The sequence below is a fragment of the Talpa occidentalis genome, unplaced genomic scaffold (genome assembly GCF_014898055.3).
Source record: "Talpa occidentalis isolate TD23 unplaced genomic scaffold, MPIMG_talOcc4v2.1 talOcc4.2, whole genome shotgun sequence".
NCBI lineage: Eukaryota > Metazoa > Chordata > Mammalia > Eulipotyphla > Talpidae > Talpa > Talpa occidentalis.
The window spans coordinates 345439-412243 of NW_023602073.1; the positions used below are offsets into that span (position 1 = coordinate 345439).

General features: G+C 67.5%; 2 protein-coding genes across 8 annotated transcripts; one reads left to right on the forward strand and one right to left on the reverse strand.

The window, feature by feature from the left end:
* Positions 1–3869: 3869 nt before the first annotated feature.
* On the reverse strand, positions 3870–16145 carry LYRM4 (LYR motif containing 4). 2 transcript variants are annotated; one of them, XM_037518813.2, is made up of 3 exons: positions 16030–16145; positions 9313–9433; positions 3870–3962 (listed from the first exon to the last, which is right to left on the reverse strand). In XM_037518813.2, exons 1-3 carry the CDS (start codon positions 16113–16115, stop codon positions 3894–3896), a joined length of 276 nt encoding a protein of 91 aa, XP_037374710.1. In that variant the 5' UTR covers positions 16116–16145; the 3' UTR covers positions 3870–3893. The 2 variants fall into 2 exon arrangements, with proteins under 2 accessions (XP_037374710.1, XP_037374711.1); XM_037518814.2 differs by lacking the exon at positions 3870–3962 and adding an exon at positions 6233–6920.
* Positions 16146–16649: 504 nt separating this feature from the next.
* Positions 16650–60127, forward strand: FARS2 (phenylalanyl-tRNA synthetase 2, mitochondrial). 6 transcript variants are annotated; one of them, XM_037518817.1, is made up of 8 exons: positions 16650–16693; positions 20357–20479; positions 24938–25565; positions 27996–28155; positions 32932–33063; positions 51624–51784; positions 52558–52709; positions 59907–60127. In XM_037518817.1, exons 3-8 carry the CDS (start codon positions 24957–24959, stop codon positions 60043–60045), a joined length of 1353 nt encoding a protein of 450 aa, XP_037374714.1. In that variant the 5' UTR covers positions 16650–16693; positions 20357–20479; positions 24938–24956; the 3' UTR covers positions 60046–60127. The 6 variants fall into 6 exon arrangements, with proteins under 6 accessions (XP_037374714.1, XP_037374715.1, XP_054554199.1 ...); XM_054698224.1 differs by having other exon boundaries at positions 16651–16693; positions 17318–20479; XM_054698225.1 differs by lacking the exon at positions 16650–16693 and adding an exon at positions 17139–17632.
* Positions 60128–66805: the final 6678 nt, after the last annotated feature.

Sequence of the window (66805 nt, forward strand, 5' to 3'; positions counted from 1 at the left end):
GGCCGCCTGTCATCCCGCCGCCTCAGCTTCTAAGATTTTTTTGATGTTTTACATCATTGTTCATTTTTATTTCATATTTAAAAAGATTTGTTAATGCGCTCAGGAGCTGGGGGTGCAGACGGGGACCCACCGACCCCCACCGCCGCGGGGCGGGGCCGGGGGCGGGGCCGGGGGGCCAGGGCCGCGGGGCGGGGCCGGGGCCGGGGGGCCGGGGCCCGGGGCCGGGGGCCGGGGGCCGGGGGCCCGGGGCCGGGGGCCGGGGGCCCGGGGCTGGGGGGCGGGGCCGGGGGCCGGGGGCCGGGGGCCCGGGGCCGGGGGGCGGGGGCCCGGGGCCGGGGGCCGCGGGGCCCGGGGCCGGGGGGCGGGGGCCCGGGGCCGGGGGCCCAGGGACGGGGGCCGCGGGGCGGGGCCGGGGGCGGGGAGCGGCTGCCCCCCTACGCGGCTCCCCGGCGGGGCGGAGCTCGCCGCAGCCTCGCGTGCTGTGCCAGCCCCCGCGCCCCGGAGGCCCCGCTTCTGACGGTTTGGGGAGTCCTCGGGGTTCCCCACGCACGGGACGTCCCCTGCGGCAGCGGCGGCCCCTGTGCCGCCCGGCGTGGGCGCCCGAGTCCCGCGCGTCTGCGCGCACCGGCCGGCCGCGGGTCGGGGCCAGGGCCCGGGCAGGACACGCGGGAGGCCGGACGGGGCGGGGGCGGGGCGGGCCAGCAGACCCCCCACCTGCGGGGCGCCGGACGGGGCGGGGCGGGCCAGCAGACCCCCCACCTGCGGGGCGCCGGACGGGGCGGGGGCGGGCCAGCAGACCCCCCACCTGCGGGGCGCCGGACGGGGCGGGGCGGGCCAGCAGACCCCCCACCTGCGGGGCGCCGGCGGGCCAGCAGACCCCCACCTGCGGGGCGCCGGGCTGGGCGGGGGCGGGGGCGGGGGCGGGCCAGCAGACCCCCCACCTGCGGGGCGCCGGGCGGGGCGGGGCGGGGCGGGCCAGCAGACCCCCACCTGCGGGGCGCCGGGCGGGGCGGGGGCGGGCCAGCAGACCCCCCACCTGCGGGGCGCCGGGCGGGGCGGGGGGGGGCGGGGGCGGGCCAGCAGACCCCCCACCTGCGGGGCGCCGGGCGGGGCGGGGGCGGGCCAGCAGACCCCCACCTGCGGGGCGCCGGACGGGGCGGGGGCGGGCCAGCAGACCCCCCACCTGCGGGGCGCCGGACGGGGCGGGGCGGGCCAGCAGACCCCCCACCTGCGGGGCGCCGGGCGGGGCGGGGCGGGGCCGGGCCAGCAGACCCCCACCTGCGGGGCGCGGGCGGGGCGGGGCGGGGGGGCGGGGCGGCAGCAGACCCCCCACCTGCGGGGCGCCGGACGGGGCGGGGCGGGCGGGCAGCAGACCCCCCACCTGCGGGGCGCCGGGCGGGGCGGGGGCGGGCCAGCAGACCCCTCACCTGGGGCCGGACGGGGCGGGGCGGGGGGGGCCAGCAGACCCCCACCTGCGGGGCGGCCGGACGGGGCGGGGCGGGGCGGGCCAGCAGACCCCTCACCTGCGGGGCGGCCGGACGGGACGGGACGGGACGGGCGGGCGGGGGCGGGCCAGCAGACCCCTCACCTGCGGGGCGGCCGGACGGGGCGGGGGCGGGCCAGCAGACCCCTCACCTGGGGCGGGCGGGGCGGGGGCGGGCCAGCAGACCCCTCACCTGGGGGCCGGACGGGCGGGGCGGGGGGGGGCCAGCAGACCCCCACCTGCGGGGCGGCCGGCGGGGCGGGGCGGGGGCGGGCCAGCAGACCCCTCACCTGGCCGGGCGGTCGGGCGGGGCGGGGCGGGGCGGGGGAGCAGACCCCTCACCTGGGGGCGGGGCGGGGCGGGGCGGGGCGGGCCAGCAGGCCCCCCACCTGCGGGGCGGCGGGCGGGGCGGGGCGGGCCAGCAGACCCCCACCTGCGGGGCGGCGGGGCGGGGCGGGGCGGGGGCGGGCCAGCAGACCCCTCACCTGGGGGCCGGACGGGGCGGGGCGGGGGCGGGCCAGCAGACCCCTCACCTGGGGGCGGGGCGGGGCGGGGGCGGGGCCAGCAGACCCCTCACCTGGGGGCGGGGCGGGGGCGGGGGCGGGCCAGCAGACCCCTCACCTGGGGGCCGGACGGGGCGGGGCGGGGGCGGGCCAGCAGACCCCCACCTGCGGGGCGGCCGGACGGGACGGGGCGGGGCGGGGCGGGGCGGGGGCGGGCCAGCAGACCCCTCACCTGGGGGCCGGACGGGGCGGGGCGGGGGCGGGCCAGCAGACCCCCCACCTGCGGGGCGGCCGGACGGGACGGGACGGGGGGCGGGGCGGGGGCGGGCCAGCAGACCCCTCACCTGGGGGCCGGACGGGGCGGGGCGGGGGCGGGCCAGCAGACCCCCCACCTGCGGGGCGGCCGGACGGGCCAGACGGGGCGGGCCGTGCCTGGCCAGCAGGGCCCCCGCGGCCGCCCGGTCCCCCCTGGCCGCATCCCCGCGAGGGCTGGTCCTAGCGCTGCAGGCGCCCCCTCTGAAGCGGCGCTGACCGGGGCCCCCCGCGGCACGGCAGCCAGGGAGGAGAGCGGGGCAGGTTCTCCGGCGCGTCCTCCCGGCACAGCCCGCGCGGCGGCTCCAGGGCCGGCCCGAGGGCAGCGGCGGGCGGGGCGGGCGGGGCCCGGCAGACGCCTCCATCGCAGGACCCGCGCCCCGGCCGCCGCCCGCCCCGAGGCCCGGGTGCCGGGTGCGGGGCGGGGCGAGGGCGCGGCCGCCCGACCCTGCAGCTGCCGTCCCGGCCGGCCACCCCGCGCGGGCCCCGAAGGCCGGGACGAGGCTCCCGCCGCGCGCCGCGGAGGTGGACGGTGTCCCGGCGCGGCGGGTCCGCGTGCGGAGGCCGAGCTGCCCGGGCACCCGCGAGGGCGCAGCCCCGCCGGGCGGGCGCCTCCCCGCGCAGTCCGCGGGGCCCCGGCAGCGGGCGCCCGAGCGCGGGCCGGGCGGCGTCGGGGCGCCCAGTGCTGGTGCCGCCTGACCCGCGGGCGCGGCCGCGTCCACGCCTGACCGCAGAGGGTGGGGTCTCGGGGACCCCCCCCCGTGCTCTAGGGGCAGGGGCAGGCAGCCGGGGCTCCAGCAGGGACCCGCCCCCCAGGCGGTGCAGGCTGGGCTCCCGCCGCTGGACGCCGACACCCCGGGGGCCCGCGCCCGGCAGAGGGCGGCCTGCCCACCCCGTCTCGGGGGCCGGGGCCAGCCGGCCTCTCCGAGCCGCCGCATCCGGGGCAGTGCGCGGGGGCCGGGTCAGCGGGGCGCCGGCTGGCGCCAGGGAAGGCACGGGGGCTCCGGCGGCCCCTGGGGTTCCCGCCAGCCGACGCCGGAGCCGGCTTGCTGGGGCCGGGAAGGCCCGCGGGCGACGGCCTCGCGGCGTGGGGGCCAGCTGCTGCGGGTGCCCAGCGCCCGCGGGCCCCAGAGCCGGGCCCCCCGCCACCTGCCCTGCCGGACTTCGGGGCCACCTCTGGGCGCGCGCGCAGGGGCGGTCCGCTGCCGGGGAGGGTCCGCCGCCCACCGAGTCCTCGAGCGCCCGGCCCGGCAGGGGGACGCCCGCCCCCACAGCGGCTGCTCTGCCCGGGCGCCCCCGCGGGCCCCTGCAGGACGCGCCCTGCCTGCAGGCGGGCGGCGGGGCTGGCACGCACCCCGCGAGTCTGTGCAGCGTCTGTCCCGGGGCCGCCTCAGGCCCCGGCGCCCGCGCAGGGCTCGCCCCTGCACCCCCGCTGGCGAGCTGGGCGCGCGGCGAGTGGACACGAGGCCCGTGTGGGGAGGGCTCGGGCGCAGCCGTTTATTTCGGGGGCCAGGACGTCCGCGGGGCGGGGCGCTGCGGGGTCGCCCGGCGGCTCGGGGCGCGGGGCCGTCCGTCCGTCCGTCCGTCCGTCCGGGCTAGGCTCGGGGCTCCCGCGGCTGCTCGATGACCAGCTTCCCGGCCGCGTACAGCCGGCCGACGTGCACCTGCGGGGAGACGCGGTCAGGCGGGCAGCCGGGACCCCCCATCCCCGCCCCGGGCGGGCGGCGCGTCCCCAGGCGGCTGTGCGGGCGCGGGGCGCACAAGGGCCGGCCTTCGGGGCCTCGCCCAGGGCCGGGGGAGCGTCCGGGGCCCTCTTCAGGCCCCGCCCAACCCCGGCCGCCTCCGCCTGGAGACCGCGGGGCAGTGGCCGCGCCGCGAGCCGTCCCGGGGCGCCCGCCTTTCCGGGCGGAGACGCTGGGGCCAGCCCCGGGCCCCGGATTCACCGGCGGCGAATCCCCGCCCCCCCCCCCCCGCACCGGTGGGGCCCGGGGGCCCGTCGGGGGGGTCAGCAGCGGCCGGGGCCCCGCCCGCCCCATAAGCGCGTCTCCGAACCACCTGCCGGGAGCCCCGCACTGGCGGGCGCCGGCAGGTCCCGGCCCGCGAGCCAGAGGGGTCCCGGCAGGGCTCCCCGCTCTGCTGCCGCCCCCAGCCCGGCCAGGGCGAGGACCGGCCTCCCGGCCAGGCCAGGCCGGGGTCCCTGCCCCGGAGACGCGGCCTCCTTGCGCGCGGACCCCGGGACCGGCCGCCCCGCCGGCTCTGCCCGGGTTTCCAGCGTCGGGCGCGGGGCGGGGCGGGGCGCGGAGCCCCCAGGCTGCCCGGTCAGGCCCGCCGCGTCCTGGCCCCGACGGGGCGGGGCAGCCAGGGCGCCTCGGGGGCGCCTCGGGGGGCTCAGCGCAGCCCGCGGGCGGGCGCAGGGGGCGCGGGGCGGGCGGGGGCGCGCGCCAGCTCCCGCCGAGGCCCCCCGCCCTGCCTCGCCCTGCTCGCCCGCTGCGTGGGGCCCCCCCAGCCCTGGCCGCACCCCAGCCCTGGCGCGCGCGAGCGGATCTTTAGTAGAGAAGAGACGGCGCGGGGCGAGCCGCGGCGGCGGGAGAGACCCCGGGAGCCCGGGGCGCGGCAGGGGTCCAGGAGACCCCGGGGCCCCCACCTGCCGCGTGACCCCACCCCGAGGGGCTCGGCAGGACCCGGGCTCCGGGAGCCCTGCCCTCCCCGGACCCCGTCCTTGAGCCAGGGCAGGAGGGCGGGGGCCGGGCGCACCCCGCAGGGGGCGAGGCTCGGAGGGACCCCAGGGGTGCCTGGCCCCGGCTCCGCCGCCCCGACCCGCCGGGCAGCCGCTCCCGGCCGCTGCTCCCCCGCAGCACGGGAGGGCGCCCCGAGAGGCCTGCTCGGCCGCGGCCACCCCGTCCGCCGCCCCGTCGGAGGCCGCGGCTGCGGGCGGTCAGTCGCGGGAGCCCAGCCGGGCAAGGCGCGGGCAAGTCAACCAGGCGCAGAAGCTGCCCCCGGGGAGGGCGGGCAGCCCTGGAGGGACCGGCACGCCCGGCGAGGCCCATGTGTGATGAGGGACCTTGCAGCAGGAGTTCGAGCCCCGCCAGGGAGCGACCCGCATGGCCAGACCTCTCCTGCTCCTGCCGCCCCGCTCCCCCCAGCAGTGAACCCCGGTCCTTCTGCCCCCCCCCCCCGTGAATCCTCTCACCCTCCCGCGCTTCTGGCTGTGCCCAGTGCTTGTGTAAATACATAAATAAATAAATAAATCTGAAAAAATAAGTTAAAAAAGATACAAATGAAGTGGAAATGAACTGGGATAAGGAGCGTTGAACAGGCCCACGGGGTCTCCCCCAGGCCTGCTCCGTTAACCTCCTAAAGCTCGTCTAGTTAGTCGTGAGCTTCCTCCAGCCGCCAGCAGGATCCCAGCCAACCCCACAGCCTCACCCAGCCCAGCCACCCCGCCCACCAGCCGACTCCAGCCAACCCCCTCCTAAGCCGACCCCCCAAGGCCTCCACCCAAACCCACCCAACTCCGCCGGCCTAAGCCCACCCAAGCCAACCCACGCGGCCTGACTCAGTCCAGGCCAATCCTCAGTCAACCCAACATAAAACTCGGCCCAGCCCAGCCCCTCTCCAAGCCAGCTCCACCCAACTGAACACAACCCAGCCCTCTCCGCCCAGCCCAGCCCGCCCAGCACACCCGCCCGGCAGCCCAGGCCGGAGGTCTGTCACTTTGCTGGCATTAGGTCCTGCGGTGATTTCTCAGGGCTCTGTCGTGGGCTGCTCGTCTCTAGTGTTCATTTTACCCCCTTTTGCCTTTTTAAGTGCTGCTCCCTGTAGATCGGAAATGGCATTTAGCACCTGCTCAGCAAACGGTACGCATCATAAGAACAGCTGTCCTGTGCATGCGGATGTCCTGTGCATGCGGATGTCCTGTGCATGCGGATGTCCTGTGCATGCGGATGTCCTGTGCATGCGGATGTCCTGTGCATGCGGATGTCCTGTGCATGCGGTCATGCTCTGGATGGTGAGCACAACTCACCTTCTGCCCGCTGTCGGGAAGTCGCTGGGTGCACACGCGCGCGCACACACGCACACACGCACACACACAGCTGACTCAGACAGTGCTCAACGCCGCGTCACTGGAGGAAGCGCTGGCTTGCCTGGGTATGAGTCCCTGGGCTCTGGTCCAGAGCACCAAGGTTCTGGAGGAAGCCCCGCACTGGGTTTCTAGCAACGGATGAGGCATACACTTTGGGTTTGCTTGTTTACGACAGTTGGCTCTTCTTAAACCACAGCTATGAAGAGAAAACAGGTAAGCGCATCCCGCACCGTGTCTTCGGGAAGAAACGAGAAAAACGCAGACGTCTGTGTCAGCAAGCACGACGAGCGCAGATGAACGAACGGGCGGGGGCGTGTCCAAGGGAGCCCGAGCGGGCAGGAAAGGCTGCAATTAAGCACAACGTTCCCACGGAGGCTTAACTGCCAGTGATCTCAGGCCTTGAGGATCACTGCTCGGGCTCATGTGGTTATGTCAGAGGAGTAGAGGGTGTCCTGGCATCTAGGGCGTCGCCTGTCTTGGTGTGAGGACAGGACCCAGGGCAATGGGCGTGGACTCTGAGGCTGAAACCTCACGGAGACTGAAAAGAAAAGGCAGAGGGCTGAGGGGGAGGGACGGCGGCCGAGGCGTTCAGGGGTAGCTGACGGTGTGCCGGCCTCGTGGCTCCTGCGGGGTGTGCCGCGCGTGCAGGTGAACCGACGGGTACCTGGAGCAGCCCGTATGGGACTGTGCTTCCTGCCTAAGGAGACCCCCGCGCCAGGGACAGGTGTCTGGGAGGCGGCGTGGCGCTGCGCTCATGTAAGAGTCTGTGCTGGATCTTTGCAAACGTGCTGAAAAATTCAGGGGCCAATGGCTCGGGAACAGCAGGGCAGCGGGAGGAGCACGAAGGCGGATGGGCAGGAGGGCGCGCGGGAGGGTGGGCCCGGTGCTCCCCGCGGCACGCCCGCGGTGTCAGTCCACGGGGCCTGTCCAGGCGCGACACGCACCTCGCTCGGAGTTAGGCACACGGTGGCCGAGGTGACACGGGCTGGGCCGCGAGGCGGCCTCTGGACTGCCGACGAGTCTGTCTCCTGACTGCACAGAGCGTGCCTGTCCTGGGGCCTGGGGCACGCCACGGCAGGAGCACCAGGCGCTCGGCTGCTCTCGCGCACTTTCCTGAAACCCGTGTCCCGCGTGACCGACCCATGGGGGCATCTGCTGACCCCGTCTGATGAGCTGTGCAGACGGGTAACAGCCCATTTCATGGCTGCTCGCCCTCCTGGCCTCCTTTCATTCAACACAAACTTGCCAGAGGCGAGGGGACGGCCCTCTGCCCCGAGCCGCCCCGCTGCCCGGCCAGCACACGCGGCAGACCCGGGCCCGGCTCATCCGCGGGCTCTGCGCGCCTGGGCCTGGCCGCGTCTCGGCACTCAGGACCAGCCTGAGAGGCGCGGGCAGCAGCAGGAGCTCCGTGACAGATGCCACCCTTTGAAGGAGTCAATGTGTTCAGAGTCGCTGTCCTCCCCTGTTAAGTTCACCACAGCCCAGACGAACACATGGAGGCGCCACTGGCCCATGCGGCCACGCAGAAAAGGAGGACGGGAAGGACCTGCAATCACGTCGTGTCATGTCTGAAGCCTCTTCGCCACACATTTAGCGTTGACTGAGGGCCTACCATGTGCCAGACACCGCCAGTGTTTCTGAGCACAGGGCTGGGGTTGGAATACACAGGCAGAACAGAAAGTCAGTCACGAGGCAACAGCAGGCCTCACGGGAGCCAGCTCTCAAGTGACGGGCAGCTGCTCCAAGAGCTGCTCCAAAGGCGCTGCACGGATTCAGCTGTGCACCCATCGAGATCCCACTGGCGTTCCTCACAGAAAAAGAATAAACACCCCAAGATCTGCTGGAATCACAGAAGACCACGAATGGCCAAGCCACGCTCGAGAAAGAACAACGAAACTGGAGGCACCACGCGCCCCCCACGCCAAACTGTGCTGCTCGGCTATACCCTCAACGTCAGCTACACCCGCAAAGCCGCCTCCCCCGAGCTGCCGGGCGCACATGGCGGCGGCGGCAGCAGCTGTGGAGACTGGACGGGCTGAGCTGAAGACGGCCAGGGTTTCTGGGGGCCGGGCCGGAGGGACCAGGGCGCCCCCGTCACCAGCAGCCGGAGGGCAAGGTCTTGCCACGACGCCCGTGACCCGCCGCACCCAGCGGCGTCAGCTCCGCCCTGCGGGCCTCCCCGTGCGCCTGTCCTCAGAGGCCCAGCGCGGCCCGGCCGTGGCTCCAAGACTGGCAGGAGCGCCAGGACCCGAAGGGCGCGCCAGGACCTGGCAACGGACGCGGCTTCATTCTGACAAAACAGAAGCTGCAGCTCGACGCGGCTTCCCTCTGGACCGGCCGAGGTGAAGCACGGCGCAGGGCCGGGGCTGGTGTCTGCAGCCCTCCTTCTCCCGCCCCTTCCCCCGTCCGCCCACCGTCTCCCGGGAAGGCCTGGGAGCCGCGAGGATCTGTGTCACGCTGGCGTCTCCTGACGAGACACCGGATGGAGACGGTGCCCACCGGCCGTGGCCACACGCTCGGGAAGCAGCAGGCCAGGAAGACGGGCTCAGAGGCGAGGTGGGGGGGCGGCCTGGGGAGGGCAGGCTCAGTCCAGGGCACTGGGTGCACCAAGGGTGTGGATACCACCAGCGTGGGGTCCCGGGTGGGGCTGGTGCCCCGGGGCCTCACACCCCGGCGTGGCCGCACTGCCTGGATGTCCCCGAAGTGGCCGCGTGCCCAAGGAAGGCGCCGCGCTCTCAGCCGGGCCTGTGGGGCACGAGGAGGCACAGAGGCCACGCGCCCTCCCGCGTCCACAACGCCCCCCACGGGCGGCTTCCCCGCTGCAGCCCTGGTGGACACGCGGCCAGCGGAGGGCTCGGTCCCAGCCAGCGGGCGTGAGTGAGGGTGCCGGGAAGCAGGGCGCGCCGGGGAGGCTGCGCACCGGCGCTTACCTGCCGGCGGATCATCCCCAGGTCCCGCCGGGCCTTGGCCACTAGGGCCTGGATTTCTGCGGGGTCCTTCACGTCCTTGTTCCCTCTGAAGGCGTCTCTGATCCTCCGGATGGCGTAGGTTCTGGACAGGGTCAGGGACGAGAGGAGGCGTCAGCGTGGCCAGAGCCAGGGGCGTACAGGACGGAGAAGCTTCCGCTTTGGGGCCGACTGCTCCCACCCCTCGGGCAACCCCCCGGGGCACCCCACACAGGCCCGGCCTGCTCGTCCACGCCCCGCCAACCGCGCGCCAGGCTGGCCCCAAGGATCCCGCGTTGGACAGCGAGAGCAGCTCGGGGCACCAGCGCGGCGCAGCACACCCAGGGAGGACGCCGCCTTCCTGGAGTCGCCCGCGGTCACTGGGCCTGACGCGATCGACCTCGTGCCGAGAAACCATTTGCCAGACGGTGAGGAAGACGCGCCCGGCCGAGGGACGCAGCGCAGGGGCAGCGAGGGGGGGGGGCGGCCGCTGGAGAGCAGGTTGGGGCGGGGGTGCGGCCCTGATGCTGTGGGGGGCGGAAGAGCACCCTGAGACGATGGGAGCAGAGTTTACAGAATGTGTCAAACAAGTTAAATATGAGAACACAAAACCAAGTCCCAGGGGCATCAGCCAAGACAGCGAGTGCGCTGTCCTCGGTGCTTCTGCGCCGCCCTCCGAGGACAAGGTCACGAGGGGCGGGGGAGTGGGGAGAGGGTTGGGGTACACGTTCCAGAAGCTGGGGACCGGCGGCGAGGCGGGTGCAGCCAGCCGGGCCCCGCGTGGCAGCAACTCCAAGACGAGGCTGAGGCCCAGACGGGGCAGGGCGGGAGGTCTGAGCAGATGCGGCTGCCGCAGGGAGGCAGGACAGCGCGAGGGGGGCCAAGCAAAGCTCCGGGTTGGCTCCGTGCCTCCCGCCCCATGTCCGGGCCTGCTGACGTCGTTCTCACGCCTCCTGCTACCCCCAGGCAGCCCCTTCGGTGGGGTTCACACTGTGACCCCAGCGTCTGCTAACAGTCAAGGACGCTTGCAGAAACCAGGAGCTGCTAACACAACATAGAGAAATGGCGTGCAAGCGAGAAGAGCGAGCAGGCTCCCCGGCCCTAGAGCAGCAACTCCACGGAACGGCTGACGCCGGCCAAGGAAGGAGCCAGTTTTTGAGAGAGGCCCGGCCCTTAGCAGCCGGCCAGCCTCCCGGGAGAAGCGCCGGCGCTGGGGCGGATGCGGGCCTGGAGCAGCCTCCTGATGCAGCGCTCTGGAGCCGCTGCGGCCAGCCTCCCTGAAGAGGCTGTGCAGGGTGCCCTGCGCCCTGGGGCGCCCAAGCCCTGTTCGCCCAAGTCAAGCCTGCAGCTATCACCTCGCTCCACCCGCACAGCCCCGGCGTTTCGTCGCACACGAGATCTTTCAAGACGCAAACCAATCTACGGAGGCGGAGGCGGAGGCGGCCGGTCGGCGCCAGCTCCCGCCGCGGGCACACAGGCGAGGCAGCCCGCACGCGGCCAGGGGCCAGCAGCACTGGCGGGGACCAGAGCAGGGAGGGCTACGCCCTTGACCGCTAGCCGCAACCCGCGCCACGGGGGAGCTGAATGCCCTCCTGCCCGCGGCAGGCCCCGGCCCACCGCCCTGCCGGGCTCTGGGGAGGCCACGCTGACCACAGTGACCTGCAGGGGGGCCAAGGTGACCCGCTGAGAGATGCACGGGCCTGGGGACCTCAGGAGCGGTCCAGGCCCCCAGCACAGCTGGGCTGCGGGGGGCCATGGCCCGCCCCATCCACCTGTGGCCACACGCACGTGCCCTCTGCCAGGACGCTGACACTCGCCAAGGGAGGCCCGCACGCTCTGGGTGCCACAGACGGGCGCTGCAGCCGTGCTCCCTCAGGCTCTCCCTGAGGGGCAGAGCCCGGCAATGATGGGGCAGAGCGCGCCAGCCCTGAATACGCCACTTGGGATTTGGGTATCTCAAGGCGAGGGCAACTGAGAACAAGCAGGGGCAGAAACCCTCCCCCCAAAGGGAGCAGCAGGAGGCACAGGTCCTGAGCCCCCTCCAGCCGTCCAGGGGAGCAGCGAGGACCCAGCAGGAGCAGGTGCACAGCCCTGCGGCGCAGACTCCGCCACAAAACCGGGCCAGTGAATGAATCAGCAGCGACGCTGACATGGAACCACTTTCAAACGCCTTCCCTGATGGCCGGAGCGGGAAAGGACGCCTTATTCTCCCCACCCGAATTCAGGCTGCGGACGGTCTTGAAGGCCGGCTCCTCCCCGTGAGCCGGACCATCTGCGCCGGTGCCTCAGCGGCTCTCCCCGAAACACGCCAGGAGCGGCGGGAAAGCTGCCCCGGGGACGCTCCCGGCCTGTTAGCGGCAGGGCCGCCGGCCTTCCGCAGCCTGGGAACCGGCTTTGCCTGGGCACAGAGGAGGCGCCTGCAGTGGCGGGGGAGGGTGGGGAGGCTGGCAGCAGCAGGTCCAGCTGCGCCGCGTGACCCCACGGGACCCCACGCAGCCTCGGGGCTGGGCTGGCAGGAAGTGGGGGGCGCAGCGGCCCAATGCTGCCCACTCGGGGCCCAGCCTGCGTGGAAGCGGGCCCGCGGGGGGCGCTCTGTCCAGGCTCCTGCGGGGACACGCACGGGGCAAGACTTGCGGAGTGAGCCCCCGGGACTCGCTGGGGTTTGAGGGGGCCTGCCCGCCCCCCGGCCTGCGTGCCTGGCGCCTGGCCGCCTCACTGAAATGGGTGGAGAAAGATCATGAAAAGCCTGAAAAAGCCACCGAAGACTCCAGGACTCCCCTTTACCCGTCCGCCTGGACCATAGAAACTGCCCCGTGACCTGCAGGCGCTACCATCACCCAACGCGCCAGCAACCCCCCCAACACCTGTAATACCAACCAGTCACCCCGACTCTCTGTCCACTTCCACCTCCCACCCCGGTCAGCGTCGCGGGTGAGCGGAGGCGGCCGGAGCCCAGGGCCCACAGCGGCCCCACCTGGGCGCCTCACAGCCTCGGCCCGGCCCCAGGCGCACACCTGGCAGGCGGGAACCCGGGGGACTCGCCCGCGGTGGGGAGAGGCGGCCAGCTGGGACCGTCTGCTCGCGTCAGCTCACAGGGAGGCAGAGTTACCCCAGGACCTGCTTTTCACGAGCAGCCGTGACTACACAAGGGGCACAGGGAGGGAGCCCCGGCTCTTTAGGTCCACGGCTTCAAGAGACCAGGTGGAACATGACCCGGCTCCCTGGGACGACACGTCACACGTGGGTAACAAGCTTGGCGCAAAAGCTCACCCTCACACTTGAACACCGCGTTCTGGGTGTGCATACTAGCAGAGGCCCATGTGCACACGCACTGCCCGTGCCCGCCTGCCCAAGGCCGCAGTGATTTCTGCCTCCCCCGTCCCTGCACAGCGCCTGCTCCCTGAACCCCTCCACGTATAGATTTCCTCGCTTGGCTCAGGAGTCATTTCCCCAATGCAGTTTTAGAAAAGGGAGGGTCCATCGAGGTGGGCGCATCCAACAGGCTACTTCTACAAGCAAGAAATTGAAATAGGGGCCTCCCTGGTGGTGCAGGGGTCAAGTCTCAGGCTGTCACTGCTGCAGCCTGAGCTTGATCCCGGCCAGGGAGCTACCCACAGGGCACAGCAGACCCCTCCTGTCTCCCCGCTGCTCCCCTCAGCAGTGGATTTCAGTGGATCCACCTGTTCTGCTCCCCACTCTGTCTCTGGTGAGTCCTCTCACCCCCTGCACCTCTGGCCTGCACCCCAGGTCTTTTACAAATAATTTTTTTTTTTTTTTAAAGAGTGGCCTCCCTGGTGGCACAAGGGGTTAAGCGTCAGCACTATGAAGCAATCTGCAGCCACTGCAGCACGAGTTCGATCCCCGGCCAGGGAGCTACCCACAGGGCGCAGCAGACCTCTCCTGACTCCCCGCTGCTCCCCTCAGCAGTGTGTTTCAATAGATCCACCTGTTCTGCTCCCCGCTCTCTCTGGTGAGTCCTCTCACCCCCACACCTCTGGCCTGTACCCAGTTCTTGTGAGCATAAATAAATCTTTAAAAAAAAAATTGAAGTGCTGAGAAGGCGTGACCCAGCCCAGGCTGGGTGTCCTGGGAGCTCGCACATCCACGCTCTCCCCGCCCTCTCTTCAGTGTGGGACCTGCACCCTGACTCCCAGTTGGTGTTTCTTCTCCGTTTATTTCACTGGCCAAAAATTTCTCCCAGACTGCAATGAAAGTGATTGTTTCCCCTTGTTCCCTTGCACACTTCATGGGTCCCTTTGTCAGAGTCAGCTCAGTCCGCGGGGCTCAGTTTATGGTTAATATCATTCATTCATTCATTTATTTGTACAAGCACTGGGGTACAGGCCAGAGTGGGGGAGGGTGAGAGGATTCACCAGAGACAGAGCAGGGAGCAGAACAGGCAGAAGGACTGAAAGCACTGCTGAGGGGAGCAGTGGGTGAGACAGGAGGGGTCTGCTGCATCATGTGGGTAGCTCCCTGGCCAGCTGGGAATCGAACCGGCATTGCAGAGGCAGCAGGCAGCTTCACAGCACTGCACTCAATCCGCTGCGCCACGGGGGAGGCCCTGTGGCACAGCAGGTTGTATCTTTTGTTGTTAAAACCCCACCAGTATTCCTGTGCTGGGCTCTGCGCCCGGGACCCCAGCCCTGACACCGGCCAGTCACCCCAAGTGAACTGGCGTAGAGAGCTGAGCTGTTGCGACTTTCCTTGGGGAACATGGCTGAGACTCAGAGAGATCAGGTAGTTAATAGGAGACGCCAAATCAAAAAGGCAGAGAGTTGTGGTGTTACAGGGCAACCCTGATATAAAACGGTGTTTTAAAACGTGCACGTAAAAGGGCCTCACGCTGCAGGCACACACAAAAGGTTAACAGGATTATTTGCAAGGTAAGCGGGATGAGGAAATGTACAACTCAGGGAGAAAAGAGGGAGATAAAGTCTCAACTGCGTCCTACGGGGTCCCCCGACCTGGAATCCCAAATGACCCGCAGAGACCAAGCCCGCCTGGCCAAGAGCAGAGCCAAGTGCGAGACCCACTAACAGGGCTGGTTTTATTTGCAGACTGAGAAGATGGCCGCCTAACTCCGCCCTCAGGTCCGCACCCTCCCCTGGGGGACCCTGGGATTTGTAGTCCCCAGGGTCTGGCTGGAGTGGGGTGGCTGCCCGAAGCCCGCCGGTTTGCTCAGGACATCCTCTCCCCCAACAATGGCCCTGCAGGGCCGAGGGCTCAGGAGTGGGCGGAGGTGACGCTCTGGGGGATTGAGGCGCAGGAGGTGACGGACAGGGGCCTGGGCCTTTCCCTCTCCCTCCTCACAGACCCGCTCTCCTGTGGCAGGGCAGCAATTCGCACCACCGCTGGGCGAGCTGGGGCGCGAGGGAGTGGGGGTGGCAGGGGGCAGGGGGAGGGGGGTGCAGAGTGGGCCTCCAGCCTGTGGACAAACGCTGCTGGCTGGTCACCATGGGCCATGCAGCTCCACCCGGGGAAGGAGTGGACAGGCGGGGGGAAGGAGAGGTCACCCGGGGAAGGAGTGGATAAGTGGTGGGGAAGCAGTGGACAGGTGGTGGGGAAAGAGTGGACAGGCGGTGGGAAAGCAGTGGACAGGCGGTGGGGAAGGAGTGGACACCTGGGGAAGGAGTGGATAGGTGGGGAAGGAGTGCACAGGTGGTGGGGAAGCTGTGGAAAGGCGGTGGGGGAGGAGTGGACACCCGGGCAAGGAGTGGACAGGTGGTGGGGAAGCAGTGGACAGGCGGTGGGGAAAGAGTGGACAGGCGGTGGGAAAGCAGTGGACAGGCGGTGGGGAAGGAGTGGACACCCGGGGAAGGAGTGGACAGGCAGCAGGGAAGGAGTGGACACCCAGAGAAGGAGTGCACACCCGGGGAAGGAGTGCACACCCGGGGAAGGAGTGCACACTGGGGAAGGAGTGGACACCCAGGGAAGGAGTGGACAGGCGGTGGGGAAGGAGTGGACAGGCAGCGGGGAAGGAGTGGACACCCGGGGGAGGCGTGGACACCCGGGGAAGGAGTGGACACCCGGGGAAGGCGTGGACACCCGGGGAAGGAGTGCACACCGGGGAAGGAGTGGACACCCAGGGAGGGAGTGGACAGGCGGTGGGGAAGGAGTGGACAGGCAGCGGGGAAGGAGTGGACACCCGGGGAAGGAGTGGACACCCGGGGAAGGAGTGCACACCGGGGAAGGAATGGACACCCGGGGAAGGCGTGGACACCCGGGGAAGGAGTGCACACCGGGGAAGGCGTGGACACCCGGGGAAGGAGTGGACACCTGGGGAAGGCGTGGACACCCGGGGAAGGCGTGGACACCCGGGGAAGGCGTGGACACCCGGGGAAGGAGTGGACACCGGGGAAGGAATGGACACCGGGGAAGGAATGGACACCCGGGAAGGAGTGCACACCGGGGAAGGCGTGCACACCCGGGGAAGGCGTGGACACCCGGCGAAGGAGTGGACACCCGGGGAAGGCGTGCACCCGGGGAAGGAGTGCACACCGGGGAAGGAGTGGACACCCAGAGAGGGAGTGGACAGGCGGTGGGGAAGGCGTGGACAGGCAGCGGGGAAGGAGTGCACACCCGGGGAAGGCGTGGACAGGCGGTGAGCGGGGCCAGCCCGGTCCCGGCGGGCACCCCGAGTGGGCGCGGGGACGCGTGCCCCCGCTTCCGCGCAGGGTGGCGCCCGGCCCCGCCGCTCACCGGTAGCTGTAGGCGCTGAAGCGCTGGCTCTCCCGCAGCATGGCCCGGTACAGGCCGAGCACCTGCGCGCGGCTGGAGGCTGCCATCTTGGGAGGGAGGCGGGCGGGCCGCGGAGGGCGCGGGCGGGGCGCGGGCGGGCGGCTCGGGCGGGCGGGCCGGGCCGGGCCGGGGCGGGCGGGCGGGCCGGCTCCGACCCCAAGCGCCTGGGGCTGAGCGCGCGGCGCGCGCGGTGTCCGGGCCCGACTCTGGCGCGCGCGCCGTCGCAGCGCCGCGAGGCCCCGGGCGGCCGCGTTGCCCGGGTGACCGCCGCCCCGCCCCGCCCCGCGGCTGCCCTCGGCGCTGCCTGAGCGGGCGCGCGCTTTCCGGCGGGCTTCCCCTCGGCTTCCGCGCGGGCCCCGCTCGGCCCCGGGCCCCGAGTGCGAGGAGCCGGCCGCGCGCACGGGCGGGCTGCGGGGGGCCCGAGCGGTCGGCCCGGGGTTCCCCGGCGCTCCGGCTCCGCGCAGGGCGGCCGGCCGCGGGGCCTCCCGCCAAGGACCCCCCCCGCAAGATGGCCGCGCCCAGCGCGCGCGGAGGCTCGCCCTGAGGCGGCCGGCCGGAGTCCCGCCCGGCGCGATCGCGGCGCCGCGGGCTGCGAGACGCCCGAGCGGACCCCTCGGCGGCGGCGGTGAGCGCGGGGCGCGGCGCGTGGGCGGAGGCGCGGGCCCCCGGGCTCCGGGTGCGCGCGGGGGACGCGCCGGGCTCGGCGGGGCGGGGCGACGCGAACTCCGGGGTCCCCGGGACGCGGGCGCGCCCCGAGCCGGCGGGCGCAGCGGGGCCGGCCCCCCTGACCTCTGCGGGTCCCCCGCCCCGTGGCGGGGCAGGTGCGCGCCCGGGGGGCGGCCCGGCCGGGGGGCGGGTCCCCGAGCTCTAGCCGGAGGCTTCCCGCACGTGCCCCGAGCCCGAGGACCGGCCTCTGTGCGCCCCCAGGATCCCGGGGTAGTCCTGGGGGTGACCCCCGCAGGACCCCGAGTCAGCGAACGGGCATCGCCGTGGCCTTCTCTCCCACCTGCGCCTTGGGCTGCCTCCGTGTGGGCTGCCCGGTGCTGGATGACTCTTGCTGCCCCGCACCGCGGCCTCGGATCTCAGGACCCCGGCGGGGGAACAGCCAGGCCGGGGGTCGGGAAGCAGGGGTGCCTGCAGCTGGCAGCCCCGGCAGTCGCCCTGCACCAGCATGAATGAAATAAAAGGCTGGAAGGCAAGATACTGGTGATAAAGTTCTCTCAGGCTTCCGGTGTGATTTTGTTTTAAGGTCTCATTCAGGCATGACTGCCAAGTGAGGTGTTCCTGCGGGTGGAAGGCTCTCGCTCCCGCAGTTGACAGGTTGTGCAGCTTACGTTGGAGTCAATGGGACCTGAACCTGCGGGTCACTTCGCTTCTCGAGCAGAAGGCCAGAGTGGACCACGGCGACTTTCTGCAATGGAGGTTTTCTTCTGGAGTGGCCACCGCGGGGAGCAGCACAGAACCGGGCACTCCTAAAGCCAGGTCCCCTGCCGCCCACGGAGAGGGCACAAAGGGGTCCTGGCGCAGACTCGGAGGCTTCAGCTGATCTAGGCAGCTGGCCGCTGTGGGTATTGTTGCTTTGGACGACTGCTTTGTGTTCTGAGTGATCACTACCCCCAAATGTTGTCTCTGGGGGACAGGTTTAGCCTATTACCAACTCAGGACAGTTGGGGGCATCAGTGAGCAGCTCCACATCCAATGGTCAGACCAACAAAGTCAGCATGGGCCCCGGCCTCGGGGATTTGTTTCACTGCCCAGGGGACTGGATGGATTCCGGCTCGAGAAGTGTTGGTCTATGGGACTTTGGGGGCTCGATGGAGAACACCTTCGATGGCTCAGTAGGGCCCAGCTGAAGATCAAAGCTGTCTTCTAGAGCGAAAATACCCACAGCTGTCAGTTACCCTGACTCCTGGGAGCCCCCAACACCTTCCCCCTCACAACCCCCCTCAGGCGGGGCCTGCTGTCCTGGCCCGAGTGGTTGTGCTCCTCAGGCTGAGACTTCCTCTGCAGAAACTCCTCGTGGTTCACTCTTGCCTTTCTGAGTGTCAAGCAAAATGAGTGACTGGGTCCGGGTCCAGAACGAGGATTTAGGGTTCGCTGGGCCTGCAAAGGAACAGCAGGCCTGCGGGTGTCCTAGGAGATCTGCTGCAGGTTAGGCAGCCAGGGAGGGCAAGGAGAGGCCCGCATGAGGTCTCTGGAGTAGTGTCCAGCTCCTGGGGCCACCGGGAGACTCGGGCAGGGTGAGTGGGAGGGTCTCAGAGCAACGCCACTGCCCGCCATTCCAGCAGCGGCTGCGGGTGGGGGCGGCAAGCGCAGTCCGGCATCGGCTACCTCGGACCTGTGGGTGGGCTTGTCCTGCAGCCATTCCGGGCTGGCTGGGTCACTGCCGATCCAGGCAGCTTAAAGGAGAACCTTGGAGCCCTTGGCATCGTCCCCACGGGTTTTCTAATGACCATGGAGGAAGCAGGCCAGGGGAGACAGCAGTTCTGGGTCCTGCAAGTCCCCAGACTGCTCCTCTTCCAGCAGCTCTCCACTGCTCCATCCACTGCCCGCTGCCCTTATGTGCTCCGGCCCAGGCCCAGGTTTGCCCATTCACGCAGGCGCACACCAGGCTCCAGGGGCTGCCTTCAGGCACGCATGCCGGGAGCCAGGCCCCCCAGCGCCTCCGGAATTCGAGGCCGCAGGTGATGGGCGCAGAGGCCACGGGTGCAAAAGCCTGAGCGCCTTCATTGCCCCACAGGGCGACACCCTCTTCAGGAAAGGGAAGCCCAGCGCTGCGGTTGTTAACTGAGCCACTCATGGGAGGTGCGGGCCTGCGCCGGCGCCGGGTCTCCAGGGCCAGCCGCGGGCCTTGTCTGGATAAGGCGGGTCAGCCGCAGTTGCTGTCAGATTTCCATTGTGTTGGATTTGCTTCTTTGTAAAGCTAACTGGGTTGTCTAGGAAATAGTGCAGATGTTCGTAGGCCCTGACATGTTGACTTTTACACTTTCATAGCTCTTTAGTCTCTTGAGATAAATTTACAATCCTTGTCTATTAACACCTCCTGAACAGACTTACCGCCTTTTTCAGGTCTGTGTGTTCACACGTGCGACAGTCAACACGTCCTGGGGCTCTCCGAGGTGCCCGTGTGTGGCCCCCACCTCACAGCAGCCCCTCCCTGAGGAAGCTAGAGCAGCTGCAGGGTCTGGCCTCGGGACCTGCAGGCCGAGGTCCCTGACCTGTGGGCAGCAGCCGCAACGTCCACCGTTGTTTTTCTTGCTGAGCTGCGTCAAATAGCCCTTTCTTTTAGAGGATCTTTTAAAGAACAAAATTAATGCTTTGCTTTCTAAAGGACAGCAAACACCTCTTCTTACTAGACGCCCCACCAACGTGGGACTCTGCTGAAGTGACAGTGCCGTCACTGGTCTCATCGTTTTGGGTACAGGCACAGCGGGCAGTGTCTCCGTGCGTCTGCGTCCAGCATGTTCATGGCCGCCGTGCCCACTGCACGAGCAGCTGCTCTTTCTCCCCCAGGAACTGTAGGGTCCCGACACACACCTCCCTGCGGCTTCTCTCGGCCAGGCTCAAGGTCAGGCTGACGGCTCCGGATGGGGGTGCTTGCCACTGCGTCCCTGTTCCCAACAGTTGGCTGTTTAGGGGACACGCTCGGGGTTGTGGGCTGGCTGTCAGAAAGCTGCCCCCTTGCTGACTGATGGCAAGACTGCCCTTCGGGCTTCTCTCGTCCTGTCCCTGAAGGCCAGGGGTGTCTCCAGTGCCCACCCTAAAGCCCTAGCGGGTGGCTGCGGCCCACACGCTTTGGGCTGCTGAGGCTTTAACCAATGTTGTGATGTAGAGAGTGTATTTCCCTTTTTGCTCCATTTTCTTCCTAATTGCATGCACTCAGAGTAGTGGAATGGTAATGTTTCATTCACTTAGCATCCATGGCGGACGTTGGCTTAAGTGTAAGAAAATTAGAATATATTTTTTTAAAGATCTTTTTATTTATGCATACAAGAGCTGGGGTGCAGGCCAGAGGAGCGGGGGTGAGAGGACTCCCCAGAGACAGAGCGGGGAGCAGAACAGATGGACCCACTGAAATCCACTGCTGAGGGGAGCAGCAGGGAGACAGGAGAGGTCTGCCGCGCCCTATGGGTAGCTCCATGGCCGGGGATGGAACTCCTGCTGCAGCGGCTGCCGATAGCTTCATAGTGCTGAGACTGACGCCTGCACCCCCTGGGAGGCCCCGTCTTTTAGGCCTCTTGTTATAAGAGATTCTTCCTTGATGTTTATTTCCTGTTGGTTGTTGCAGGATTTCAGGGAGCTATTGATGTCTGAAATTGTCCCATCCGTCCCCTTCCTCGAGCCGTCACTGAGCAGAGAGCACCCCGTTCTAGCCGCACGCCCTGGACGGACAACACATTGGGGCCAGCAGGTGCGTCCCGAGGCGCAGCCAGTCCCAGCCCGGGTCTCAGCCTTCTGGCTTCAGTCCGCGGAGGGAACCAGCAGAGGGCAGGGAAGCCTCGACTGCGAGGCGTCTGCCCCTGTCGGGGGAGGCCTGAGCTGCCCTGGAGACTCCGCTCCTCTGCCGTGGGGGCCTCCGGACCCCGTGACCCGGCGCCCCTCACTCGCGCCGCCCCCAGCGGCTTCCCCGTCGCATCACCCGCAGCCGCGCTCCGGGGCCGGTTCGAGGGAAACCGTCACATTTCCTGGTTGTGGTTCACTGACATCTGCTCGTATTTTCGGTGGCACATTTACAGTTTTAGCGAAACTTGTTAAAATAGTAGCTGTGACAACTTGGTTGAAGCAGACTTTCACACAGATTATTGTGCATTTTGTCCTTTTTCTATTTCGAGGTGGAAACTTAGAGTGGGGAAGAGAAATTCGGAGTCAGACATGTTTTTCTGCACCACTTCAGCACTTCTCACGCTCGTCCTGGGTGCCCCGCCGCAGAGACAGGCAGGGGGCTCTCTTGCCATCGGGGGACTTTTTAGGGTGTCAGATCACTTAATTTTGCCCAGCACTTCCTCCTCAGCAGCTCCTGCAAGATGATCATGCTTGCTAGCACCACTGCTGAGTGGTGCTAAGAGCCCGTCGGGCAGCAGGGCCTGATGCGGGTTGAGTGGGCTGCGGGCCGTGACGGAGGCCTCGGTGCTGCCTGGGAGGCAGCATCAGGGCCCCGGGGTGCCCGCTCCCAGGCTGGCGTGGCCCCACGGCCGTTGGCTGGACGGCCAGGCCTGCGGACGCCACTGTTGTCCTTCGCCTTCCGGGGTGCTGGATTGCCTGTAGGAGCAAGGTGGGGTTCAGGACCCTCTGCCCTAAAATGTGCGTGACTCTGGCAAGCCCACCCGCCTTTCTTAGTGGTGTCCCGAGGGGTGCTCGCAGGAACCCCACACAGACGGATCGAGAGGAGGCCTCAGGAGCGGAGCTGATCCCCCCCCCCACCCCGCCTCCGCTCTCACAGGCTCACCTGTAATTGGGGACCTGGCCACACCCCCGAGCCCCCGACTCTTCCTCCCAACCCCCGGGGGGGGGTGGGGGAGGCGCCACTGTTCGCGCGGCGGCTGTTTGGGAACCTCAGACACAGTCAGTTTCCTTGGAATATTGAGCAGCGAAGGATTTTTAGCCTGGAGGCGATTTATTTCATGTAAGTGATATTTCTAATTGCCTAAAATGGTTTTTAATATGCAGTTTAGTGAGTTGGCTTAAAACAAATTTTAATTTTACTTGCCGCCGATGTTCCGCTTGCTAAATTATGTCTGGGTGAAAACTTTATTCTTTTTCATTAGCCGAAGGGTCTTTTATTTGAAGACCGTTCTGCACGCACATTGGTCGGCTTCCCACGCGCTTACTTTGGGCCAGATTTGGGGGATAGTTACTTAGGCGCCTCCTTCCAGCGCGGGGCGGGGGGCGCAGCACCAGCAGCTGGGTCCCGCCCCGTTCCCGCCGCGCCCACCCACCTGTCCTGGGGCTGAGATGTGGCCGAGGGTTCCCCTTTGTCCCCAGAGTGCGGGCCGTGCCTCCCCGTGCACCTGCGTGCGGGCGACGCCCTCCTGCCCCTGCCCGCCGCGACTCTGGTGTGGACGCGGGGGAAGTGGTGGGAAGGGACCCTTGGCGTCACCCTTGCCCCACAGTCCCCAGCGGCTCTGCAGCAGCCTGGCCCGCGGTGCCCCCCAACATCCCCCTCCCCCTGTTGCATTACAGATCGTGACCTTGGCCTTGCAGCAGCAAAACTGATTTCTCTCGAACCATGGCCAGTGATTTGTTTTTGTGAAACCCTTTACAGCCTTGCGTTTGTGTCTGTCTCAGAAGACTCCCCTGGAGCGAGCCCCTGAGCCCTGAGCAATCAAGAGGCTTCCAGGGGAGGGAAGCCGCGCTGCTGAGCGAGGGAAGGCGCCGGGCAGCGCGGGCAGACATGGCCGGAGGCCTCTCCTCCAGTGCTGGGCTCTGCCCGCCGCCGATGGGGTGGAGCTGGGACGATGTCTTTGTGGTTTGTTGAGAATAATCAACAAACCGGCTAATGAGACTCTGCGGCTTCCCCACTCCTTTCACCCCGACTTAATGTTTACAAAGGCGTTCCCTGCACGAAAGGTAACTAGGCCAGGAGACCCGGCGCGAGGGTGTCTGGGCTGCCCCGTCCCTCATCGGGCTGCCCTCTGCCTGCCCTCCCCGGGCCTGGAAGGGGACAGGGGCCAGTTAGAATGAGCTTCTTGCTCTTTGGGAATTAACTCGCTTATTAAAAATATGCTAATATTGCTATCTTTTTTTCCTTTTGCATAGCAGTACTGGGGTGCAGGCCAGAGGTGTGGGGCGGGGGGTGGTGAGAGGACTCCCCAGAGACAGAGTGGGGAGCAGAACAGGCGGATCCACTGAAACCCACTGCTGAGGGGGGCAGCGGGGAGACAGGAGGGGTCTGCTGTGCCCTGTGGGTCAGCGCCCTGCCCGGGGATCGAGCTCAGGCTGCAGCGGTGTCAACCTGAGACTTAACCCCTGGGCCATCGGGGAGGCCCAGGGCCTAGGTTTGAACTACATTTTATCATTTTCCTTAGAAATAAGAAATACTTCCTGTGGCTGGAACCCAGCAGCTGAGCTGTAATCTGCATGAAAGGCTGTGTTAAGGAGGTGTAACTGGGAAGCAACTATTTGGTAAAGGATCACGTCATCAGTTTCCTAGAAAATCTGGCTGCCCTGGGAAGATGGCACCGCGTGATTGACACTGTGCTGACGACAGCGGATTCCCGGCCAGGCAGAGCGGCGTTTGGCGTGCCTGTCACTCCTCCCGCGTTGTCAGAGGAATCCTCGCTGCCCTCGTCACTGCTCGCGGCTAATGAGACGCTGCGGCAGTGTCATATTTACTCTGGCACTTACTCTTGATGTGATTATAAGTGGATTTTGTACCGGCTGCTAAATGGCTAGAGCTCATCCTGACATGTTTTTTAAGTTATGTTTTCCTTATAGTAATAACTCTGTTATTTTAAAATAAAAAACTAGGACTTATAATGACTGTTTTCGAAACTTAGAAATATGAACGTTTAAAATAGAAAGTGAGGGGGCCTCCCCGGTGGCGCAGCGGTTGAGCGCTGGGTTGCGAAGCTGCCCGCAGCCTCTGCAGCGCCGGTTCGATCCCCGGCTGCTCCGCGGCCACCGGAGGAGGGTCCCGCATGGCGCGCAGACCTCTCCTGCCGCCCGCTGCTCCCCTCAGCAGTGTACCTCGGTCCTTCTGCCTGCTCTGCTCCCCGCTCTGGCTCTGGTGGATTCTCTCACCCTCCCGCGCTTCTGACTGTACCCAGTGCTTGTATAAATAAATAAATCAATCTTTAAAAAAAAAAAATTAAAAAAAAAATAAAATAGAAAGTGAGGGCCAAGGCTGGAGCCCCGCACACCTTCCCCGGGCTGTGGGGACGGTGAGTGTGTGTGTGTGTGTGGGGGGCAGGTGTGCATCCACACACCCCTCCCTGTCCTGTTTAGCGCTTTACAAACGTAGTAGCCCCTGTGCTCTATGGCGGTGTGGTATTGTACTGTGTGAATCTGCTTTAATTCGCTTAATCATTCCCCTGCTGGAGGCGTTTATGTCGCTTGTGATTTATGCCCTTCCCGCTGGAAATAACAGCTGCACTGGGCTCGCTCCTTGGGGTGAGTGCCTGGAAGGGCAGCGTCGGGCACCCGAGTCTCCCGGAAGGCCCCTGTCCATAGGCCGCAGGAGCCCTGCAGCCTCTCCCTGGGGGATGTCCAGGGCTGTCCTGCTGGCGCCTATCGGAGCCCGGGATCCATCCTCATGCTCCCCAACACCCTCCCCCACCGCCAGCGGTGCGTGTATGTGACTTGTCAGAAAGGGAACGTGGCGTCCTGTCCTGTCCTGATCGCTGGGGCGGCCCAGAAGCCACGTTCTGTCCCTGGAAAGCAGGAGCCGCGGCGACCAGGACGTGGGGGCCCGGGGTGGGGGTCCCTCCAGTCGTCTGGCTCTGCACTGTCCCGAAAGCAAAAGGGAAGGTGTCACTTTGGTGTTTTCACTTGTTTGTAGTCAAAGGGCAGGTTTACTGTGAAGAGGGGAGGGGAGTCAAACACCTTGCCCAGATGCCAGTGGGCAGAGGGCGTCCCCATGGGGACAGCTGCGCGAGCGAGGCCTGCACAGGCCGGCGGCCGCGGCCCCTCTGCCACGTGCAGGGTCACTCCCCGCAAGGCCCAGCGTGTGGTGGGAGACGCCGCCTGGCCCGGCCCCTAGAGGCGAGGGGTCTAGAGGGACAGTCTGTCCCCGGCCCCCAGCAGTCTCCCAGCCCGCTGCTGTGCCTGTGGAGGAGGAGGAGGTGGGAGACTCTGGCGGCAGGGGTGGTGGGGCCTTTAGGGAGCCCCTAGGACACCCCCAAAACATGCTGTTCGCGTGTGCTCTCTCCAGCAGCCTGAGAAGCCCCGCGATGGTCTGCTCCGCGCTCAGCAGGGTCGCCCTGGCGCGGGTCTGCCTGGCCAGGAGGGCCAGCGGCACCTCCAGGGGCCACTCGCATCCAGCCCCGGCCCGCAGTCGGGCGGCCACGGAGCCTGCCGCCGCTGAGGCCCCGGGCACGGTGGAGCTGCTGGGCCGGTCCTACCCGCAGGACGAGCACAGCAACCTGAGCCGCCGCGTGCTGTCCCTGGTGGGCCGCAACCTGCACCGCCGGCCGCACCACCCGCTGGGGCTGCTGGCGCAGCGTGTCCGTGCGCACTTCCACGCGTGCTACCCGGGCCGCGGCGGCGCGCCGCTCTTCGCCGTGCTGGACGACCTGCCGCCCGTGGTCACGCCCTGGCAGAACTTCGACAGCCTGCTCATCCCCGCCGGCCACCCCAGCCGCCGGCGCGGCGACAACTACTACCTGAACCGCTCGCACATGCTGCGGGCGCACACCTCGGCGCACCAGTGGGAGCTGCTGCGCGCCGGCCTGGACGCCTTCCTGGTGGTGGGCGACGTGTACCGGCGCGACCAGATCGACCGCCAGCACTACCCCGTCTTCCACCAGCTGGAGGCCGTGCGGCTCTTCTCCCGGCACCAGGTGAGCCGGCGCCTGCGACCCCGCCCCGGGCTGCGCCCCCAGCCTGCGCCCACCCTGGGTCTTGCGCCCCACCCTGGGCCTTGCAGCCCCGCCTCCGGCACCCCCAACCCCGCGTCAGCCCCGCCTCGTGTAACTCTTGTTTTCCTTCTGGTATGCTCAGATGGCCCCAGGCGCTGGTCCAGGGGGCGCAGCCAGGCTGCCCGCCTCCTTCAGCGCTGCTCCCCCCAGACTCGGCAAAGCTTCCGCCCACACACCTGCCTTTGGGGTCACCGGGGAGGGCCAGTGGGGCCAGAGCTAGTGGGGCCGTTGTTGGGCTGGACTGACCCGTCAGGCGAGGGACATGCTGCTGGGCGCAGGTCACCCCTGCAGGGGACACGGCTGGCCCACGAGTAAGCCCCCCGCCTGTCACCCCCAGGACGCCACATCCAGAGACTGGGCGGGCGTTTCCAGCCATCGGCCAGCAGCCTCACGCCTGACCCTAGCAGGGGCTGCAGGCCCGACTCGGCTTCTCTTCTGGGCGCGTGCTCTGGCTCGGAGCGTGAGGACTGGACATGGGCCCTCTGTGTCCAGTCAACACCGCAGCTGACAGCTGCGCATGGGGGTGCCCGTGTCCCCACAGCCAGGCTGAAATGCCACATCCCAGAGCAAGTGGTCATGAGCAGCCCCGCACCGCCCTCTGCTTTACCACCGCCTGACCCGCGCACCCCCAGCACCCCAGCGGGTCCCGCGTGCTGCTCAGGACTCAGCCGGCCTTGTGACCCCCAACTCCCACACGCACCATATGTTAGCTCCGTGCCCGCGGCCGGCCGTTCTCAAGCGGGACTGTGTGAGGAGCTTGTGGGCCATGAGCTGGTGGTGCTGATCCTACAGGAAGACTGGAAATAAAAGAAAACGTAGCAAGTTTTAGGAGGGCGCCCTTGTGCAGCTGAAAGGGCGGCCCCACGCCCTGCCTGGATAGCCCTGCCGCCCTCCAGGGAGGGGCAGCTGCTCGCTGGACTGAGGAGGATGGCATTTTCCAACCACGCCAGCCCTGGCAGGATGCAGCAGCTCCCGCCTCGTCTCACCCCGCGAACGCTTGCAGACTGACCGGGCTGTGAAATGCCTTCGGTCTTGATAAATGAGGGCACAGTTAGCCTGGGGAGGCCGTAAATATTTCATGGTGAATATATAATTCATGAGGATCTTGCAGGAACAAAGGGGTGTTTATGAGGGGCCGTGCAGGTGCCCCCAGAGGGACGCCTGGGGCGTTCGCCCGAATCCTTGGCTGAGTTGCTCCTCGTCAGACGTCTGTGTCCACCTCCCTCCCACCCCGCGCCCCCTTTTAGACCACCCCTGGCACCCCCACCCCCCGCAGGGGCGTGGCTGGGCTCCCTTTCCCGGTGCCATCGCCTGGCAGCAGCCCCAGGACGCCCTGCACTGGTCCTTGCTTGGAGCCACTCTCCCTCATCACAGGCCCCCGCGCCCTCTGATGCGGCCCCTCCAGATGGCTCGTTAGCGCCTCCTGCTCTGCGCCTCCTGCTCTGCGCCTGCTGAGGCCCTGCTGGAGGCCCTGCGGCAGTTCTCTAGCCCTGCGTCCTGCCCGGCCCCTCTGCTCTCCAGGGGACAGGTCTGCCCGCGGCTGCCGGACTCCTCAGGAGCCTCTGGGAGGGCCTCGCGGCCTCTGCATTTGCCGGGAGAGCTGATGGCACCAGTCCCCTGATTTCCCCTTGGAAGCCTCTTCGGGGGCCACCTCCTGCCGCAGGCACTTACAGTGAAGTGGGTTGAAAAGATCCTCTTCCTCTGCCCTCTGCGCAGCAGCTCTAGGGTGTGTGCCGGGCGCTGCCCTAGCAGAGGCGGCAGTGGCTGTGGGGGTGGCCTTAGGGTTGGGGTGTCTGGGTGAGCGGGCCCCCCTTGGCACTGACCATTGCCTGTGGAGGGTGCAGGGCGCACGGCTCCTGGGGCTGGGGCAGGCTGAGGGGTCGCGGCTGGAGGCAGAGCTTGCAGCACTCACGAGGGGGCGGCCCCGGCCCCTTCTGCGCTGGGTCCAGATGCTTTGTTGTCGCCTCACCTGAGGCTGGAGCCGCGGCCGGAGTCACGGGACTTATGCTGGACAAGCGGGAGGGCGGCTGCCCTGCCGGGTTCTGCGCGGGAGACTTTCCCCGAGGGCGTCATGGCCCTTCTCCAGCCGGTCTTTCCCGGCACTTTGGGGCCGGAGCTCTTAGATGTGCAGGGACGCCCTCTGTCCCGCTGGCCAGCGTCCGGCGGCGAGCTTGGGCGTCTCATCCGGCCTCAGCCATCATGGGGGCAGGTCAGTGCAGCTGTTGGACGTGGTTCCCCACACACCGACGGGGGCTGCCGTGCTGACCCCGCCCGCGTCACCCGGTCGCTGGGCTCGCGCGAGCTGCTGTGGACACCACGTCTGCTCACTGCTCTTGTTCCTCTCGCTTGCAGCTGTTTGCCGGCGTGAAGGGCGGAGAAAGCCTGCAGCTCTTTGAGCAGGGTGCCCGCTCCGCCCACAAGCAGGAGACACACACCCTGGAGGCCGTGAAGCTCGTGGAGGCCGACCTCAAGCAGACGCTCACCCGGCTGATGACCGACCTGTTCGGGGACGGTAGGTGCCTGCGGCCTTCCCGGCCGGGCTCTGCGCTTCTCCTGCTCCTGTGTCGTTTCCATGTCTGCCCTGGCCCTTCTTTAGCCCCGGCCCTTGTTTAGCCCCTGAGAAATCCTTATTCTTTTTTTTTTTTTTTAAAGATTTATTTTTTTATACAAGAGCTGGGGTACAGGCCAGATGCGCGGGAGGGTGAGAGGATTCACCAGGGACAGAGCGGGGAGCAGAGCAGGCAGATTGAGTGAAATCCACTGCTGAGGGGAGCAGCGGGTGAGACAGGAGAGGTCTGCGCGCCATGTGGGTTTCTCTGGCAGCCGGCGGGGATGGAACCGGCGCTGCAGAGACTGTAGACAGCTTCACAGCGCTGCGCTCAACCGCTTGCGCCACCAGGGAGGCCCCGAAATCCTTATTCTTTTTACATTTCTTGCACGGAGTTTGTTCTCAGTGCAGGCTCGGGGGCAGGCTCGGGCTTCTGCTGCAGTGGCTTTGAGCTGAGACTGCGGCGCTGCGTGCTGGGGGTGGCGGTGCCGGTGCCGCCCTCTGTCTCACGCGGGCACTCGCGCCGGGGCCATCTGAATGGCTGCCTTGACTGGCTCCCCGGTCAGAGAGAGGGCCGAGGGGCTGGCTCACCCCGCGCACTCCAGTGGGGGGGGGTTTGACCTCTGGTCAGCAGACCAGGGAGGGCCCTCCAGGGCATTCTGCAGCGTGCTCTGTTTCCAGCAACACTAGCGGGGTGGTCACTGCCACCTGGTCCCTTCCCTGGAGGCGTCTGGGGCCTGGCGGGCCTTGGCAGTGGGCTCTTCCCTGCCCAGGTGTGCCTGTCCCAGCGTGCCCACGCGCTGACTGGCATGGCAGGAGCGTCCTGGCCTCCCACCCTTTGGGACGGGGCGCCCGCCTGGGCCAGCCTGCGAGCCCCCGGCCATGCTTGTCTGTCTCGGCCGTGGCGACGCGGGCAAAGCGCAGGTGGCCAGCTGCATCTCCTGGATCTGTGTGCAGCAGAGTCTCCTCCTGCCTGGCCTTCCGCCGGGCGCCCCCCATGTCCACACACCCCAGTTCTGCCTGACACCCGGGTGTGGCTGGTGGTGTGTTTCCCACCCACCTGTTGGTGGGCGCTGGACCGCGTCCACGGCTTGGCTCACAAGTAAACCTGCTGCAAATATTGTGTGTCATCGTGCGGACATATGTTTCTGCTGCTGCGTGAGTCCGTGGGGCTGGAGCGACTTAAGGCAGGTGTGTGTTTAGCTTGTAAGAAACTCCAAGTGTTTCTGACACGGTGACGCCATTTCCGTTCCTGTGGCTGCGTGCGGGGCAGCAGCTGCGTGCAGCTTCACGGGCCTGCGTGTGGGTGACCGTTGGAACCTCGGCCACCCCGATGGGACGGGGCTTCTGGTGCGGCCGGCGACGTCGGTGCGGTGGGCCCATGTGGCACATGGACCTGCTCTTTTGTAAAGCGCCCCAAACCTGTGCGTGTTACAAATTGATTATTATTGGCGTTTGAAATGTCTGTATGTTTTCTTGATCCAGTTGTTTATCACATCATGTGGCTTTTCGAGTATTTTCTTTCAGGCGGTGCTTTTCATTTTCTTAACAATGTCTCTCCACGACGAAAGTCCTTAATTTTTTTCCCAAAGATTTATCTATGCGGACAAGTTTCTTACAAGCTGAACACTCACCTACCTTTAAGTCGCTCCATCCCTACGGACTCATGCAGGAGCGGGGACATGTGACTGGGGTGCAGGCCAGAGGTGTGGGGGGGTGAGAGGACTCCCCACAGACAGAGCGGGAGCAGAACAGGCGGACCCACTGAGATCCATGCTGAGGCAGCGGTGGGGAGACAGGAGGGGTCTGCTGCGCCCTGGGGGTGGCTCCCTGGCCGGCCGGGGTTGGAACTCGTGCTGCAGAGGCTGCGGACAGGTTCACAGCCCTGTGCTCAACCCCTTGCGCCACCGGGGGGCCCACTCAAGTGTGATTTTTGTAGGTATGACTTTCCTCAGTTGTCTAGGGCTTGTGATTGGTTGAATTTCTTGGCTCTTTAGACATTTTTCATCAAGTTTGAGACTCTGAATGATGTCTTCAGATGTTTTCTGTTGCTCCCCCTTCCTTCCTTCCTGCGGGGACTCCAGCGACGCGACGCTCGACCCCATGAAGCGTCTCGGCACTGCACCCCGCTCTCTGCCCGCTGCGGCCAGGGTTTGCCTTGTGCTTCCTCTCGAGTCGTGTCCCCTGCCGTGCGTCCAGGTTCGCCAGCCGTTTTCCCGCAGTGTCGAGACTCTTAATCCCCCAGTGTCTTTCTCACCGGCTCATTTCAATTAACGTGTAAAAAGCCCCTGCTCTGTCTCTGCCCAGCATTTGCCGTCTTTATTTCGTCTTTCGCCCTGTCAGAGGCCATCAGCGCGCGCCTGCAACTATCGTTCTCTGCTTGTTCGGCCATCTGTGGTGTTTCTGGGTGAACTGCTGTTGTTTCCTTTCTTCCCGCATCCTGGCGGCGCCAGCACCGGGCTTTGGCCTTGTCACGCCGCCGTCTTTGTGATCCTGGTGTCTGCAGGCTCTGGGGCGCCTGGGAGACGCTGGGGTCTTCCTGCTGGGATCAGGTGGCATTTTAGCCTGTGGCCGTGTTTCCCACAATGGACGCGCGGCCTCTCGTAGCGCTGCCGTGGGGAAATGTGCCTTACGAGGCTTTCCCCTTGGCCGCGGGCAGCTGGCGCTGTTCCCGGGCCCACGAGCTCCCAGCGTCATCCCTCATAATCCGTCCGTGTGGTTTGTCCCCGGCCGCCAGCGATCCCCCCACATCCGCACGCAGCCTCCGCTTGGACACGGATGGGGCCTCCGCGGGTCCTCAGGGCCCCCTTCCTGCGGCTCCCCTCTCCCCCACCCGTCTGCGACGCCCCCCGCCCCGTGTGACGTCTGCTCACCCTGCCTTGCTGGGACGCCGAGCCCTGTCTCCCCGCCTGGGAGGCCTCCTGGGCCTGGTGCCCTTGGTCAAGTCTGGACACCCCAAGTCTGTGGCCCGGTTTCCTGCGCCACGCCCAGCCTCCGGGCTTCTCGCCCCGAGGGATGAGCGGCCGCAGCCCCTGCTGGGGGGGCTCTGTCCCATGGCACTCGACCGCTGCCCCTTCTCGGCGGAGCTGGTTAGAGACGGGTGAGCCCTGAGCGCACCGCCGCCTCGGGGCCGCTCGCCAGAAAAGCGGCACATGGGAGCCCCCACTCGCCCCAGCTCGCCTCGGGACCCCACAAGCATCCTGACCTGGGAACCCTGGGCCGTGTCACGGAGCCGTCAAGCTTGGTGGGCCCAGGCCCGGACCCTGAGTCTCTGCCCCGTATGGCCGGGGGCCCTGCCCGGGGCCGCTCCCTCCTTGTCGCCGCCTCTGCTTGGCTCGCTCCTCCCTCTCAGGGCCACGGTGGGTCCTCCCTTGCGCGCGCGGCCTGGAGTCCAGACGAGGCTTTCCAGGGAAGGCCGCCCCGCAGCCTCGCGGGCACACTTGGGCAGGGGAGGCTCCCCCCCGGCTCCTGCCCACGCCCTTCAGGTCCCCGGCCCTGGCTCCCCGGGCCCTGGCTCAGCCTCAGCGCCCCTCCCGACCCCTGAGGGCGGCTCCTGGCCCCCAGCCGGTCCAGGCCCCAGCCCAGCAGCCCGGCTGTCGCCCCCTTCACCCCCTTCCCTGCACCTTCGTCTGCTTCTGGCCTGGCGAGGGCTTCCTCCTGCCTTCCATGGGCCGTGCCTCCCTCCCTCCCTCCTCTCTGCCATCCCTGCCCCTCTGTTTCCTTCCCCTCCCTCCTGCCGGGTGTTTCTGTCAGGAGCTGGGCGCCCCACGCCTCTGTGCTCCCCCTGCTCCCCTGTGCTCCCCCTGCAAGGCCTGAGCCTGGCCAGCGCCGCATTCCCCGTCTGCTCCAGCGGGGGGCAGCAGAGGCCCGTGCTGGCCCGCACACCTGGTCTGGATTCTGACCTTGGCGTTTGCACCTGGAGGTTCGCAGTGGCGAGGGCGTCCAGCCGCAGCTTTGGGGTGCACCAGTAGAGGTGGGGGCCCTGCCAGCCCCACAGCCTGGCGTGACCGCGGCAGCCAGGGCCACGGCGACCCTGCGACTGTGTGTGGCCTTGGGGCTCCTCGCGAGCCCGCTGGGCGATGTTTGTGCAGTCGCAAGAGCACGCCCTTGCTGGCTGCACATCCTTGCTGGCCACACGCCCTCTGCTCTGCCCGGAGGCGCGGCCCTGAGCCTGCAGGGCAAGCGGCTCGCAGAAAGGGCTCCTGCCAGCGTGGCCTGCTGTCTCGTGGCTGGGCGGTCACACCACTGTCCCGAGCGCCCTCCCTGCCTGATGAGGCGCAGCCTGGGCAGGGGCTGGGGGCGGCGCACCTGCAGGGACATCACCGGCCACTTGCATGCAGGGGTAGACGCACCTGGTGCTCGGTGACGCCGCTGTAAGGCGAGTCCGGATGGAGGTGGGCGCTGTGGGCTGACCCCAGGTGCTGGCCCAGGCAGGGAAGCCGATGGGCAGGAGGGCAGAAGAGGCTGCCGCTCAGCTCCAGAAGGGCGTCCTGTTCCTGGTGGGCTGGCGAGCCCCGTCCCATGGCGTCCAGCTGAGGCTCCCTCTGCTGCGCGGGGCCCGCCAGGCCGTAGGCGTGCTGTCCGCAGGCCCCAGAAGTGCCGAGTGTGTCCCCCGTTGGGAGAGATGCGCCGGGTGGTCCCGTCTGAGCTCTGTCGCCTCCTGACCCAGCGCGTCCTGACTTGTCGGCTGTTTGTTCTTCCCAAACGCAGTCCCCGGCTGACCGCACCTGTGTCTTGCAGGGCTGGACGTGAGATGGGTGGACTGCCGCTTCCCCTTCACGCACCCGTCCTTCGAGATGGAGATCCTCTTCCGCGGGCAGTGGCTGGAGGTGCTGGGCTGCGGGGTCATGGAGCAGCAGCTGCTGAGCTCAGGTAGGGGCCCGGCGTGCGTGGGTGCCCTCTGGGGACACCCCGCCCCACACTCAGCCTCGCGTGCTGCGTGCTCGTCCACACGTGTTCGTCCTCCTGCGGCCCTGTCCGCAGCACTGAGTCGCTAGCCCTGGGCGCTGCGTTCCGCGTCCCGGCCGTGCACGGTGCTGTGGTTCCGAGGTGCTCCTGCGCTGTCCACGGCGCCTGTCTGCTCAGAGTCCACCCGCTGCGTCTTGGCGGGGCCGCCCACCTTCCTCCTGCCTCCAGGCCGACTGGTCGTGGCTCTGGAGGGACCCCCTCAGCAGCTCCTGTCGTGGAGAGCTTGCTGCCGGGGGGTGCCAGCTTGACCCTGTGGAAGGCGATGCCGCAGGCGCCGCCATCCTGGCCCTGAAGAGCCCAGTCAGGAGGAGCCCTCTCGCTCCGCCACACCGCTCAGCAGCGCCCCGGGCAGCTGCATGTGCCGAGGGGCCCTTTTGTGGCCCGCGCTGTGTGGCCATCGGCCCCTGGGCAGGCAGGGCCACCTGGCCAAGGGGGCCGGGACTGGACGTGCTGGTCAGCGTCTGCCTCGGGCAGGGCCTTGCCCGCCTCTCTTCTGCAGGACCGCTGCTTCCTACAGGCGATTATTCTGATTTTTAGAGCAGTGAGTGTTTTGCAAGTCACCATCTGAGTGTAATTAAAAGTCTGTGTTTTCAGACTAAACCCTCCCTGGGAAGTGGGTTGGGACTGAGCGCTGGAGAGGGGCCAGCTGGGTCTGCAGTAACGGGGAGGGGCGCTGAGTGGACCCCCCCAGAGCTGGCCAGCACCTCTGCTGCAGGGTGGACATGAGCGAGCCCTCCTGGGCTGAGGAGTGTGGGCAGTCCTGGGGCCAGCTGGCAGCAGGGCGAGGGGCAGCCCCCCGAGGACAGGTGGTGGCAGTGTGGTGTGGAAATTTGTGGTGCCTGGCCCGGACAGAAGCGCCCAGAATTCTCTCCAAGCTGCCGGGAAAACTGGGGGGTTGAGGAAACCACTACGGGCCTCGGGGGTGGCCTCCAAGTCTTGGAGTCCGTCCGGGAGAGAAGGGACGTGGGGGCTGCACAATGGGGTGGGTGAGTGGGTGTCCCGGAGCCGGGCTCTGCTTGGGGTCCGTCCTTCCTGCGGTGGCCAGGCACGTTGCGGAACACCCCGCCCCCAGGGGTGAGGAGATCAGTGCCACTGAGCGGTGCTCCTTTGCTCCGGGCCCCCGGGCTGCTCCGTGCGGCTGGCTGGCCAGAGCGGAGGCCCGAGCCAGTCCCTCTGCCTGCTGTTCCCGGAGCAGCCTCTTCTCCGCTGGAAGGTCTCAGCACCCAGAGAGGACATGCTGGCTGGAGATGCACGGGTCTGTCTTTGGCCGGAGGTCTGTGTCCTGTGCCAGTGCCACACTTGCCACACTGCTTTGATGACCGTAGTTCTGCAGTAAGCTCTGAAGCCGTGGAGTTGAGTCCCGCGGCTTTGTTCTGCTGCTGTTCCTCTTTGCGCCTGGCCACAGACATTCTTGCTCCGGCACCTCCCCCTTCAAACACGTGTCGTCATTGAGACTCTGGGTCTCATTGTCTGTCTGGAGGCCTCCCTGGGGCCGCCTTCTGAAATGCTGCTGATGTGTGAAGGCTCGTGCGTGCACACGCGTGTGCATGAGGCCTGATGTGTCTCAGCCTGGGTGTGGCCGCGGTCAGCCTGGGCCAGGGCTTCGTGCCACTGTGTGACTCTGCCATGGCGTCGACTGTGCGTGCGCGGCCCCCGGCGGGGCTTCCTGCCGCGGCTCACCCGTCTGCTCGCAGCCTTGCTCCCGCTTTGGGCTTTTCGTTTCTCTCCCAGAAAAGTCACTTTTGCTTGCATTTGCTCATAAAATCCCTGCATCCCCACCCGCTTTCCTGCTGTTTCCAGTTCGGGCAGTGCAGGGGCCCGCAGTGCTGGCCTCCCCGGCCTGATCTCCACGGACGCGCCATCGTGCGCGGGCCCGGCCCGCCGCGGTGGAATCGCTGCAGCTCGCCCGTGCGCTGTGTTTACACAGAGCGAACAAACACGCGTTACATTCCGAGAAAATTCAATTAGTCCTGTCTCCAGGAAGCCCGTTCTGCTTGGTATTTAATTCTCAAGTAAGCCGGCAGATGAACTGCCAGGAAGAGTCAGGGCTCTGAGCGCACCGCTCCGGCTGCGCTCCCGGGGTGGGGGCTGTGGGGCCCTCGCCAGCTCCGCGCCTGCTGGGCCGGGGCAAGGCTGTCTCAGCGGACGGGGCTCGGTGAGCTGCCGCCCCCGTGCCGGAGTGGAGGAGGAGCACCAGGGAGCACGCTCTCCGCCCTCGCCGCCTCGTCAGAGGTAGACTCCCTGGAGCCTGGCAGCCGCTCGCCCGAGCTCCTGGGGACGGGCCTCATCCAGGCTCCACGCTGGTGATTGTCCAAGTCCTGAGACTGGGGCTCGGGATTCAGCAGGAGACGGGTGTGGCGGATGGGAAGGAGGATGGGAAGGAAGGGGCTCTTTGCAGGGGTCGGGCGGGGCCTGTGCGGAGTGTGAGGCCCCTGTGTCCTGGATGCAGCCTGGGGGCGCAGGGTCCCGGGAGTTTGGGGGCCCCGGGGGGCGTGGAGGCCTGGGAGTTTAATCTTCCTTGATTCCTCGATGAACGTCGCTCTATCAAAGCAGAACAGATCAAAGCCTCTCACGGCAGCAGCAACAGAACACTCTGAAATCCAGCTGCCTTGTAGGTGCCGGCCTCTTGCGCGGCCGAGGAAACGCCCCGGCTGCGTGCGCGCGTTTGTGGTGTTGGGCGCCCGGCGGTTTCCTCTGCCCACCGGGGTTGTGGTCGCAGACGGGTCCTCCGCCGTCACCCTCAGCGCCGACGCAGAGCCTGGTCCGGCCGTGTCAGGCGGCTGGTGCTGCTCGGGAGACACAGTCCCGCGAGGCCAGGGCTGTCTTGTGGCTGCGCGCCGGTAGCGTCCCCGGCCTCTCCAGGCGCTGGCTGTGGTCCTGACCTCCTCGCTCTGGCCGCTGGCCCTAGCCCTGGCCTCTCCTGCGCCCTGGCCACCCTGGGCAGGCCTTGGGGTCTAAGCCCGGGCCCGCCCTCCCGTGGGGCAGCTTCCTGTCCCCTGTCTCTGCGCCAGCCCCGCCCCTGGACTGCGAGTGCAGGAGGGCAGTGCCCATGGCCCCCGCGTCCACCGGGACAGCGCAGGGCCCCTCTCGACCCGCAGCCCGGGTGTCGCTGCGGCCTCGGCTGCTCCTGCCCAGAGCCGCGGTGCGCCGGCTCCTGTGTAGCTCGCCTGCAGACGGTCACCACGCAGCTTTTTGATTTTAAATCTTTGCAGAAGACTCCAAAAAGCCACTCCGAATAGGACTCGAGCCTCTATTTGTTGCCTTTCAAAATACGTGCACTCTCAGCGCCAGGGGAGGACGTCTGAAGCAGGCGGCTGGTCTCCGGGGAGGCCTGGCTGTGCGGCCGCGGCACCGCTCTGATGTGGCTACTGGGGGGCTTCAGAGCGGGGCTGGCGAGTCCCAGAGCCCCAGGGCGGGCCCGCCGCGGGGGGACTCGCTTTCCTGCTGCTGACCAGAGACTGGGACGTCGCCCCGCCCTCACGTGTGGGGCCCCTGAGGTCCTCAGCCTTCCGAGAGACCCTCTTTGGCGACCTAGACACGGCTGCTTCCGTTCCTGGCTCTGAATTCTGTGGGGCACTGAGATCGCAGAAAAGTGGGGGCTGGGCTGGGGGCTGGGCAAGATCCCTGACACGGTGTCAGGGGCCCACACAGCTGTCCGTCCACCCCGACCCCCCATGCTGCGAGTGCCGGAGGGGCCTTGACGCCTGGGCCACATCTTCCTCTGTGAAGGGGAGTTCACCGCTCTGGTCCCGCTGAGCCCTCGACCGGCGTCCGGCTCGCATGATGGTGGCAGACACGTGTAAGGACCGACATCGGCCCCTCGTGCTCGGCGAGGACTCGAGTACCAGTGCCATGGAACCATGCCAGGCCTGTAAGGAGAGGGACGGCGCCCCTGTAGGCTCGTGGGGAGTGCTCAAGCACCAGTGCCATGGGCGGGGGTGCTGGGCCCGCAAGTGCTCCGTGGCCCGGCTCTTGGGGCTCCTGTCCTGGCCCCCGCTGCTGTGCAGGGGTCTCAGCTTGCAGCCCCCCCTTTGGGGGAGGCGCGGGGGCTCCCCTATCTTGCTGACTCCCACTCCCCCGCGCTGCAGCTTCTCTTCCTGCCCTGCGGAGCCCTCCAGACCCGCAGACGGCTGACGGGGCCGGGGCTTGCTCCGGCAGTGTTTGCCAGCGCCCCTTGGTGTGGTTGCTTGGGGTCCCTGTGTTGGCTTCCTGGAGCTGGGCTCACTGACAGCGGGGTCTGGGGTTCATTTATTTAGTTCTTAATCCCCCGAAGTCCCGGGTTGCTGGACTGGATGAATATTTAATGACCTGTAATGAACAGGATTGGCTTCCTGGCTGGCTGAGTTGTTGAGGTGGAAGTAAGCTTGTGGCGCTCATCCCTGTTCTCTGGGGAAACTGAGTCACGGGACACCTGGCAGCTGTGAATTGCCCTCCCAGCGAGGCTGCTCTTGGGGAAGTAGCCGAGAAACAGAAGTGAGCGGTGAAAGAGCATCTCCTTTTAAAAAGCTTCCGTCTCCGTGTTCCCTGCTTTCACACTCAGGTCTGTTGTGCAAATTATGCTTTGTTTGCTGCCTTCCCCATCCCCCCAGCCAGGAGGGCTGCTCGGGTCTGCGGGGCCGGGGAGGTGCAGGCTATGGGGAGGCTCTGGCCCGGCCCGTGGGGCTGACACCTGTGGCACCGTCTCAGCCACGCAGCCCTGGAGCGGCCTGTATGTCTGCCCCGCGCAGTGCCCGGCCAGCCCCGGCCCCGCCCGCCTCTCCCTGCCTTCTGCTCCCAGGCACACCTGGTCCTGGTCAGCACCTCAGGGGGCCGCCCTCGCTGACAGGCCAAGGGGAGCTGTGCCCCAGGGTGGGGAGCATCTGCCCGCTTGCAGCAGACCGAGGCGCTGTGTGCTCCCAGGGGTGGTGCCCACAGGTGGACGGAGCTGGGGGCGCGGGGCTCGCCCCCCCTCCCCTGCGTGCCGACGACGATGTGTTACTGCAGTGCCCACCGCAGTGGCGTCCGCTGGAGGTCAGCTGGCACCAGCCAGTGGGGTGACCAGGCGAGCCACAGTGATCCCGCACCGCCCGGAGCCAGTGACCCGCCTCGATGCACTCGGTGCCTGCTCCTTTCTAAGTGTTGGGCGACGACCACTTACCTCCCTGGTGGTTTCCACCTGCAGACCCTGTGGGGCGGCCTGCGGGGAGGGCCGGCCTTAGGCCCAGCCCTGCCCAGCACGGCAAGGACTTTTGTGTATTTTGGGAAACTGACTCTTGGACTCCTCCGGGCTCACGTGAGTACAGGAATCTGATTAACCTTCAGCTCAGAACATCAGGATTTTTTTTTTTTTTTTTAAAGATTTATTTTTTATTTATTTATACAAGCATTGGGTACAGTCAGAAGCGCGGGAGGGTGAGAGAATTCACCAGAGCCAGAGCGGGGTGCAGAGCAGGCAGAAGGACCGAAGGACACTGCTGAGGGGAGCAGCGGGCGTGGCAGGAGAGGTCTGCGCGCCATGTGGGACCCTCCTCCCGTGGCCGGGGAGCAGCCGGGGATCGAACCAGTGCCGCAGAGGCTGCGGGCAGCCCCGCAACCCAGCGCTCAACCGCTGCGCCACCGGGGAGGCCCACAGAACATCAGGATTTTTGCAACTGCTTCAGAGAGAGCCACAGAGTCCCTGAAACCTGTCTCCGGTGCTATTTATTGCCCCTCCCCCTCCCACTGAGCTGTTCCTTTTATGTATTTTTTTTTTAAGATTTATTTATTTATTTATACAAGCACTGGGTACAGTCAGAAGCGCGGGAGGGTGAACCAGAGCCAGAGCGGGGAGCAGAGCAGGCAGAAGGACCGAAGGACACTGCTGAGGGGAGCAGCGGGCGGCAGGAGAGGTCTGCGCGCCATGGGGGACCCTCCCTGGTGGCCGGGGAGCAGCCGGGGATGGAACCGGCGCCGCAGAGGCTGCGGGCAGCTTCGCAACCCAGCGCTCAACCGCTGCGCCACCGGGGAGGCCCTTATGTTTTTATTTTTTAAAATTTATTTATTTGTGCACACAAGAGCTGGGGTACAGGCCAGAGGTGGGAGGTGAGAGAACTCCCCAGAGGCAGAGTGGGGAGCAGAGCAGGCAGATCCTCTGAGGTCCATTGAGGGGAGCAGCAGGGAGATGGGAGGGGTCCACTGTGCCCTGGGGGTTGCTCCCTGGCCGGGGCTGCGGGCCCCACACACGGGCACCCCAGCAGGAGGCGTGCGGACTGCTGCTCTGAGCACCTGCCGAGGTGGCTGCAGGTGCCGCCTCATCTCCTGATGCCCGGGACGTGCCGCGGCCACCCCCTGGATGTCGAGCCTACAAGGCCCACTGCCGCCAAGCCCGTGTCTGCGACTTCTAGCTGGGGCGGCAGCTGCAGCGCCTCCTCCACCAGCTCTGGGCGGGGCCCGCTGTGGCGCTGCAGCGTGGCGCGGCAGAGTTGCATATCCTGGCCTCCTGCGGCCTCCTTGTGGCTGGCTCCGGGGTGGGTGTCCGGCTGGGCCTGACCGTGGCGTGCCACGCCCTCGACTCCGGAGCTGAGTGAGAGGGACCACCCGGCGCCACAGAGCCTGTTCCCAGAGCCCCACTGGCTCGACCCGCCCGCGCTCACACCCACGCAGCACGCTGGGCGGGGCCGGCAACACCCACTGTGGGCCGCGACGTCCTCTGCCAGGCTGCGGTCACTGCCCTCCGCGGGCAGACGAGCTCCTGGAGCCCTCCTGTGGGCAGCACCAGAGGCGGGCGTCCGTGTGCACCCTCACCCACGCGCGGAGCTCCTTGTGGGCGAGGGGCCTGGCAGGAACACGGGGCCCGTGCAGTGATCCGGGCTCGCGGGGCCTCCTCTCAGTGCGGGGACGGGCTCTGGGGGGGTGTCCCAAGACCCCACGAGGAAGGCTAGCATGTCAGCAGAGACCCAGCTCTGACTGGCCCCCAGGGCCCCCACTTTACGAAGCGCAAAGGGAGACCAGGAGCCCCTGCTTGCGCGTGACTGGCTCCTGTAACGGGAGGCCCGAGCTGCCTGCTCGTGAGCCCCCCTCCACTACTGCCTGCTTTAGGGCTCATCTGCTTTGTGATCCAGATAGCCTATTGGCTCTTTGCTTCCAGCCAGCAGTGACCCTTTCAAAACTGAAAATGGAAAAGAACTCGGGTCCCTGGAATCCGCTCTGGCCGCCCCCTTCGGGGGTCCTGTGGGCCCGCATTATGCAGTGATTGAGGGGGCTTCAATCAGCTGGAGCAGTCCCAAGGCAGGGTCTGCCCCATGGGCACGCGGCCTCCCCGACACCAGCCCTGACAGGGCGAGGTGAGAATGGGGCCTCAGGCTGCAGCAGCTGAGCACCTGCAGTTGCCATGGCGACGGCAGCAAGGAGCGGCCTCCGCTCCCGCCCCTCCCCCCATGGAGGGGGCACGCCCCGCCTAGGGCAGCCGGCGGCCGCGGGGAGCGCTCACACCCCGTTATCCCTTTCGCCTTTCAGAGCTGAGAGCCAGGCCGGCTGTCATCCAGCACGCTCAGCCCTCGACCCGGCCGCCCCAGCCCAACACGCACCCCCTCCCGTGCCTGCTAATGGGGACGCGTGACTAATGGGGGCCCCCCTGGCAGGACTGCCCGGCCACCAGGGCTAGCGGTGCCTTGGGGTTTGTCTGCAGCATATGTGAGGCTGTTAATGATTGAAAAATTACCACAACAATTAGTCATGGATCGCCAGAGGCTGGCCCCGGACCGATGGGCAATGTGATTAAACCCGTGTATGTGACAATGAACTCCCCTGCAGGTTTATGCACCGTGGAGCCCCCCGGGGAGGGGCAGAGGGGACCGGAGGAGGAAGCCGCAACAAAAGGGCGCAGGAGCAGCGTGTGGAGGCAGCTGGTGCCTTCGGCTTTAATCTGATCCCGAATTAATCTCAGTTTGATTAATCCCGGCTTTATTGCAGCCTTACGTAGCCCGCTTATTGATGGCTCCCTTAATTTCACGGAGGCTGACGGGTGAGCCCTGCCCAGCCCATGCTTTTTAAATTTTAAAATCAGGGCTCCAGTTAATGGACGTCGAGGTGGCCCAGGGCGCAATTATCCCATGACAGGGACACGAGCGGCCGAGCCGCTGTGTCACGGCTGAGCAGCCCAGGATAAATGTTTGTTTGCTGGTGTCGCCAGCACCAGTCCCAAGGGCGAGGCCCAGGACTGCATGAGTGAGACCGGGTTGTTAGCCCGGACCCTGGGGGAGTGTGGTCCCGGCTGAGAAGCTGGCGTGGCAGTGGGGCCAGGCCTGGGCCTGCGGCTGTCAGGGGGAGAGGCTGTCCTGAGCTAATCCCATGCAGGCTTGGTGGACTCCACCCCACTCCAGACCGAAGCCATCAGGACACCGGGAAAGACAAATCCCGTCCCCACCCAAGGGAAGGTGGCTGGGGCCTGCGGGTGGGTTTAAGCAGCCAGGTTGGGTGTAAAACCAGACACGTGGGCCTTGGGGGGCCCTTTGGCTTCACAGCTCTTGGCTCGCGGCCAGCTCTCGGAGTGCCTTTGGGTTTCCAGGTCGGCGGATCGGGTAGGACGCATGAAAGACTTTATTTCCCTATTTTCTCCCTGAGCTGTACATTTCCTCATTTCCCCTTCCCTTGTGAATAAGCCTTTTATGAACCTTCTGTGTGCGCCTGCAGCGGAGTATTCATAAGTCCCTTGTAAGCACGCGGGTCAGGACCCACAGCCAGGCCACCCGGTCAATATCGGGGCTGCCCCATAACAAGGCGGCAGCACCAGGCTGGGAGCAGCCCCTCGGAGCCTGCCCAGGACCTTCCCAGACATGCTCTCTGCGACTTTCTTAGCTCCAGTCCCACTGAGGGGTTTCTCCCCCTCGGGGGGAGGGGGCAGAGGCAGCATGCCATGCTGCTGCGTCCACCACCGCCCGCCCTGGCGCTGGTCACTCCGAGCGTCCTGCTCACTTAGTCTGCCTTCCCGGCCAGAAGCTCAGCTTCCCTGGGCAGGAGCTCATGTGAGATGTCCTGCGGCCGGAGCCACAGCCACCTGAGCAGTGCGAGCGCCTGGCAGGTGCGCGATAAGTGTTTGCTGGCCACAGGGATGGGGGAGGGGGTTGCTGTAGGAAACCCCAGGAGCAGGGCGGGGCGGTGGGCGTTGGGCAGCGGCCGGGAGAGGAGGCAGGCCAGCAGGCAGGCCGGCCGGCACGGGGCTGGGCCCGGGAGGGCAGAGCAGGCGCCGCGTGGCTGCAGATGTGGGGTCCAGGTAGGTGCCCGCGCGGGTCTCCGTGATGGCGTGGGGCCAGCTGTGTCGTCGACGGGGAGAAGCCTGCGCCTCTGAGATACGGTGCCCCCTCCCCGCTTCCACCCAACAGGGCAGGGGGCGTCCGTCCTGGCCAAGAGCGTCGGGCCGGACAGAGCAGCCAGAGCGTCCAGTTTGGACAGGAAACGTGACGCGCTCCCCGTGTGCAGAGGACACGGGACGCGGCCGTCCGTCAGCAGCAGTGCGGGCAAGAGCGGGACTCCTGGGAGTACATTTGACCAAAGAGGTAAAATTTGCACTGAAAGTTGTTTTCAGTGAAGACAGCAAAGAAGACAAGACCATGGAAAGAGCCTCTGCTCAGGGGCTGAGGACACGGGAGTGTCCACACTGCAGACCCAGCGCGACCCTGCCCGGCCCCCGGCCCCCCGAGAGCAGCTGGGCAGCCCCTGAAGCCCGTGGGGAACAGAAGGGCCCTGAGTGGCTGCTGCGGTAGAGCAGGACGAGCCAAGCTGGTGTCCAGCGCGCTCACAGCTGCCCAAGCACAGTGGGGACAGGCCCGCGGGCGGACAGCCCAGGCACCTGCGTGGAGCCGGTCCCGCGCTGCACGGGTAAGGAGTGGACGCGGCCGCCACCCATGAGTCCGCGCAGAGGGGGGCGGGCAAGCAGGAGGCCTCAGGCGGAGGCAGCCGGGAGCCCTGACGCCCGGGCAGTGGCCTCCTGCATCGGGCGCTGGCCACAAAGGCAGAAACGGGCGGAATCGCGTCAAGATGGGAACTTCTCGGCAGCGGGGGCCATGCCGACGAGGGAGGCGTGTCAAGCCCGCCGGTTGCGGGCTGGCCGTGGAGGCCCTTCGGCCGGTTCTGTGGAAGCCCGGCCGGGACGCTGCTGGGCGGAGCTGCCGTGGCCGCTGCCGGGGCGCCTGGGCAGGAGCCCGAACGGAGCCCTCCCGCGCCAGGTGGGTGGGGCGAGGCCGTCCACCCCGGCCGAGCGTCCCCGCTTTGGCACAGAGGAGGCTGCTGCAGACATGGCTGGGGATGGCTGAAAATCTGAGGCCCCGCCTCCGTGCCGTCCTCGCTCCCTCCCCGGCAGTGGACCCGCCCCCCGCAAGCAAGCGGGGGTCTTCCTGGGGCCGCCCCCCGGCGGGTGACCGCGTGGTGGGTGAGGAGCGTGTCAGCGGGCCTCTGTGAAGCCGGCCGCTGCGGGCTCGCTGGAGGACTTGAGTGAAGGCACTGCCGCGGCGTGCTGGTGCCCGTCTGTCGGCTGCATCCAGCTTGCAAAATTAAAAACGAAAGCAGGAGCCGCAGGGCCGCAGCCGCTCTCGCCCCGCACGTCGCCCCCCACCCCCGTCTCTGTGCGGGGAGAGGAATGTCTGGGCCGGCCGCTCTGCCTCTGCTGCAGGGAGTGGTGCCGCCTGCCTCCCGGCCCAGGGGAGCCTGGGCCCAGCCTGTGCTCCGATGGCAGCGTGGCCACGGGCCAGGCGGTGTGGCCACGGCGGCCCGGTGTGGGGAGGGTGCGGGAGCCGCCCAGCAGCTCAGGCCGGGGCCGCGGGCACCAGCTCGTTAACTGGTCACGGCTGTGCGGGGAGAGTGAGGCCCCTCCCTGCGCCAGCTGTCAGGGCGCCCCTCGCGCACCAGTGTGCCCACCCCGTCCCCCTCCCGCTCCTGGCCCGAGTTTCCCGCTCTCCGGCTGCCATCCAGGCGGGCGCCAGTGCCCGGCCGGGCCCCGCGGTCTCCCCAGGAACCTGCTGTTGCAGGACCTGCCTTTTGGGCATCTCCTGGGTCTCCCGGCCTGTGCAGCCCCCACCCGGGAGTCAGTGCCAGCACCCGCAGGCCCCTGGGGACTGCAGCGGAGGCCCTGGTGGGGAGTCCCTGCTCCCCTGCCGGCTGAGGCGCCTGGGCTCCTGGTGGAGAGGCGGGGAGCAGGGTGCCACCGGAAGACCCGCCTTCCGCGTCTGACAGGGCCGGGGGCACCTGGGCGGGCGGGGCCCGCAGCGGCCTGAGGGTGTTACTGGTGAGGTGTCGCAGGCCTGACTGCTTCACGCAGGCCGGGACAGAAGCGCACATTCAGGGATGGTGAAGCCGGGTGTGACCCCACTCTGGGCAATTCAGTGTGCAGGGATCTCGGCCGCTGGGCCAGCGGCAGTGGCCCGGGAAGGAGGCCCCCGGTGTCCAGCAGCTCCACAGCCAGGGCCTGCTGTGGGCCGGGCGGCCGGGGCCCGGGGCCCGGGGAGACCCTGCGGGCACTGCCGACGCACTCTGAAGCCGACCCTGCGGTGGCCGAGGCCATGCTGCCTTCCTCTGGGTCAGCCTGTGGGCACCGCGTGGACCCGGGCACCCCCGCGTGGGTGCCCCGGTGCTGCAGGTGGCCCTGGGGTGGCCCCTCGCCGTCTTGGGGTCCCGGGGCTGGCGGTGCCCCCTCTCTGGGCCGGTACCTCACTCGAGCCCGACCGGGGTGGGAGGGGGCCTTGGCAGAGGGGACGTGGCCTGGGTGGACGTGGCACCCCCAGGTGCCCCAGAGGCGACAGAGGGCCTTGCTGGCCCGGGCCCGAGGTGGGGGTGTCGGGGGTCTGCGTCCCCCACGGCCCCTGGAGTCGGGACAGGACAGCGCCGGGCCCTCTGCCCCTGGCCTCGCTGCCCGCCCGCAGGCGCTGCCCCCCAGCGGCCGCCTCTTCCAGCTGAGCGCCTCTGGTCGCTGCTGGCGCGGGCGGGGCTTCTGCGGTTTAGGAACAAGGCGCTCATGTCTGAAAAAACATGTTCTGAAAGTCTCCTACCTTTTAACGGGCTCGTGCTGCTCCCCTGGAGTCAGGCCCGCAAGCGTCGCCCGCCCCGGGCGTCATGGAGGCATTTCCGCTGGGGCGCACGGGCGAGCGGAAGGGGCGGTGGGCGGTGGGCGGGCACTGGGGCGGGCGCCGTCGTGCGGCATCGTGCGCCACTGTGCACCATCGTGTGCCGTCGTGCTCCGTGGCGCTCCATCGTGCTCCATGGCGCTCCCTCGTGTGCCATCGCGCGCCACTGGGTGCCCCTGGGCAGCTGCGCGGCCCCGCTCCAAGCCCCCTCCGCGCCCCGGGTCCGCCCCCCTGCCTTGCCCTTGCGGCCCCAGCAGGCTCCTGACGCCGGCACGGGCTGTGCCCTCTGCTCACAGGGCGCGTGAAGCTCACCTCACGCAGGGTCTTGTGTGCTCGATAGTCGCTTGGTCGCGGCCCGTGGGGCGCAGGCGGCTTGGCCATCCCCACGGTTTGTCCCCAGCCAGACTCACCCTGCGACCACCCCCCTGTGGTTCTGTTCGTGCCCCTGGGTCCCGGCCTGGCCTGCCCAGCCATCTCGGGGCTGCATCTCCAGCCACGCGGGGCCTTTTGGGCTGTCGTGGGTGCTGGCCGGTGCTGGGGTCTGCGAGCTGGCCTCCCTGGCGGGTCCTGCCGGTGTGGACACCCGTCCGCCCCGTGCTCCTCCCGCCTCCCAGGACTCCTCAGGGACAGGCTCAGGTGACTTGTCAGCCCGCTTTGGACGAGCTTGGTTGTGCCCCATATTCAGTTTTCTCGAGGGAGAGTCGCAGGAATCACGGCTTCAGTGTGCAGACGCTGCGGAGGGGCCCTGCTCTTGTGAAGGGGGATCGAGAGCCGGCGCTCGGCCTCTGAGCCGCCAGGGCCTGCAGCTGTCGGTGGCCTCGGGGCTTCCCCTGGTGCTTCTGGGCAGCGGGGCCTGCTGACCGCTCGCCTCCTCGCCAGGGGGCCCCGGTGGCTGTGAAGCTGCCCACCAGGTCCCTTCACCAGGTCTGCCTGCTGCAGACGGGGGCCACGCGGATGGTCTCCTGATGGCGGGCTGCGGGCCTGGCGGGGCCTGGCTTGCCTGAGTCCAGCCTGTGGGTCGCACCGTCACGTCCGGAGGCCCGCGTGCCGCCCGAGGACGCTGTCTGGGTCCTGCCCCAGAGCAGACTGAGCCGCCGTCTGGCCCTTGGCACTGGTCACTCCTTTGCTGCCTGCCTCCGCCTCCCCAGGACACGGCGACTCCTCGGGCGCCGCCTGCCACCCGGCGTGCGGCACCGGGCCCAGCTGTGCCGGCGACCTGGGGGCTGGCGTCCACCCCGCCTCCTCGGGGGGCCGCGGTGCCCTCCCCACGCCCGCTCACCGCTCCTTGCCCGGCTGCGGTGTCCTCGGCCCAGCGACTAAGCGGTGATGCCACTTACGCTCCTGTTCTGAGCGCGAGAGGAAGTGCTGAGAGCTGGGAGCCTCGGGCAGCCCTGAAGCAGGCTTGCGCCCTCGCTGCTGCGGAGGGAGCCCCCGGCGCGGCCGCAGTGGGGGAGAAGGGCCTGGGCCTGCGACTGTCACCCTCGCGTCGCCGCCCACCCCGCACGGCAGCCGCCAGCCCACCGGTGCCTAGCGCCTGGGGCGCCCCGGCCGCTTGCGTCCCTGCGCCCCGCCCCCCCGCGGTCCCCCGGGCTGGTTTGGGGCCCGGGCAGGCACCCAGTCTCAGGCGTTGGCGGCGGCTCTTGGGGTCGGGATTGTTTTGCAGAGCAGCTCTCCAGCTCGCGGCGCCTCCGTGGCGTCCCGAGACCAGGCCCAGACCGTCCCCCTTTACCAGCAAGGCTGAGAGCCCGAGGGGGCCAGCCGCGGCCTCCTCCCCTTCCTGCGCCCCGTTCCTCAGGTCGGCCTGCACCGGGCAGGCCCCGTGCCTGTCGCCGTGGGTGCCCCAGTGGGGTCCACCTGCTCCCCCTCGCCCGGCCCTTGAACTTGCCGAACACGACCCCGCACAGCCCCGGGCTGTTTCCTGTTCCTGCCCCCTCCCCCGGGACGCAGGTGGGAAAGGCCGCGGCCGGCTCTGCTCCACACGCCTCCGAGCTCGGTCGCTCTCTCCACCCTTTGGAGCGAGGAGCCCCGCCCGGCCCCGCCCGTCTCTGCACGCCTCCTCGCCCCCCAGGACCCCTCCGGGGCGGGGGGCAGAGCTGCGCTGGGCGGGCTCCGGGGCCGCCCAACCGTAAATCGAGGTGCGTTTCGGCTCCCGCTGCCAGGCGCGCGCCCGCCGCCCGGCGGGTCCAGGCCTGCCTCCTGCCTCCTGCCTCCTGCCTCCTGCCGCCCGCCCGGCCCTCGCCCTTGCCGCGTCGCCCCTCCCGCCTGCCGCTTTCTCGCTGACCCCCCTCGGCGCGGGCCTGCGCCGTCCCCGCGCATCCAGGAGAAATTGTACATGGGGATTTGGTATTTTGCCAACCGCTTTCTATGATGAAAATAGAATTGGAAATCTGGACACCGCCGCTGCCGTGCCCACGCTCCCGGGGTCGCGCCTCGCAGACAGCAGGCACCGGGAGCCAGCGGCGGGCCGGGGAGGCGGGCGGGCGCCCAGCGGCTCTCGCGGGGTCCCCTGAGCCCGGGCCGCCTTCCCAGCGACGTCGCCAGCCCGGGGCCGCACGCGCCTGCCTGGCTGGGGGCTCTGGTGTCCGGGCCGGAGCCGGAGCGGACACAGCCGCAGCCCCGTGTGCTCGGCCCTCGGGCGACGGCCCCATGGTGTCACCCGGCTGCCCCAGCCCCTGCACCCTCCTCCAGCTCCGTTCCCGGCCTCGCGCGCTTGTCCAGGGGACGCGGGTGCACGCCACGGGGGGCCGGGCTGGGGTCCCGCGGCCAGTGGAGTGGAGGCCGGGTCTGGGGACAGCCCCGGGCGGCAGCCTCTGCCCTCGGCGGCGTCTCGGCCGAGGGTCCCCTCACGCCTTGGGGACGCTGCATGGATCTGCCCTGGGAATGGGGGGGCCTTTACCTCCGGGGGTGTGGCCGCCGCCCCGCCCCAGCCCTGGTGCTGCCCCTCCCACCGGGACCTCGTCCTGGAGCCCAGGAGTTATTTTTGTTTGTTTTCTTTGGTTATTTATAGCCCGCGAGTGGTGAAGCTGCGCAGCCGCCGTCTCTCACCCCTGATGTGCGTCCCTGCGCCAGCTCAGGGCGTCCCCGGGGCAGGTGCGGCGTCTCTGGACTCCGAGCCGCACAGGGTGCGCGACCGGCTTCCGCCCTGCCTGGCGGTGCTTGGGCTGTGCCCGGCTGGCTGCGGGGCCCGCGTGATCCCAATGTCTGCGAGCTTTTCAGTGTGCGTTTAAGCTGCCAGCGGCCAGGGAGTCAGCAGTGTTGGCTGAGACACGAGGTGACCCTGCTTTCGTTGGCAAACAGGGCCCGGGGCCTCGCTGGGCTGGCTGAGCCCATCCCAGGACGCCCTCTGTCCAGTGCCCAGCCCTGGGTCCCGCCCCAACCGCGCCGTGTGCCCTCAGGAGGCCCAGGTCTCAACTCACCCCCTGCATGGCGTCTGGGCCTTGAGCCAGTAGATACGGTGACGTGTGTCCCCTGCTCACCCGCACGTCCATGCACTTCGCGCTGGGCTGGGGCTGGGGGGGTCTCTGGGGGGGTCCCTGGGGGCTCCTCGTCCTCTCCTCCACCCTCTGCTCGGGTGCAGGTGAGACTTGCTGCGCGGCGGCTGTCCCTGGGGGGCGGGACGCAGTTGAGTTTCTGGTTTGTTTGTTTTAAATGTCATCTTTTAATTATATTTTGGATAATGATGAAGAAAGACGCACTTTGGCTGTGAGAGTAAATCTTAAAAGGCTCAGAGGCTCCTTTATCTGCTGCTCCGAGCAGCTCCCGCTGGCGGGAACGTTTCATCAATTGTCGTTACGCGGGGACCGTGGAATTAGCCGCGGACGTTGCTTCATCATCCCGCATTCAAGTGGCAGGGGCTCCGCCTGCTCCGAGTGAAGGGCCTCTCGTGGTTTAAACACACTTATAACAGTGCGACAAGAAATAGCGCGTGTTTCATTTCGGGAAACAGTTTTCCTGACGGGCCGAATGCGCTTTCCCGGGCCGCACCGGCCGCGTCGGCCAGTCCTAGCTGTGTCGTCTCGACGAGGCCCCGGCGCCCAGCTCTGTGCAAAAGCGGCCACGCGCTCTCCGTCCCTCCTGCCCTCTCCGCCTGCCCTTCGCGCGGGAGGCTGCTGCGGGAGGCGGGAGACCTTGGTGAGTAGCTGCCGTCGACACTGGCAGGCGTGATCCCGAGTCTACGCTGGCGGGCGCGACCCTGAGTCTCTGTTTTCAGCTCCTCCTGGGTCTCTGCACGTGTGTAGGTCTGCAGCTACGCGCGCGTCTGTCTTTCGGTCACGGGCGGCCGCGGGGCCAGGCGCATCCGCTCCATGTGACTCAGGCCTGCGTTTTCCTTCCAGTCTGTCACCTGCTTCCGTCCTCTGCTGCGCGGCCCTCGTCTGGGCGCGCGGGTGGACCGCGCACGCGGGTGAACCGCACAGGAACAGGGGGGTGCGCCGTCCGCGGCCCGCCCCCACCCCGGCTGCCGGGTTCGCCGGGGCCTGTCTGGTGCTGTGTCAGGCCGCTGGCCCTGCTGCTCCGGGGTGGACAGCGGTGGCTCGGGCGCCGCGGGGCGCTCTCTGCATCCGTCCGGGGCATCACGCGCTTTTCTCTCTGATCCGCCTCTGTGATGCCTCCAGCGCTGGTCTCGGGCGCCGAGCTGGCTTTGTGCTCAGGAACTGGAGATCCCGTTATTTGTTAAAGGACTCGCTTTATTTGGTCTGGTGGCTTCTGTGTTCCCGACGCGGGTCGGAACCACGTTTTCCCCCCTATAACGTCTTTGTCTGGTTTGTATGAGGCCACCTAGCCTCGCGGAAGGATGTTGTCCTCCACTCCCGGGGCGAGTCCTCCAGAACCAGCGTTCGCTGCCCCGAACCGGGAGAGCTCACGGTGGAGCCGCGGCCGGCAGCGCCCCTCGCGGGGGGCTGTCCCCTGCTGTTTCCTGGCTGTGATCCGGGCGATCTGTTTCTTCTTCAGAAGCTTTGGTAGTTGGTGCTTGTGAGGAGTGTGTCCACTTCGTGTAAGTTTTTGAACCGTTGCTGGATTCACTGGCCCAAGATTGTTCTTCATTTTCCGGCAGCTCCTGCGAGTGTCCCCCCTGACATCAGTGATTTGGCCCTTCGGTTCTCCCTGTTTTTCCTTATTAGTCTGGCTAGCAGGTTATCAATTTTATTGATCTTTTCAAAAGCCAGCTTTTAGCGCCATCGATTTTCTCTATTGTTTTTCTGGTTTTTACTTTACCCCGTATGCTGTTCTCTTTAGTTTTCCTCTGTCCCCTCAGTCTGTTCCTAACTTCCTTCCTTTCTCTAATTCCAGAGGCGTCGTGGCCCGTGGGTGTCGACTGCCCGTCTGCCCATCCCTGTCCGTCGGGCCCGCGCCCGCCCTGCTGCTCAGCTCTCGCTCTCCCCGGCCCGTCCACGTGCTCAGCCCCCCTTCTTTGACTCACGGTTCCTTAGAGGGAGTCACTTGTTTCCCGGCACTTGGGGGGGTTCCCAGATGTTTCACGCTCCTGGTTTCTGACCACCTCACTTTGGCCAGGGGTGTCCCTGCCCGGGGCCCGTCCTGCCCAGCCCCTGCAGGCTTCTCGAGTGGCCAGGGAAGGGAGCCGCGTCCTCCCAGGCGGTGGGGCGGAGTCCCCCACGCGCATCCTCAGCCTGGGGCATCTGGGCGCCCGGGGTTTTCTGAAAGTCCTTCACTAAGGACAGAGCTGCCCGGCCTCAGGTCTCCGCCGGGTGCTGTCACCCTCGCCTGAGGCCAGCGTCCACCCGCCCGCCCCGCCTGCCTTAGAGGACATTCAGCGCAGACGGAACCTGGACCCAGGCCAGGCGGGCTCCGTGACGAGAGCCTGTCAGGGCCCCCGCTGTGGTCTGTGTGAGGTGCACGCGGGCGGCGCGGCCACAGGTGGGAGGCGCGGGAGAGGCTCTGCAGGGCCCAAGGTGCGTCCTGGCATTGCGCCGGGGTGGCCGGACGGGTGGGGCTCCCTCGAGGTCCAGGAGTCAGCGGGTGTGGGAGCACAGGTCCTCTTCTTCGTAAACGAATTTTTATCGTTGTCCCCTTTACTGAGGTGGCCTGGTGGCCACACGGCACGTGACTTGGGGGTGGGGTCGCCCTCACCCGCCCTCCAGGCCCCCACGGCCCCCCACCGGCCTGCCCCCACCCCCATGGGGTCTGTCTCCAGCTCCTCAAGCCCCACCCGCGCCACAGGACGGAGGACCCGGTCTGCTGGGGCCGGGCCTTGAGGCCCCCCAGGCCTGGCCGTGGCCGTCTGGAGTGTCAGGGCTGAAAGGAGCCGAGGACGCAACTGGAGTGGCAGAGGCTGCGGACAGCAGGCCCAGCGTGCCCGGGAGGGCCGGGGGCAGAGCAGGACAAACACGGGTGACAGCAGGCGCCCCTGCAGCTCACGGTGCTGTCCCCACACAGCTGGCGCCGGCGACCGCGTGGGCTGGGCCTTCGGGCTGGGCCTGGAGAGGCTGGCCATGGTCCTCTACGACATCCCCGACATCCGCCTCTTCTGGAGCGAGGACGAGCGCTTCCTGCGGCAGTTCCGCGTGGCCGACATCCACCAGGCGGTGACCTTCCAGGTGGGCCGCCCGCGGGGGCCGGGGCGCGTCCCCGGGAGGAAGGGGGGGCACGAGGGTCAGGGCATAGCTCCGCGCAGACCCCCCACCGGCGGAAGGGCGGCTGCAGCGGGCCAGCCTCGTGCGGGGCCGTCCTCGACTCGCTCCGGGGCTTTGGCAGGCCTTTCCTTAGGCTCCCCGGCAGACGGGAGGCGTCCGTGACGGTGCTGGGACCGAGGCAGAGTGCGCGTGTGGGAAGGGAAACGTGTGTGTGGGGGGTGGATGCGGGGAGGGAGAGGGACAGACAGAGGGAACCGGCGGGACGGGAGGGAGAGGCGAAGCGCCTGCGTTTGTGTCTGTCACACCCTTCGGGGCGTAATTTCAAAACTAACTCCCCGAATGACTATTGATGGGCCCAGCTCTTTATTTCAATAATTAGAAATACTAACAAATAATGGCATTGCTAATTGGAATATCAGTTTTGACAAGCCCTTGCTTATTTCTCTATTAAAACGTCTTCCTGAAAGTATCACAGGAAGTTAATGAATTGCTCGTTAATTAAATGTGAACTTTTCTCCACTAGCCCCCGGGTGGGACGGGCTGAAATGTGGTGTTGGTTGCTCCCTGGCGGGCGGGGCGCGGGGGGCCTGGCTGAGGCACCAGCGGGCGAGGCCAGGGCTATGACCCCACACTGGGGTTCGCCACCTTGAGCAGCGCCCCACCGCTGGGCTCCCTTTGTGCCTGCCAGCCAAGTTGCTGGGGTGATGTCTTGCCAGCGTTTCCCCCTTGTTTGCCAGCCTCTCAGCAAGTACCCCGCCCTGACCAACGACATCTCCTTCTGGCTGCCCCCCGAGGGCTACACGGAGAACGACTTCTATGACCTGGTCCGGAGCGTGGGCGGCGACCTGGTGGAGAGCGTGGACCTCCTCGACGTGTTCGAGCACCCGAAGTAAGCCGGGGCGCGGGGCATGCGGGAGGCCTTCCCGGGGGCGCTTGCTGGGAATCGCCCCAGTGCCTCCCAGTGCCCCTCCTGCAGCAAGAGCGAAGCGAGGGCATCTGTGTCCTGGAGGCCCCGTGGGGCCGTGCGCAGGCCTGCGTCGGGGCCAGGCCCGGGGGCCTGCAGCTGGCATGTGGCTGTGGAGGATGAGGCCTGGGTCTCGGGAGCGTCCATCAGAGCCCACCCCAGCCGTGGCCCGTGGGGCCTGGAGCGGGCGTGTCCAAGCCGCCCTCGCTCTCCCGGGCGTCCGTCCACGGGTGAGGCCAGGTCCGTGCTGGCTGGGCGTGACCGTCCGAGGGCAGACGCAGGGGTCGTGGACACTGACTCGTGTGGCCATCGTCAGGCAACCTTGCAGGGTCTGAGGTCGGGGCTTCTGTGCCTTCCCCAGGCCCCCGGGGCCCCACACCGTCACCTGCCCGAGAGCTCCCTGAGCCCCCTCCTCTTGGGGAGGCTCCGTTAGGTGGCCCTGATGGATGAAATCACAGTGACGGGCTCGGTCTCCCCGGAGAGCAGGGCCCGCAGCCGATCCCCAGCCCGTGCGCAGGGCTGCCGGTGCCCCCTCATCCGGAGAGGGGCTGCAAGTAACAGGCCGCCCGTTTCACCTTCGTGGCTCGGAAGCATTTCCAGAAACTGAGAGCAGGAGGCCAGAGTCACGCCAGGGAGCTCCCAGCAGCTGCCTGCTGCGCAGGAAATGCCGGGGTTCGGGGCTCTGAGCCAGGAGCAGTGACAGGGCCGTCTCTGTGGGAAGTTATCCGGGTCCGGCTGACGTGTACGTTTCTCATAAATCAGTGTTGCTGCGTGGAGGCGACAGACAGATCCCGAGATTAATAAAACCAGAATTTCCAGAACGTGCCACGGCACTGGGTGTGAGGTTATTGAAGTGGGGTTTGGGAGCGCAGGCCCGGAGTCCGAGGACCCCCGGTGGGCTCTTCCTTGTTCTGGTATCCAGCAAGGAAGAAACTCCATGTCCAGGCCAGGCTCACAGAGAAGCCGGGGCCCCGACTGGGCGGGGGACGGGGCCTGGGCCGAGGGGTGGCCTGTCCGTGTGCACAGCGGGGCTGTCCCGGTGCGGGGCCATGCTGGCTGGGCCTGCAGCACAGCGTCCTCAGCCGGCTCGGTGCAGCGTCGAGCGTTTCCTGTCGGCTCTTGAGTCCCTTCCACGGTGGGCTGGCGGCTGAGCTCTCACCAACGCTCATCCAGGAGTCGGTGGACGCGGCCGTGGGCGCCCTTGGTGGGGATTCCCTGGCCGTGGCCCTGACCCGCAGGCCTTGCCCCACCGTGGCAGGATCCCCCAGGAGGACAGGCGGGCTCGGAGCACGGGGGTGCGGTGGGGAGGTCTTCGCTGCCCGCCGAGCTCAGTGAGCCCCGCAGCCGTGTGCGGGCCCCCGGGACGCTCGCAGGGTGAGCGCTTGTGGCCGCTGGCCCTGGGGGCCCGGGGGCCCTGAGTCCCGGGACTGAGTGCACAGCGGGGGGCCAGCCTGACAGCCTGACAGCCTGGGCGGCTGAGACCCCCGGGGGTGTGGGGACACCGGGAGCCACGAAGGGAGAGGTGTGGCCCCGGCGAGGGGCGGGGCGGGTTGAGGTGCTGTGGGTGCACCATCGTGACCCCCATGGCAGGCCACAAAGCAGCATCTCAGCAGCAGGAGGGGTGCCGCTGGCACTGCCCCTAGCCCCCGGGAGGGGACGCCCACCCAGCCCCGGAGCGAGCCAGCGGGTGCAGCCAGTCTGGGCCTCGAGCTAGAGGGGCCGAGAAGGGGCCCAGCGGCTGCTGGCCCTCGGGAGCCAGGCCTAGCGGGGCCCACCCGGGGCGTGGCAGTCGCTGGGCCTCCGTCCCCGCCCCGTGCCCCGCCGGCCCCTCCTGCATCCCCGTCAGGGGCTCCCTCCGCCCTCCGCCCGCCTACGCAGTCGAGAGTCTGTGGCCTGCTGCTCCCCCAGGGAGGACGCAGGTTTAGCAGCTTCCGTTATATTGAATTTGACTTACAAATGGTGACAACTTGTAGATAAATGGGCGCTGTGTTTTCTGTTTTCTGAGTATTCTATATGCGGCCACATAAGCAAATGTTTAATTTATTTTCACTCGGGGGCTGCTGGGCAGCGGCAGCGAGTGTGATGATGTTCCAGCGCACGCCTGGTGGCCTTCCAGAAAGCTCTGTGAAGCTCAGCAGAGCCGGGGGTCCCTGGGGATCCGCCCGAGGCTGGGGTCTCCCTGCTCGTGCAGAGAATCAGTGCTTTTCATCTGCATTTATGGGAATTAAAATCGTGTTTCCTGATCTGTGTCTTTTTAGGGGGAAAGAAGTTAAAAACCCGGAGTCTGACACCGTACAGGGGATCAATAATCAGTATTTAGCGAACAAGGTGTTTGATAAGCTTGCTTGTGTTGACCTGTTAAGTCAATGAAATAAAGAGCACGCGTGCATACACACAGTGGGTGGGTTAGGCGGGCGGGCGGGTGTGCAGGTGGATGACGGCCCCGGGCCGCGGCACAGAGACCCACGTAACGCGTGTCCACGGTGCCCCCGCCGTCTCCGAGGAAGGGCTCTGCGGAGGAGTGGAGTTCCAGGAGAAGATGCCCTCCTTTGAGGAAAGCCGGGCGGGGTGGCTGCGGCGGGAAGGTGGTGCCCGCCTGTGCCCGCGCGGTGATGGCGGAGCGGGGTGGGCTGCGGTGCCTGGCGGTGAGTCCGGCCAGCCAGGCCAGACGCCGCCGGCGGGGCTGCTCCGGGGGACCGGCCCGTGCAGGGTAGCGGGCGGGCCCTGCACTCCAGGCGCGGGGCGAGCTCGCCCGCAAGTGGCTTCCGAGTTACTCTTTCAACGCGAACTAGCGGCTCCTCCGCCTGCAGGCGGATTTTGCGAAATGCGAGATCTCGTTAAATGCAGACCCGTTCCACTGTCCTCAGAAACAGGCATCTGTGCCGCCTTCCGTGGACACTCTTGAGACTGACAGGGGGCGTGTGTCAGCCCCTGGCCTCTGGTGCTCTAGCCCGGGGCCTGCTTAAACTCTCAGTCACAGCCTCGCGGGGCCGTCGGGAGGAGCAGAGCCGCCGTGATTATCTGCCGGCGGCTCCGGGCCCGGAGGCGGAGCCTGTGCTCTCCGTGCAGCCCGTAGGGGCCCTCAGAGCCCGCGGCCTCCCGGTGTGCGCTCCTGGAGGTCAGTGTGGACAGACTGGGCCGACCTGCACGGCGTCTCACTGCAGGCGCGGTACAGGGGAGCCCGCTGGAGAGAGCCCGGAGCACAGTTGCTCCTGGAGCAAGCCGGGGACGGTTCTGACCTTTGGGAGGGGTGTGCGCCCCGCTTCTGAGAGCGACCCCGAGAGGGCAGCACCGGAGCCCCTGCGAGAGTGGGGAGCCCCGCCCCGCCCTGACCCGTGCCCCGCCCCCCCCAGGCTCCCCACGGCAGCTGTTCTCGCATGTTCCAGCTCCTCTCCTGCACGCTGGCGCGGCCCGTGCTCTCCGGCCCGGCTGCCGTGAGGCCGTGAGCTGAGACAGCCTTTCTCCAGCCATGCGCCGGCCTGGCTGGACGCAGCAGGGAGAGCCCACGTGCTGGCCGGACGCCCCAGGGAGGAAGCAGCAGCGCTCTGCCCCCTTCACGCCCCCTCCCCCCAACACACGGCTCCTCCCCACCCCGTCCCCCCCAGCTCCGCCCGGCCTTCCCGCCCAAAGAGCGGCTGAGGACTGGCCTGACCTGGTGCCGGGGGCGTCCATCCTCAGTCTCCCCACGCGGGGGCGCGTCCGGTCCCGTCCGTAGCAGGGTCCCTGCTGCATGATGGCCGTGCGGTTCCCACCAGCCTCGTGGCGCTCAGGGTGCAGCCGAGCCGAGAGCGGTCCCGGAGAGGAGCCGTGTGCATGCGGGATGCGGCGGCCGCACGGGCAAAGCACCCAGCCCCGAGCTTGCGCCCTCCGGGGGTGGCCACGCGGGAAGGCCGGGCCAGGGTGGCCAGGGCGGGCGGGCAGGCCCCGCTGACGGGGGGAGCCCGTGTGTCAGACACGCCTCGCGGACGTTCAGGCAAAGGCCCCGCGTGGCCGGAGCCGGCCCGGCCGGGCCCGGGCTTCTGAATTGAGTCACGGCTGCAAAACCATCGGAAAGTCTCTGAGATCCCAGCGTGCTCTAAAAACTGCCGAGACGCGCTCCTGATTTGTGGGAGTCGCCCGGCAGCGCGGCCGCACCCCGCTCTTCCTCTCCCCGAAGCCAGACTTGGCGGGCCGGGCCGGGGCGTCCGCCACTCGCCGCTGCTGCTGGGGCAGATGCCGCGAGCTGGACATCCCGGCCCGCGGTGCCCAAGCCATGGCTGCCGCGCGTGCCTCGGCCCTCACAGCCGTCCCTGGAGGGGGCGGCGTCCTCCCAGCGCTGCGGAGGAGGACGTGGACATCGGGATGAGTAACTCCTAGAAGGCGCGCGCGCCGCGGTCGGCCTCCGACGCCTCGGCTGTCTGTGGAGTCAGAAGCGCTCCTGGCGCTGCTTGCCGGGAACGGGCAGCCTGGCGGGAGACGCTCAGCCGCGGGGGGCCGGAGTGACGGGGCCGCCGCTGACACGGTCGCAGCTTCTGCTCAGCCCCGCGGCCCCCAGCACCGGGTCAGGGCGTGTAACAGCCGAGGGGCTGGGGGGGCTCACGGCCGCGGGGAGGCCCGGCTGCCTCCGCGAGCCCCGGCCGTCCAGAGAGAGGCTCCCGCAGGCGGCCTCCGGGGAGGGGCTCCCGCGAGGCGGCGCAGCTGTGGGGGGTGCTCGGCCAGCCCACCTGGGCCGTGCGCCCCGCGCGGGAGTCGGGAGCCGGGGTCACGTCTGGACTCCCTCTCCAGGATGAGGCTTTGTGCGGCTTCAACTTATTTGCAGATAATTAACCTCGGGGTCAGGAAATCACCCCTTGCGCCGCCGCGGAGATTGGAGTCAGGTTCTCGGGAGAAGCAATCGCCGGGCCTCGGGCGGCCGTGCTGGGGGCGGGGAGGAAGCGTGCGGCTCTCTGCTCTGTAATTAAGGACCCGGGACGGCAAAGATGAATGAAATGCCCACCGGTGAGAATGGGATTCGGTTTCCAGCGGCGGAAATTGAAGCTGTGTCGGTCTCGGCTCCAGAGGCGGCGCCCGGGGACACGGGCCTCCCGCTCAGCCGGCCCCAGGAGGCCCCGGAGGGCTTGCTCAGGGGAAGCTTCCCCGCCCCACGCAGCCGGGGACTGGACACCACGGGCGCTTCCTGGCGCGGAGGTCACTGCCCGCCCGCGCCCCGCGGAGCCGCCGTCCACACTGTGCCCGTCCGGCCGACCGCAGTGCCGGGAGCGGCGCGTGAGCCGGGGCAGCTCACACAGCGGCCTCGGGGCCAGCGAGACCCGGTCCCCCAACGGGAGGCCCCTCCTCACCCCACACTGGCTCCGTGAGTGTGAGGCTGGAGGGAGGCTCAGAGCCTCAGACCTGCTGGTGCGTCCAGGTCAGCGTGGGGCCCAGCGAGGCCTTCGGGGCCACCTGCACGGCGGCGCCTCCCCCCAGAACGAGCCAGGGCCCCCCAAGGCCTGCACAGGGGTGGCAGCTTCAAGGAGAAAGCTGAGTCCCTGATTATTCCCAGACACGCAGCCGACTGCGTTGTGGATTATATCAAAACACAAAACAAACCCAGAGCTGAACCTGGTCTGGAAACAAAGGCTGAAAACACTCCCACTTCGGCCTCCGGCCCCTGCTGCTCCGTGTGCCCCGAGGCTGAGTCTGGGGGTCTGGCCCTGTGCTCAGCCCCATTGCAGGAAGGCCCCGGGACAGGGTCCCTCTCCCCACGGGGTGGGGGTGGGGTTAACTGAAGCCTTGGCAGGTGCGTAGCAGACCCAAGAAGTTGGCCTCCTTGGGGTGCACATGGGGGAGCCGGGGGCTCTGGAGAAGGGTCTGGGGGAGTGCGGGCTCCAGGCCCCTCCATCCCAGGACGGGGGCCGCTATCCAGCTCAGGGAACAGTGGAAACTCAGGGGTTCCTGGTGGGCGACAGAAGCAAGGTCAAGGTGACCCTAGATCCTGCCTCCAGCCTCGTCCTGGAGAGATCCCCCCCCCCCCCCCCCCCCCCGCCACCGCCACCCCAATTCCGGCCCTCCCACTGCGCTCGCCTGGGGCCGAGCCTCCGCCTCTGGCTCGGTGGGGGGGGGGTGCCTGCCGGTGCCTGCCCGAGTCCCGGACCCATGCCCTGCGCCCCGGCCTCTGCCCGCAGTGCTGAGGACAGGAGATGACGGACCCTGGGACGGTGGGGGTCCCGACACCCCGCCTTTCGGATGGACATGGGCAGCCCCTGAAGCTGGCCCGCGAGTGAGTCCCCGGGACAGAGGTAGCTGTGGGGACTGGTGGGTGACGGCTCTGTCCTCCCCAGCGTGGCGAGAAGATGGCAGGAAGTGCCGAGGCCGCGGGAGCAGGACGGCTGCCCCGTGGCCTGTCTCCTGCCTCATGAGCCCCGCCCCTCCCGGTCCCCACAGGCTTTGCTCCTGACTGCGATTCTCCCTGAGGGGGGCTCGTTAGGACCTGCTGTGCCCCTTCTGTTTTATTTATTTATTTATTTATTTATTTATTTATTTATTTATTTATTTATTTATTTATACAAGCACTGGGGACAGTCAGAAGCGCGGGAGGGTGAGAGAATTCACCAGAGCCAGAGCGGGGAGCAGAGCAGGCAGAAGGACAGAAGTACACTGCTGAGGGGAGCAGCGGGCGGCAGGGGAGGTCTGCGTGCCATGCGGGACCCTCGCCAGCGGCTGGGATTGAACTGGCGCTGCAGAGGCTGCGGGCAGCTTTGCAGCCCAATGCTCAACAGCTGCGCCACCGGGGGAGGCCCCCCACTTCTGTTTTATTGGGACCAGGTTGGTCAACAGATTTATCCCAAATGGGGCAGCTGGCCGGCCCCACTGGCGCTGACCACTGCCTCCCCAGCCCCTGGCACAGCTGCTTTTCTCTTGAAAGTACGTTTTGGGGCTTCCTGCTCCCCAAAGCCACCCCACTGAGGTGAGGCCCGCTCCGCCTCTGCTTCCTGTGCTGGGAGGGGGCCAGCCCCCCACTTGCCGAACCCCTGGCCAGGACCCCTCCCTCCTGCGGGCAGCCCAGGGGAGCAGCCCCTGGCCCCGGCACGGAAGCAGACCCCACAGGCACCCCCTGGCGTGCGCTGGGCGGACGGGTCACTCACCCCCTCTCCGCTCTTCCAGGACCGGCAGGACCAGCCACTGCTACCGCGTCACCTACCGGCACCCGGAGCGGACGCTCTCGCAGCAGGAGGTGGGGCGCGTGCACCGGGCAGTGCAGGCTGCGGCCGTCCAGCAGCTGGGCGTGGAGGGCCGCTTCTGACACCCGCCGAGCCCCGAGGAACTGGGGCGTCTGTGCCGTGGTGAGTGGGTCTGCCCAGGACTCCAGCAAATAAAGGCGCCTGCAGGAGCGTGTCTGTGTCTTCTGTTGGGGCGGGTGGGGGCGTGGGGGCACAGGCCGTGGGATGCGTCCCCTCCGGCGGCCTCCCCGTGGCGCTGCCCGTGGCCGGTCTCGCCCGCTGCGGCCGCCTCCCTCTCCTCGCTGCAAGGGCCGGCTCCGAGGGTGTCTGGGGCACGTGGCCCGAGCCAGGGCTACCCCCAGCGGAGGTGCCATCCGCTCCCCACGCGGCCCGGCCCTCAGACTGGGCCCGGCCCAGAGGGGACCGCCATGGAGGCCGCTGCCCCCGCCCAGCTATCAGCAGATGCCCGCAGGCCAGGGGCCTTGCAAGCGCCGGTGAATATTTGATGAGGGGCCGCGTCGGCGGGGGCTGCTCTCCCGGGGAGAGGCGGGCGTCTCTCAGCTCCCGACTTCTCCGGGCCCTCCCTGCGGCTCCAGGAGCCAGGACTGTCCGGCCCTGGCCATGCGCCTGCTGGCCCGGAGGGCAGCCTGGCCCGTGCAGAGCCGCGTCTCGGCCGCTGCCTGCGCCGCGTTCCCTGCCCACGGTCAGACTCGAGGGCGCCCATCTGGCGGCCGCCGTGGTGGACAGGACGCGCCTCAGCCGGTCACCGCACGGGCCCAGCCGTCAGGCCAGAGCCGCCCCCGCCGGACCCCAGCGAGGCCCCCCCAGCTTTCAGGACGTTTTCACCACCGAGAAACTCGTTTGTGACTCTCCTCCCCGAGGACCCCCCGTTTGAAAAGGTTTTCATCTCGCCAAACAACTGCATTTATCGAGTAATAATTTATTCATCTCCCCATTTTTTAAATTAATCAAAGATATATATATAACTGCCAGCCGGAGCCCCGGATCAGCAGGAGACAGCCCTTATTACCACCCTGGGTGGATTTAATTCCTGCCGAAAGCAAAGAAACTTGACATTTCAGATCGTCTCAGCAGCCTCGTGGGGGGCGGTGGAGGCTCCACGCCTCGCTTGATGGAATCTTCCAAACAGCGCCCAGACCTCCGGCCTCACCGGGGCCTGCAGCCCCTCGCAGGGACGGGGCACGCGGCGTCCCTGCCCAGCGTCTGGCCCCCGAAGGCCGAGGGCTTTGCCGCCCAGACCGTGCCCTGCGGCCTGGCGTCTCGGAACCGCCGCCCCAGCCACCGTGGTCCCTGAGCCCCCCGGCCGGGGAGGCCAAGGCCAGGCGGCTCCTGGTCGCAGGCGGCAGAAGCAGACGCTGCCACGGGGAGCAGAAGCAGCCGCCTCGGGAGGTGGCGCCCGAGGCCCGGGAGACCGGAGCCGGCGCCAGGGCGAAGCCCGCGGGAGCTGTCGGGCAGAGCAGGGCCGTGGTGCCAGGCCCTCGTCTGGGAGGCGACCGGTGCGGCTCCAGGAGCAGTCTGGACTCAGGAGGCCCGGGGCTGCCGGGAGCAGCGGCCGCCGGGACCCACTCGCACGGGCTCTGCCCTCCCTCCGCAGGCGCCGGGCTCCCCGCGGCCAGTTCCTCCCCTGGGCTCCAGGCGAGGTGGACCCTCAGCAAGGGCTGGTCCCTTGTAAAGAAAGTTCTTCCTCGAGCAAACGCTTGTGTGCTCAGAGCCAGCGGGCTGGGCTCAGTTTTGGGGGTCCCATAGCGCGGGCAGTGTCCAGAGCACCTGGCCAGGAGCCAGCTGGACACGGGCCGACTGTCCATCCTCCCCCTGGCTGCTGGCCCTGGCCACCGCCTGTCCCGGGCCCCATCACGGCCGTGGGGCCCAGTGCTGCTCGGCCGGACGCCCCTGGGCACAGCCGGGCTGTCTCCGCCTCGTGGCTGACGTGGTGCGGCCCTGGCAGCGGCTCGGGCCAGGCTGTGGTCCCGGGGGCTCCCAGGGGTCTCCCCGGAGCCGCAGCGGGAGGTGGAGCCCTTCCCCCGGGGCCGAGTCGCCTCCGGCTGCTCCCTTCTTCACCCCGGGCGCGGCCTCCTGACGGGGTTCCGGGAGGGAGTGCCCGTGGCCCCTTGCTGGCCGACACACGCTGCGGAGCTGGAGGCCTGAGGGGGCCGGAGGGCGGGGCCCAGAGCTGTGCGGGGTGGCGCCGGCACCGGCTCCCCGCGGTCCACTGTGGCGCGTCCCCCGGTGCTGACCAGTGACGAGGGTGACGGCGGGCAGCCTCCCTGGTCTCCTCGGGAGCACACGGGTCCTGGTCTCGAGCCAGACGGAGTCGCCCGCCCGGGCGTGGCCCGGGCCTGGTGGCTGCTGTGGGGACGGACGCGTCTTGCGGGGTCTGTCCCGGGCGGCAGGAGCTGGGCCAGCCGGAGGTGCCCGAAGCCAGCGGGGCCGGGGCGGGGTGAGCCCTGCCCCAGGACGGCCGGATGCCCCCCTCGCCCCACCCCACCCCGCCCAGCCCCCAGCCTCCTGCACCCCCACTCTGCCCACCCCGCGGAGGCCGGGCCTGGCTGGGAGGAGGCGCCCGGGGCCCAGGCGCGGGCCTGGAGGCAGAGCCGTGCCCGCGCGTGAAAAGAGCAAGTGTTTGCAGCGAGGTGCCGGAGCAAGCCTGCCTGGCGCCCCAGCCCCGCGTAGCACACGCGTGCAGGGAGGCTCTTGGCTCCCACGGCTGGTAGACGTCGGCTGGCAGATCTGGGACCTGAGAAGAGACTGTTGGCGTCACGCTGTGTGCAAAGCCAGGAGGGGTTTAACAGCTAAAGGGGGACAGGGAGGGACGGCGCCCTCGAACGCTGCCAGGACGGCGCCACTGGCTGTTTCTTCTGGCAGGTTCTGGAAACTGCCGACTCCGAGCCGGAGGAGCCTGCTTATGGGGCGCTGTTGCCCTGCATGGGGGAGGGGAGCCGGGGCGCCCCTCCTGCCCTCCCTGGCACGGCTGCGGGTCCACAGCTCCTGGGGTCGGCTGCGGGGTCCCAGCACAGCGGGCACTGCAGGACGGGGCAGGAGGACATCATCGTTGTTGCCACGAGACTGATGAGAAGCTTCAACGTGCCCGTGCAGATGCAGATGGCACTTGGCACCCAGCAGGGCTTGTTCTGGAAACACTCAGACCTCGGAGCTCAGGACAACGTGTCTGTGCCCCAGGGGCGAGCGGGCTCTGCCCGGCTGCCCGTCCCAGCTGCGGAGGCTTAACACAGATGCGCAAGGGCCATGGGGCTCGGGCTACACTGTCCCTGCACCCAAGGGTCCCTGCAGGCCGAGGGTTCCCACCCCTGCAGCCCCCAAGCGGGGCCCCGGGCGTGTGCCCCGGAGTGGGGTGGAGACCTTCCCTGTGCTCCCCTTTCTGCCTCCAGACCCTGCTCCGGGAGAGGCAGGACAGAGCGTGGCAGACCCGGCCGGGCCCCTTGCAGCCTCTCCCAGGAGCAGAGCCGCAGAGCAGGACTTGCTCTGTCCAGGTGTGGCCCCACCCCAGGTTGGTGCGGGGTCCCGGCAGCCACCTCGCACCTGGCTGGCTGTCCCGGGGTGAGGGATCTGCCACCTGCTACCTGAGCAGGAGCAGGAGGCCCTCCCAGCCCACTGCAGGGGCTTGCTCTCGGGCACCACTGAGGGGCCAACTCAAAAGTCAGGAAATGCAGTGGGGGGCAGCGCAGGGCCAGTACCGCTGAGGGCGGGGGAAGGCTCTCCAGGAGGGACGCCGCCTTCCCTTCCAGTCCAGTCTCCTCCCGCGGCCCTGCGTCCAGAGGAGGGGGGCGGCCTCTCTCCTGCAGTCCTGCGAAGGGCCCTGCTGCAGTCATCCCTGGCACAGAATTCAGACACACCCCTTAGCCACGGAGTCGGGAGGAACAAGCTATTCCTCCAAAGCGACTTTTTAAAATATGGCTGCTCTTCCATCGAGATAAAGACAGGAAATCTGAGACCCAGCAGCACGAGGGCACCCGGGGCTGTGCGGTGTCTGCCTCGCCCCTGCGGTCCCGTGGGTGGGCAGCACCTGTATTTAAGAGGGGCCTGGAGCTCGGCCAGCACAAGGGAGGCCAGGGTGGGGAAGCCCAGGGTCCTCCCCGAACTCCACTGGAAGATGTGGCCACCAGCCCTCCGGGGAGGACAGCTCAGGAAGGAGGCCAGGCACAGGAGGCGGGCGCCCAGTGAGCGCCCTCCCGCGGGGGCCGCGAATGCGGGGAACCCGGGACCGGGGTGTGGAGGCTGCGGAGGGCGGAGCCCGGGGGTCGCGCGCTGGCGGGGCCGGCCGGGGCGCTGTCCGCGGTGCTGAACCCGGCGCTGTCCGCGGTGCTGAGACCCCGGCGCTGTCCGCGGCGCTGAGACCCCGGCGCTGTCCGCGGTGCTGAAACCCTGGCGCTCTCCGCGGTGCTGAAGCGCAGCAGCCGGTGGTCATGAAATATTTATGAATGGGGAGAGGATGCGCATTCTGCAGTGCAGCGCAGGGGAGGGCCAACTTTCGAGACTACTGTAATAGCAAAACCCTCCATTAATTATCGGAAGCAAGCCGGAACGCCAGTTCCTATGGCAACGGGGTCCCCAATGGATTTTGTGCTTTTTTTTTTCCCAGCTGCTCCCATTTACCCTGGTACATTGCATTTGTTTTCCACCAGAGGTTTGTGCTTGTCCTTTGCAAATGGATTCGTCTTGTCCTCGCAGTGGCGGGAGTGGGGGCCGACGGGCAGGGCCCGGGGAAAGTTCAGGATTATGCAACTTTGAGCTAAATGTTCCATCAGGAGCGTGGAGGGGCTGGAGCGCTTCCACTCTGGCAAGGTGGGCAGGGAGGGCAGCGGGGCAGGCGGGGATCTGTCCCAGCCCCCACTCTGTGGTTTGCAGTCCAGGTTGCGCGAGGGAGAGCCCTTCCCAGCGGGTGGGCCACAGCCCCCTTGGAGTCTCACGTTTGCACGGGGTCTCCACTGGGGCTCCCGGCGGGGCTGGGTTCCTAGGGCAGCCAGCAGCCCCTCTTACTTGCGGTGCAGCCCTGTCCACTCTCCACCAGACACCAACTCCCCTCGCAGGCTCACATGCAGCTTTAACCTTGTGCAGCTCCCAGGAGGCGCTTCCTAGAAGACAGCCTGTGACGGGGCGGCCCAGGACGCTCTTGGGAAGCCTCTGTCCCAGACCACAGGAGTGCGTCAGAGCCCCCGGAGCCCGATGGAATGGCCACTGCGGCTTAGTGCATCCTGCATGGCCGACGAGCAGCTCTGAGGTCTCAGTGGCCAGGCAGGTGCAGGGGGAGGGAGCCCCTGGGGGCCCTCTCCAGGCTGCGGCGGTGGCTCAGGATGTGGCCGAATCCCTCCGTGGCCTCACAGGAGGGGTGTTGTGTGGAGTGGCCCAGGAGGGAGTGTCCTCCCTTGCCAGGGGGAGAGGACAAGCCTTGTATTCACGCTACTAAGGCCAGAAATACATTTCTGTGGCTCCAGGATTATTTTTCTGGCTCCATTCTGCTTTCTGAGTTGCCAAAGGGACTCACGGCCTTTGTGGGTAGATCTGGGCAGGTGCCAGGAGGACTGGGCCAGAACCATGTCCATGTGTTCCTGCTGCGGGATCCTACCTGGGGTTCGGCAGCAGCACCCTGCGCCAGTGTGCCCTAACTTATGAGGGTGCTTGAGGGCCGGGGCTCCTGTGGGGGCTTTTCTCCTGCACCATCATTCCTCCTCACTGAGACTTTGTCTTAGACTGACCTTGAGCTTCCCAGGCCAGCCTGTGGCACCCAGTGCAGATGGGGACACCCCCGAGTGCCTCACACCTGCTGTACCCTTGTGGCCCCGGCCTCACCAACCTTCTTGGGGGTCACTTCTGAGCAGTCACTTCTGAGGCCTCAAGATTCCTCCTCCTCAGCATGGCCACGCTTGGGGTGAGGCTCATGACCAGGGCTTGTTAAGAAATGAAAGTGAGTGCAGGGCAGGAACCGGAGAACCCCTCAGCTCTCCTGAGGAAAATAAGGCAGATTTGCTGCATCAGGGACTCCCTGGAATGTCAAGCCTTGGGATGAAAATCCCTTGGCAGCCGCCAGACCCTGCCTGGAGGCCTGAGGCCTTGCCCTGTCCTGACGAGTGAGGCCTGGCAGCCGCAGCCACCTGAGCCCTTTCAGAGAAGGAGCCTCCACCCGCCGCCACCTGCAGCCTTTGGCCCGATGGTCAGAGAAGGTCCCCGTGGTGCTCAGTCTCCACGGCGAAGTCCAGCAAGATCAGCAGATTTGTTCCATTCAATTGAACCCTGGGCAGTTTCTCTTGGCTTTCACTCATTCAATAAACTCACCGGAACGCGTGCCGGCCGCCGGGCCGCCTGCTCGAGATGAGAAAATAAATAACACAAGGCTTGGCCTCGAGAAACTCACGCCGCTGTGGGAGTGAAGGCAGAGGGCAGAGCCCCAAGGACTCGGCAGCCGCGGGGCGGGTCTGTGCAGCGCCAGCCGGGCCTCGCCGGGGCCTCCGCTTAGCAAGGAGGCATCGTGCCCTGTTCAGGCACAAGCTCAGTGGAAGGTCATAAAAGTGATGCAAAATGGGATGGACTATGACTTCCTTCATATCAGCAGGAAGGGACTTGGTGGCCTTCAGCCGCTCACCGCGGAGGCCCAAGCTACGCCGGCCGTCCCTCACAGCTCCTGGCCAGCACCCGGGGTGTCCAGGGCCTCCCACTGGCAGCCAGAAGGGGAGCTGGCCAGCGGGGGGACCCTCAGATTTGTGGTGTTCGGGGTTTGCAGACTCCCTGGAGCAGCGGGGAGCGCGGGTAAGTGAAGTCACGAGTCAGGGGAGTGGGGACGAGCTGGTGCCGTGAGAGTGGGGTGTGCGC

Bases quoted from the DNA above. Each gene is read 5' to 3' on its own strand.
- LYRM4 (XM_037518813.2), bottom strand. From the start codon at position 16,115: ATGGCAGCCTCCAGCCGCGCGCAGGTGCTCGGCCTGTACCGGGCCATG. The intron at 9,434-16,029 runs GTGAGCGGCGGG...GACCCTGTCCAG, and splicing joins TTCAGCGCCTACAGCTACCG to AACCTACGCCATCCGGAGGA. The intron at 3,963-9,312 runs GTAAGCGCCGGT...GTCTCCCCGCAG, and splicing joins TGGGGATGATCCGCCGGCAG to GTGCACGTCGGCCGGCTGTA.
- FARS2 (XM_037518817.1), top strand. From the start codon at position 24,957: ATGGTCTGCTCCGCGCTCAGCAGGGTCGCCCTGGCGCGGGTCTGCCTG. The intron at 33,064-51,623 runs GTAGGGGCCCGG...GTCCCCACACAG, and splicing joins GCAGCAGCTGCTGAGCTCAG to CTGGCGCCGGCGACCGCGTG. The intron at 52,710-59,906 runs GTAAGCCGGGGC...CCGCTCTTCCAG, and splicing joins GACGTGTTCGAGCACCCGAA to GACCGGCAGGACCAGCCACT.